This window comes from Dendrobates tinctorius, unplaced genomic scaffold, assembly GCF_039654945.1.
Source record: "Dendrobates tinctorius isolate UK_male_01 unplaced genomic scaffold, ASM3965494v1 ptg000103l, whole genome shotgun sequence".
In the NCBI taxonomy this organism is placed as follows: Eukaryota; Metazoa; Chordata; class Amphibia; order Anura; family Dendrobatidae; genus Dendrobates; species Dendrobates tinctorius.
Genome location: NW_027361771.1, coordinates 31212404 through 31284492, shown reverse-complemented (window position 1 = coordinate 31284492; position 72089 = coordinate 31212404). Strand labels below are relative to the sequence as shown.

General features: G+C 44.5%; 1 protein-coding gene across 1 annotated transcript; it reads right to left on the bottom strand.

Annotated features, from left to right (window-relative positions):
• Positions 1-45356: 45356 nt before the first annotated feature.
• MRPL12 (mitochondrial ribosomal protein L12) lies at positions 45357-71746 on the bottom strand. The gene is made up of 5 exons (XM_073588192.1): positions 71549-71746; positions 68756-68933; positions 47592-47675; positions 47365-47502; positions 45357-45811 (listed from the first exon to the last, which is right to left on the bottom strand). The coding sequence occupies exons 1-5, from the start codon at positions 71608-71610 to the stop codon at positions 45695-45697; spliced, it is 579 nt and encodes a 192-aa protein (XP_073444293.1). The 5' UTR covers positions 71611-71746; the 3' UTR covers positions 45357-45694.
• Positions 71747-72089: the final 343 nt, after the last annotated feature.

The window sequence follows — 72089 nt, the reverse complement described above, 5'->3', positions numbered from 1 at the left end:
TTTCATTCTATTTTGATCACTGTGAGAGTTTATCACAGTGATCAAAATAAATGAAAGGAAATTGCAGCCGGCGGGCGCAGTGCAGGGAAGCGGAGGGAAGGCTGGGGGGCAGATGACAGCAGCGGCGCATCGCCGCTGTCATTCAGTGGCGGGGGGCAGATCGCCCCCGTTAACCGGTGGGGGGGTCGGATCAGTGTCACCAGCCATGTCCGATGCTACAGCAGCGTCGGACATGGCTGGATTGTAATATTTCATCAGTTTTCATTGATGAAATATTACTATCGCTCTGGTTGGCTGTTTCACTTTTAACAGCCAATCAGAGCGATCGTAGCCACGTGGGGGCGAAGCCACGCCCCCATGGTGAAGTACAAAGCCCCCTGTATCTGCGGGTCGGGGGACCTTTCAGTGACCTAGGTCACCCAACACGCAGGGGGGCTTTAAAGTCATGACACCACATAGGCGTGACTGGTCAGATTGGTACCAGTTTTCATGACGCCTATGTGGCGTCATTGGTCGTGAAGGGGTTAATAGAGAAATCATCGCTGGTGTCAGCAAAGTGTGTTCTGGGCTAGTTGGGTAAAGCTGGCAGTGACGGAACGGGTTTTATAAGCTATTGTCTAGCTGCAGCTAGGAGCATTTATAATTCCCTCGCTGCAGCGCGCCTAATAGCCAGTCCACATTGAGGCAGGCCCATCCGGCGACCAATTATCCTAGGTGCAGTTCCCTGACTGACCTGAGGGTAAGGGGGGCGCCGGAGAGCTGCAAGTTCCAAAGCGGAACTAGAAAGTGGGATATACATAAATCCCTGCAGTTCGTGACATATTGTTGGCAGCAGTGGGATAACTAAAATAAGTCCCTGCGGTAAATTGATAGGTCAATAGACTTGTTTGCTGTTTTTTCATCACATTTGGTGGCAGCGGTGGGATAACTAAGATAAGCCCCCTGCGAATGTGATATAGCCGTGTGCTGACCAAGTCGGTTTCCATGACAGACCCCTGTCCACACAAGCAGTAAGAGGATGTGGCTCACACAGTCACTCACATGGCACCACATTCGCTCACAACTCCGACAGACTGAGAAGACCCTTTTACTAGAAACAGTGAAACAGAGCGTTGCCAGTCTGGTAGGACTGCCACCAGTTCCTCATTAGATATAAGCCTTTCCCGATAACCATGGATATACATATACATTAATGGTAGGACAAAAGATACCACTAAAGTTACCATTAGATAAAAGGCTTGGCTTTTGGGGGAGGGCTGCCACATGGGGAGGCTTATGGTCCCCTCTGTTCCTTGACTTCTCTCCACATAATATGTCGCTGTGACCACCCCAGAGAAAAAGCAATAGGCTGTCCTTTACACAAGGACTTAACCCCTTTGGGTCACTCCCCTCTTGCCCTCTGGGCCCTTGCTTCTAGCTTTAAAAATGTTACATCCTAAGATGCGTCACAAGTTAACTCCTGAACGGACAGTACTAGGGAGGCTGTTTTGGTGCCATCGGATTTGGCCAGGTCCCTCTAACACCAAGCATAACTTTTCTAGCTGGTTGCTACTAACTGTTCTATGTGTCTCCATACCACTGCATGATTGAATGGGTCTAGACGCAGACCGGTGTTCACCAGGTTCAGGGGATCTCAGAAATATACGCAATTTACAGCTAGGATGTATAGTATCTTCATTACTCCTCATTGAATTATGTTTTTGGAATGTTCTAGAAGGTGTCTACAGCTTCAGCAGGACTCTATATTTCAAGCCATCTCTGAGCTGGTCAAGGTGTGATCTGTCACTCACAGCCTTTGAGGTTTGATCCCCCTTGCTGAGCTAGGTGCCAGCTTTTTCCTTGGGGCTTTAAGAATGTGGGCTTCCTGTCGAGCCAAGTTTCCTGTCAGTGCTGAACAAAGAAAGGGGTTTTATAATCCCATGTCAAATAAGATACAAATGATTGGCATGAAATTATATCTTCAATATTCTTCACACCCACTTATTTTTAGTTTAAGCCTAAGTATAATATCTTCGTGTTGCACCATCATGATGTTCCGCATGCTCTGGGGATGTAAAGGTCGGCCAGGGCAGTAGTCGTGGCTGGGGTTGTTGGGCATTGCGTACCCTGGCCTCCCTCTACATGAAAAAGGTGCTTCTTATTCTGCATTCTGCAATCAGTACTCACTGTGCTGTCAGAGTCCCCCTTTCTGCGCTGGCAGGAAGCGGCTTCTGAATCCCAATGAATAGAGACACAGTCCAGGGTAACTCTTAACCGAACAATTTTATTCACTTCAGGACACAGCACATCCAAGTAGTTTCCAGCATTCCCATCACTGTAGATACTGCACATCATTTCATCTTTCCCTTCACTGTTTCCTTCGTCACTAATTGTTTCCGCGGGACGGAGTGTCTCAGGCAGCCCCTCAGTGTCCTCCCTGTACAGCTTCACCACGGTGAAGCGCTCTCCATCCATTTCACCCCGGACATCAGAGACTCAGCCCCTGAAGCTGTCTGCCACATTCTGGAGAGACCTGCCCGTCCACTTTTATGGTGACCTCTTGCCTTCCTCTGCTTCCTCTCTCTCTCTCTCCCTGGACAGATCTGCTGTTCCTTGCTTTTCTCTGTGTACCCTGGATGGCTGGGCACTCACTTGAGCGTTACGGGGTAATTGGCCAGCCCGGGCCTATAACCCACCTGAGCACCTAGGGGTATACCCCCTGACTGACTATAACCAGGAAGACCTTCCTGCCTTACTCCCCAGCTAACTCCTCCTACAGTTAACTATATCCTAAAAAAACCTTGATAGCTCCAGCTGCGTTAAAATTCTTCTTTATTAGACCATGTTAAAATCCGTTAAATCAACAGACTCTCCACATAATAGCCACACGCCAGACAGAGGCTACGCGTTTCGACCTATACGGTCTTTGTCAAAGCCATACTGAGTTCTATACATGATTTTCTATATAGAAAGAGCTCACCAACGAGGAAACGTTACAAGGTCATGAAAGGTCCTTTCTAAAAGGATAAACGAGCAAATACCACGCACAAAACGAAACAAAAAAATAAATATAAAGTCATTAAACATGCATATTTAACAATAGTGTAACATTAGGTCATGCCGTTTATGGAGACCACTGGGAGATCTAGTGTTCAATTGAAAGATCCAAAAAGCTTCTCGAGTGAGAAGACGCCGCCATGCATCTCCTCCCCGAAATGATGATTTAACATGTTCAATTCCCTGTACTTGGGAGACATGAAGTATTTCTGGCATGATGTGTTATAAAGTGTTTAGCTGCTGCTGAAACATTTCGTCCAAAGTTGTTTGTATTACTTATATCATATAAAAGCTCTCTAATTCGTATTCTAAGATTCCTGGAAGTGCAACCTATATAAGGCTGGTTTCACACTTGCGTTTTCTTGCGCTGTTTTTTTTTTTTTGCGCAAAAAAAGCATGCGTTTTTTTTCCCTATACTTTACACGGGTGCGCATACACAAGCGTTTGTACGCGTTTGTATGCGCATGCGTGTTTTTGTAGTGTGCGCTCGGGCGCACAAAATGCATCCTGCATGTGGCTGTTATGTGGAGAGTTTGTTGATTTAACAGATTTTAACATGGTCTAATAAAGAAGAATTTTAACGCAGCTGGAGCCATCAAGGTTTTTTCATGATTGTTCCTCACGTCTGTCTGCATGGAGCTCCCAGGTTCTGCGGTGGTTGCTGGTGAGCTGGCTAATTTTTCATATTAACTATATCCTACCCTGCTCAATACTATGCACATACTACTGAACTGTGTTCCGCCATCTAATGGCCTCACTGTTGACTGCAATGTCCCTAATAAATACAAGGTGCAGAAGAAATATAGCATTACACTACACATCATACATAAGTGTATATATAAACAGTTGTGACCAAAAGTATTGACACCCCTGCAATTCTGTCAGATAATACTCAGTTTCTTCCTGAAAATGATTGCAAACACAAATTCTTTGGTATTATTATCTTCATTTAATTTGTCTTAAATGAAAAAACACAAAAGACAATGAAGCAAAAAGCAAAACATTTATCATTTCACACAAAACTCCAAAAATGGGCCAGACAAAAGTATTGGCACCCTCAGCCTAATACTTGGTTGCACAACCTTTAGCCAAAATAACTGCGACCAACGCTTCCGGTAACCATCAATGAGTTTCTTACAATGCTCTGCTGGAATTTTAGACCATTGGACTTATCGCATGTCCTAGCCACACACAGGTTACTTTTTTGAGATCTCTGGAATGGACTGAATGCCTTCCAGATTTTCAATCTGTTCTAGCAGCCCAGGGTGAGGAATTCAGTAGAAAGGCTAGTAGGAGCCAGGTAGCAATGCCGTGTTTGGTCTCAAAGCGTAACAGGAGCCCGATGGATCAAATAGCACCAAACCCGCCTCCCTAGGTCTGTCTATTAAGGAGTTATGACCCATCTTAGGTTTTGGAGGTTTTAGCTGCTAGAGGTAAAGGGAGGGGATTAAGATTCAGCCCAGAGGGCAGGAGGAGAGTGACTCAAAGGAGAAAAAACCTAGTGTAAGTCCATGTGGCTTCTTTCTCAGTTATGCTTACAGTACCAGCGCACGCATAGTCAAACATTGACATGAACAATTGACATGATCCATCTGCTTATATCTTTTGTTCTACCAATATTTGTATATCTGACCATTGTATACAGTATGTATAACAATTATGTATATTGTGCATTGTCTTGTGTTCCCTTAAGGTGATTAAATATATAATTTAACCTTGGGCTGCTCTTTTATCTCGATATAATCACGTTAATGGTTCAAACTTATACCTAACAAAGAATGGGTGGCAGTCCTACCAGGCTGACCAAGTGCTATTTCATTGGTGCTAGTGAAAGGGGTCTTGTGGGTGACTGTGATGCCACGTCAGTGACTGCGTGGGCCACATCCTCTCACTCCCTGTGACTCCCTGGAACCACATGGACAGGGGATGTCTGTGTAAAACTGTACCAAGCTGTCGTTTTGTCTCCTTGTAAGGGGTTACAATATCTAGTGTAATTACTTAAACCCTTAAGTGTATTATTAATGTTTGCTTTGATGTGTGTGTATATATATATATATATATATATATATATATATATACACACAGTTGTGGCCAAAAGTATTGACACCCCTGCAATTCTGTCAGATAATACTCAGTTTCTTCCTGACAATGATTGCAAACACAAATTCTTTGGTATTATTATCTTCATTTAATTTGTCTTAACTGAACTGGAATTGTTTTGTAAACAGGAATGGTCACAAATACCTTCATCCAGGATCCAGGAACTCATTAATAGCTACAGGAAGCGACTAGAGGCTGTTATTTTTGCAAAAGGAGGATCTACGAAATATTAATGTCACTTTTATGTTGAGGTGCCCATACTTTTGCACCGGTCAAATTTTGTTAAAATGCAGATTGCACATTTTCTGTTAGTACAATAAACCTCATTTGAATCCAGAAATATAACTGAGTCCATCAGTTATTAGATATATGAAACTGAAATACCTGTTGCAAAAACCAAAATTATAAAGAAAAAAGGTTAACATTAATAGGGGTGCCCAAACTTTTACATATGACTGTATATTCAACACTACAGATTTGCAACACAAATTAACTAAACGATTACCCAAGTATTGATAGTATTTTATTTTCATCTTATTCTAGAGCTGTTATGGACGAGTAACCGTAGGAGGCAGACACAAAAATAGAAGCTATGTCCAGAAAACCGGAGAAGTTGGCAACTATCAGATTGCAGACCCCTGAACCTATCAACACAACTAGCAGTAGCCGTGGGGGGTTCCTACGATGCCCTAGACCCCTCGATCACAGCCAGAGGACTAAATAGCCTAAAGACAGAAAAGGAAATCTAAACTGCCCCAGAGCAGACCCCAAAGTAAAAGGCAGCCCCCAACATATAATGACGGTGAAGCAAGATGAAAAAACACTCACACAGATAGAAAGATAGGCTGAGCAAACAATGGGGCCCAAACTAACTAAACAGGAAAGGAAAGGACAGTTGCTGTCTGCAATCTGCAAAAACCCTATGAAAGACACAAGCCAACAGGCTGATATGGAAAAAGGCCCTGAAGCCGCTAGGTTTCAAAAACTAAATCAGCACTCAGGTATTTTCTGAAGACAAAGCTAAAGGAATTCAGCTCACCCCAGCAGGGAATGGCAGAAATCCAGCAAAACGAAGTCAAAACACAAATGCAAAAAGCAGAGCAGAAAACTTAGCTTTAGGAGAGCAGGAATACAGACTGGTATCCAAGGATCCCACAGAGAAATCACCCGCAGGGCAGAAGGGCGTTGCCGGCCTTATATCCAGTCAGTCACTCCACTCAGCCAGTCATCATCATTAGTCTCAGATGTTTGATTATCAGGCTCACTACCTTTCTTAACCAGCAGAGGGAGTTCATCGGGCCTGAGTGGTGAAGGGGAAAATGAACTCACAACAGTACCTCCCCCTTGAGGAGGGGTCACCGAACCCTCAACCAAGCCACCAGGGCGATCAGGGTGAGCCCGATGAAAGGCACGCACCAATCTTTTGGCATGAATATCAGAGGCAGAGACCCAGGAATTATCCTCCTGACCATAACCCTTCCACTTAACCAAATACTGGAGTCTCCGTCTAGCCAGACGGGAATCCAGTATTTTCTCTACCTCATATTCCATGTTACCTTCCACCAATACAGGGTCTGGGGGTGCCACCCCCGGAACAACAGGCTCAACAAACCTCTTCAACAAAGACTTATGGAACACATTATGGATTTTAAATGTGACAGGAAGAGCCAAACGAAAAGAGACCGGATTAATAATCTCCAAAATCTTGTAAGGTCCAATAAATCTAGGTTTAAACTTAGGAGAAGCCACCTTCATAGCGATATTTTTTGATGACAACCAAACCATATCACCAACCTTAAACTGGGGACCCATGGTCCTATGTCGGTTGGAAAACCGCTGGGCCTTTTCCTGGGAGAGGGATAACTTATCCACCACTTGGTCCCAGATCTGGTGCATTCTCTCCACCACAGTGTCAACACCTGGGCAGGCAGAGGGCTCCACCTGCCCTGAAGAAAATCGAGGATGAAACCCAAAGTTACAAAAAATAGGTGACATCAAAGTGGCAGAACTAGCTCTATTATTTAAAGCAAATTCGGCCAAGGGCAAAAATGAAACCCAATCATCCTGATCAGCGGAAATAAAACATCTCAAATATGACTCCAAGGTCTGGTTTGCTCTCTCTGTCTGCCCATTGGTCTGAGGGTGAAAAGCAGAGGAGAAGGACAACTGAATTCTCAGCTTGGAACAGAAAGTTCTCCAAAATCTAGACACAAACTGAACTCCTCTGTCAGATACAATGTTCTCAGGAATCCCGTGCAAGCGAACCACCTGTTGCAAAAACAATGGCACCAACTCAGAGGAAGATGGCAACTTAGGGAGTGGTACAAGATGGACCATCTTAGAGAATCTATCACAAATCACCCAAATAACAGTCATTCTCTGAGAGACAGGCATATCAGAGATAAAATCCATTGAAATATGGGTCCATGGCCTCTTGGGGACAGGCAAAGGCATCAACAACCCACTAGAGCGAGAACACGATTTAGACCGGGAGCAAGTCCCACAGGACTGCACAAAATTCCTAACATCACGAGACAGGAGGGCCACCAAATAGACCGACTCACCAGATCTCTAGTATGAAAAATACCTGGATGACCAGCCAAAGCAGAGCAATGAACTTCAGAAATCACTCTCTTCTTCCACTGGTCAGGAACATACAACTTTCCACTGGGACAACGCTCAGGTTTGTCCTCCTGGAACTCTTCCAGAGCACGTCTCAAATCGGGCGAGATGGCAGAAAGAACTACCCCTTCGCCTAAGATGGTAGCAGGCTTGGTCACCACAGGAGAATCAGCAAAGAAGCTCCTAGAGAGGGCGTCTGCCTTAACATTCTTAGTTCCAGGAAGAAAAGAAACCACAAAATCAAAACGTGTAAAAAACAAGGCCCACCTAGCCTGTCTAGGGTTCAAGCGCTTAGCCGACTCTAGGTAAATCAAATTCTTGTGGTCAGTGAGGACCACGACTTGATGCTTAGCTCCCTCCAACCAATGTCTCCACTCCTCAAATGCCCATTTCATGGCCAACAGTTCCCGATTCCCCACATCATAGTTACGTTCAGATGGAGAGAACTTTCGGGAAAAGAAAGCACAGGGATTCATTTTAGATGTTACAGGATCCTTTTGGGACAAAACAGCTCCTGCACCAATCTCAGAAGCATCCACCTCTACCTGGAACGGAAGTGAGACATCAGGTTGCCGCAAAACCGGGGCGGAGGTGAATCTTCGCTTCAACTCCTGAAAGGAAGAAACAGCCTCTGGAGACCAATTTAACACATCAGCGCCCTTCTTAGTCAAATCAGTCAATGGCTTGGCAATATTAGAAAATTTTGCTATAAATTTCCGATAAAAATTAGCAAAACCCAAAAACTTCTGAAGGGCCTTCAAAGAAGTGGGCTGAACCCAATCGTAAATGGCCTGTACCTTGGCCGGGTCCATTTCAATAGTTGACGGAGACAAAACAAATCCCAAAAAAGAAATCCTCTGTACTCCAAAAAGGCATTTATATCCTTTAACATACAGGGAATTCTCCCTCAAGATCCGGAACACAGTCCGAATATGTTCCACATGAGAATCCGAATCCTTGGAGAAGATCAAAATATCATCCAGATAGATAATCAAAAATTTATCGACAAAATCTCGGAAAATATCGTTCATGAAGCACTGGAAGACAGAAGGGGCATTAGTGAGCCCAAAAGGCATCACCAGGTACTCAAAATGTCCCTCTGGAGTTTTAAACGCCGTCTTCCATTCATCCCCATGCTTAATGCGAATAAGATTATACGCCCCCCTGAGGTCAAGCTTGGTAAACCAGCAAGCACCTTTAACTCTAGAGAATAGATCCGAAATCAGGGGTAACGGATACTGATATTTAACAGTAATTTTGTTGAGGGCACGATAATCAATACAAGGTCTTAATGATCCATCCTTTTTGGCTACAAAAAAAAAACCGGCACCTAAGGGTGACGATGATGGTCTAATATAACCCTTCTCCAACGCCTCCTTAATATAGGATCGCATAGCCTCGTGTTCAGGTACAGATAAATTGAAGAGCCGACCCTTGGGGAATTTACACCCCGGGCTCAGTTCAATTGCACAGTCATAACTCCTATGAGGAGGCAGAGACGCAGACTCATTCTCACTAAATACATCATAAAAGTCCGCCAAATAATCAGGAACATCATGCGACTGAGGAGAGGTGGAAAACACCGGAGCCTCACTAAAGGCACACCGACAACCCCAACTCACCACAGACACAGATTTCCAATCCAAAACTGGATTATGAATTTGCAACCAGGGAAACCCCAGAACAATGGTATCATGCAGATTATGCAACACCAAAAATCTACAATTTTCTTGATGGTCTGGGGCGACCCGCATTACCACCTGGGTCCAAAACTGAGGTTTATTTTTTGCCAAAGGAGTAGCATCAATCCCCCTCAAAGGGATAGGCGTCTGCAGAGGTGTCATCGGAAATCCACAACGTTTAGCAAAATCCAAGTCCATTAGGTTTAGAGCTGCTCCTGAATCCACAAAAACCTTGGCGGAAAATGTGGACAGGGAGCAGATCAGAGTAACAGCCAGAAGAAACTTAGGTTGAACACCACCAACAGAAAACGTGTGTGCAAAGCGTTTCTCTCGTTTAGGACAGACAGAAATAATATGCGAGGCATCTCCACAGAAAAAACACAACTTATTACGCCTTCTGAACTCCTGACGCTGCTCTCTGGACAAAACTCTATCACATTGCATAGGTTCAGACATTTGTTCAACAAGTGGCAACACTTCTCGTGCAGTTTTGCGTTTGCGCAAACGCCGATCAATCTGAATGGCTAACGACATAGAATCGTCAAGACCAGAGGGAACAGGAAATCCCACCATAGTATCTTTTACGGCTTCTGACAAACCCTTCCGAAAGAGAGCAGCCAGGGCATTATCATTCCAGGTAGTAAGTACCGCCCACTTTTGGAATTTTTGACAGTACGATTCTGCAGAATCTTGACCCTGGTTCAATGCCAGCAGGGTCTTTTCAGCCTGATCAATGGCATTAGGTTCGTCATACAACAACCCCAAGGCTTGAAAAAAATGCATTCACATTAGTCAGAATAGGATCATCAGGTTTCAAAGAAAACGCCCAATCCTGGGGATCGCCACGCAGCAAAGAGATGACAATTTTAACCTGCTGCGCGGAGCTCCCTTCAAGGCAAAAAATAATTTACAATTATTTTTGAAATTCAAAAATTTAGACCGATCCCCAAAAAATACATCAGGTGTGGGAATCTTTGGTTTAGCAGCATGTGAATGAGCAAGGTAGGCGGAAATTCCCCGCACTTCCGCAGTGAGCTGCTCCACGCGATCAGACAATTGCTTTATCTCCATTGAGAGAAAAAAAAATTCCCCCTACGGCCTCAGAGATATAGAGGAAAAAATATACACACTTTATTTTTTTTTTTTACAATTCTTTCCTGCTACTGAGTACCCTAGGATCTGCGGTACGGCGGGTGATTCTGTTAAGAACGAGTAACCGTAGGAGGCAGACACAAAAATAGAAGCTATGTCCAGAAAACCGGAGAAGTTGGCAACTATCAGATTGCAGACCCCTGAACCTATCAACACAACTAGCAGTAGCCGTGGGGGGTTCCTACGGTGCCCTAGACCCCTCAATCACAGCCAGAGGACTAAATAGCCTAAAGACAGAAAAGGAAATCTAAACTGCCCCAGAGCAGACCCCAAAGTAAAAGGCAGCCCCCAACATATAATGACGGTGAAGCAAGATGAAAAAACACTCACACAGATAGAAAGATAGGCTGAGCAAACAATGGGGCCCAAACTAACTAAACAGGAAAGGAAAGGACAGTTGCTGTCTGCAATCTGCAAAAACCCTATGAAAGACACAAGCCAACAGGCTGATATGGAAAAAGGCCCTGAAGCCGCTAGGCTTCAAAAACTAAATCAGCACTCAGGTATTTTCTGAAGACTAAGCTAAAGGAATTCAGCTCACCCCAGCAGGGAATGGCAGAAATCCAGCAAAACGAAGTCAAACACAAATGCAAAAAGCAGAGCAGAAAACTTAGCTTTAGGAGAGCAGGAATACAGACTGGTATCCAAGGATCCCACAGAGAAATCACCCGCAGGGCAGAAGGGCGTCGCCGGCCTTATATTCAGTCAGTCAGTCCACTCAGCCAGTCATCATCATTAGTCTCAGATGTTTGATAATCAGGCTCACTACCTTTCTTAACCAGCAGAGGAAGTTCATCGGGCCTGAGTGGTGAAGGGGAAAATGAACTCACAACAAGAGCCTTTTGATATACAACATTTTTGGTTTTTCCTTTCAGTGCAAAGATGAACAGATTTTTGGCAGTTCCAACTCTTGAACAGATCACGTAAAGCTGACCATGAGAAAAGCATGGATATTGCAAATCGATCCCTACTACTTTCAAGGACTGTCCCTGAGCATTGTTAATGGACATTGCAAATAGCAGTCGAAGTGGAAACTGGAGGAGTTTAAAATCATAAGGCAAATCAGATGGAATTAGTGGAATTCTTGGAATGAAAATGTCCTCTTCTATGGCACATCCTGTTGCTGAGCTGTGTATCTAACCCTATTCTGTGTGATACTGTGTGCTGAGCTGTGTATCTAATCCTATCCTGTGTGACACTGTTTGCTGAGCCGTGTATCTAATACTATCCTGTGTGATACTGCCTGCTGAGCTGTATATCTAATCCTATCCTATGTGATACTGTCTGCTGAGCTGTGTATCTAATCCTATCCTGTGTGACACTGTTTGCTGAGCCGTGTATCTAATCCTATCCTGTGTGATACATAGTAACATAGTTATTAAGGTTGAAGGAAGACTTTACGTCCATCTAGTTCAACCCATATCCTATCCTAACTTGCCCTAACATGTTGATCCAGAGGAAGGCAAAAAAAAACCCATGTGGCAAACAGTAAGCTTCACATTGGGGAAAAAAATTCCTTCCCGACTCCACATACGGCAATCAGACTAGCTCCCTGGATCAACGCAATATCAAAGAAACTAGTGTACATAACCTGTAACATTATACTTTTCAAGAAAGGCATCCAGACTCTTCTTAAATTTTAGTAGGGAATCACTCATTACAACATCATATGGCAGAGAGTTCCATAGCCTTCGATTTTCCAAACTAAATAACCCCAAGTGTAATAACCTGTCTTGGTATTGCAGACCCCCCAGTACCCTAATAACCTTGGTCGCTCTTCTCTGCACCCGCTCCAGTTCAGCTATGTGTTTCTTATACACCGGAGACCAGAACTGTACGCAGTATTCTAAGTGTGGTCGCACTAGTGACTTATATACAGGTAAAATTATGTTCTCATCATGAGCATCTATGCCTCTTTTAATGCATCCCATTACATTATTTGCCTTTGCAGCAGCTGCCTGACACTGGCCACTAAATGTGAGTTTGTCGTCCACCCATACACCCAGGTCTTTTTCAGTGGCAGTTTTGCCCAGTGTTTTACAATTAAGCACATAATTATACATCTTGTTTGTTCTACCCAAGTGCATGACCTTACATTTATCCCCATTAAAGCTCATTTGCCCTTTATCAGCCCAAGGTTCTAGTTTACATAAATCCTCCTGTAATATAAAATTGTCCTCCTCTGTATTGATTACCCTGCAGAGTTTAGTGTCATCTGCAAATATTGAAATTCTACTCTCTATGCCCCCTACAAGGTCATTAATAAATATGTTAAAAAGAAGCGGGCCCAATACTGACCCCTGTGGTACCCCACTGCTAACTGCGACCCAGTCCAAGTGTGCTCCATTAATAACCACCCTTTGTTTCTTATCCCTGAGCCAGCTCTTAACCCACTTACACATATTTTCCCCTATTCCCATTGTTCTCATTTTATGTATCAACCTTTTGTGTGGCACCGTATCAAAAGCTTTTGAAAAGTCCATGTACACCATGTCCACTGTATCTCCTTGGTCCAGTCCGGAACTTACCTCTTCATAGAAGCTTATCAGATTAGTCTGACAGGAAAGGTCCCTCGTAAACCCATGTTGATATTGGGTCATGAGGTTATTCTTCTTCGGATACTCCAGTATAGTATCTCTTAGAAAACCCTCCAGGATTTTACCCACAGTTGAGGTTAAGCTTACTGGCCTATAATTTCCAAGTTCACTTTTTGTCCCCTTTTTGAATATTGGCACCACATTTGCTATACACCAGTCCTGTGGTACAGATCCTGTTATTATGGAATCTTTAAAGATTAAAAATAATGGTCTATTTATGACTATACTTAATTTCTGCAGTACTCAGGGGAGTATCTCATCCGGGCCCGGGGATTTGTCAATTTTAGTGATTTTTAGCCGCCGCCGTACTTCCTGCTGGGTTAAGCAGGTGACATTTAATGGAGAATTTTTTTTATCACTGATCATGTTATCCGTCATGGGATTTTCTTGTGTAAATACTGTTGAAAAAAAGTCATTTAGCATATTGGCTTTTTCCTCATCCTCATCCACCATTTCACCTAGACTATTTTTAAGGGGGTCAACAATATCATTTTTTAGTTTCTTACTATTTATGTAGTTAAAGAATAATTTGGGATTATTTTTACTTTCTGTGGCAATGAGTCTCTCTGTCTCAATCTTTGCTGTCTTGATTTGCTTTTTACAGACTTTATTTAATTTTCTGTATTTATTTAATGCCTCATCACTACCTACTTTCTTTAATTCTCTAAATGCTTTATTTTTGTCACTTATTGCACCCCTTACAGCTCTATTTAGCCATAGTGGTTTCCTCCTATTTCTAGCATGTTTATTCCCATATGGTATATATTGTGCACAGGTCCTATTCAGGATGCTAATAAACGTCTCCCATTTTCTTTGTGTATTTTTATGTCTCAGGATATCGTCCCAGTTAAGTGCACCAAGATCATCTCTCCTCCGTTGGAAATTTGCCTTCCTGAAGTTTAGTGTCCTTGTAACCCCTCTACTACACATCTTATTAAAGGATACATGAAAACTTATTATTTTGTGATCACTATTACCCAAGTGACCCCCAACCGTTATATTTGATCTGCGGTCTGGCCTGTTGGTTAATATTAGGTCTAGCAGTGCCCCCCTTCTTGTTGGGTCCTGAACCAGTTGTGAAAGGTAATTGTCTCTCATAGTTGTCAAAAACCTATTACCTTTGCTGGAACTGCAGGTTTCGGTTCCCCAATGTATTTCAGGGTAGTTGAAGTCCCCCATAATAATGGCTTCTCCTTGAGTCGCAGCTTCATCTATTTGCTTTATGAGGATATTCTCTGTTGCTTCCATTATTTTTGGAGACTTATAACAAACCCCTATCAGTAATATATTATTTTCCCCCCTCCCCTTATCTCTACCCACAGGGACTCTACATTTCCATTAGATTCATATATACTATCACGAAGGATGGGTTTTAAGGATGATTTTAGATATAAACACACGCCTCCCCCTCGCTTATTTGTACAGTCATTTCTGAACAGACTATAGCCCTGTAAATTAACCGCCCAGTCATGGTTCTCGTCCAGCCAGGTCTCAGATATCCCCACCATGTCGTAATTATGTTCCAACAACATTAACGCCAATTCCTCCATCTTGTTGGCGAGGCTTCTGGCATTAGTATATATGTACTTTATGTATCTCTCTGTACCTCTATTCTTTCTTAAATTATTAACTGTTCTAACCCCACCCCCCATGCCAACTCCACCCCCAATTTCATTATTTGTGCCCAGGTCTCTATCTGCACTGTCTTCCCCTCCTATAAAAAGAATACCCCCCCGTCCCTAGTTTAAACACTCCTCCAACCTTCTAGCCATTTTCTCCCCAGCACAGCTGCACCCTCCCCATTGAGGTGCAGCCCGTCCCTAGCGTAGAACCTGTAGACAACTGAGAAGTCAGCCCAGTTCTCTAGGAACCCAAACCCCTCCTTTCTACACCAATTCCTGAGCCACTTATTAACCTCCCTAATCTCCCATTGCCTCTCTGGCATGGCACGTGGTACAGGAAGTATTTCTGAAAATACCACCTTGGAGGTCCTTGCTTTGAGCTTGCAGCCTAATTCCCTGAAATCATCTTTAAGAACCTTCCACCTACCTCTAACTTTGTAATTTGTGCCAATGTGCACCATGACTGCTGGATCCTCACCAGTCCCTCCCAGTAATCTGTCAACCCGATCAGCGATGTGTTGGACTCGAGCGCCAGGTAGGCAGCACACCGTTCGCCGATCCCTGTCTTTGTGACAGATTGCCCTATCTGTTCCCCTAATAATTGAGTCCCCCACTACCAGCACCTGTCTGGCCTGCCCTGCTCTCCTATTTTCCCTTGCTTCTGCAGTGCTACCCCTGTACTAACACTCCCCTCATCTGCCAACTTAGCAAACTTATTGGGGTGTGCCAGATCAGGACTAGCCTCCCTGGTGCTCTTCCCTCTACCCTGCCTTCTGTCACCCAGCTGGCTGCTTCATTGTCCTGCAGCTCCAACCTAACATCCCCCCCTCATCTATCCCATTGAGCATCTGCTCAGTGAGCAGAAGACTCCTTTCCATATTATATATATATATATATATATATATATATATATACATATCTATGGATCTCAGTGTTGCCAGCTGTATATTTAGATCCAGTATCTGGGCTTCCAAATGCACAATGTGCTCACATCTCGCACAGCAGTATGCACCTTCGACCGGCTGTTCAAGGATTGCAAACATGTGGCAAGATGTCTGCTGAGCCGTGTATCTAATCCTATCCTGTGTGATACTGTCTGCTGAGCCGTGTATCTAATCATATCCTGTGTGATACAGTCTGCTGAGCCATGTATCTAATCATATCCTGTGTGATACAGTCTGCTGAGCCATGTATCTAATCATATCCTGTGTGATACAGTCTGCTGAGCCATGTATCTAATCCTATCCTGAATGATACAGTCTGCTGAGCCGTGTATCTAATCCTATCCTGTGTGACACTGTCTGCTGAGCTGTGTATCTAATCCTATCCTGTGTGATACTGACTGCTGGGCCGTGTATCTAATCCTATCCTGTGTGATACTGGGCTGTGTATCTAATCCTGTCCTATGTGATACTGACTGCTGAGCTGTGTATCTAATCCTATCCTGTGTGATACAGTCTGCTGAGCCGTGTAGCTAATCCGATCCTGTGTGATACTGTCAACTGACCTGTGTATCTAATCCTATCCTGTGTGATACAGTCTGCTGGGCCGTGTATCTAATCCTATCCTGTGTAACTGACTGCTGAGATGTGTATAAAATCCTATCCTGTGTGACACTGTCTGCTGAGCTGTGTATCTAATCCTAACCTGTGTGATACTGGGCTCCCCCTGCAGTCTGTGTCAGAGGGTGGTCTGTGTTGGCACGGTAATAAATTGTGTTATTTCCAGCTTTACAGAAGGACGATAACACCATAGAAATGATAAGAATAATAGGCCTCAGTTACCACAACTGTCTATAAGGAAAACTGTTGCTCATAGCAACCAATCACAGCTCAGCTTCTTTAAACCGGTCTAGTGAAATGAAAGATGTTTAGTGATTGGTTGCTATGTGGAGTGGGCGTGGCCGATACGCACACACATACACACACTCATTTTTATATATAGATGATATTTCTTTTAACGGTTTCATGCTTGATGAAGCCTGAAGAGGTTAAAAGAAATGACATAAGACTGAACTTGTGTACAGCAATGTCGTTTCTACATTGTTTTTGCTGTGAATTTGCGGTGCTTTTGCAGGTGGATTCCAGGCGGAATGTGCCTAAAAGACACTGTGTACACATACTTTAGGCTATGTCCACATAGCGTCTTTTTCAGGTGGATCCTGTTCAGAATCTGCTTGGAAAAGCACCCCATAAACTGCGTATGAAACACAGCAATGTAAAAAAAACAAGCAATTTTGCAATCTAATTTTAGATCTTGTAAGCTCTGCTCTAGATGTGTCCAGAACGCTGGATGTGGCCATGTTCAGTGTCCTCCGGTGCTGCAGAGGTAACGCTGCCTCTGCTGGCAAAACTGGAGAGCACAGAGTGACCAGAGTCACAGCACCAGTTTTGATAACACCCAAAATACTATCCAATCTCTGCAAGCAGCTTCAGATGTTTGCACTTCTCAGATAAACTACTAGTGGTGATAGAACTACAAATACTAGCACATCATGCATGCTATCTGCCGCATAAGCCAGAACTTGTTGGACTGCTGCCTACCTCTGGCCTACATTTTACCTGCACTTGTTTACTTGGTATGTATTTGACCTGGAGGTTACAGAACATCCAGTCCTGAGCTGTAAGCAATACTATATCCACACAGGGTATTTTCAATCTATAGATTTGGATATTTTTTACTATAGCGGGTTATATGTTTTCCAGCTGCCAGCGATACTTGTGAAAATTTACAGAGGGACAGGTACATGCCACGTCCATAATATTGTTAAAGTGAACCTGTCAGCTTGGAAATACAGTGCAATCCACCAGTGGCATGATATAGAGCAGGAAGATCTGCACAGATTGATATGCAGTTCTGTGGGAAAAGCCATGCATTTTATCCAATTAAATCCCCGATGTTTGTATGTATAGCAGTCCAATGGATGATGCTAACCAGTGACTGGCAGCTTTCCCTTTGTAAATGTACATATGGAGATAGCTGTCAGTCACTTATTAGGACTGCCCACTGGACCTGAGAGCACAGAAAGAGCAGTCATTGAAGAAAATACAAGGTTTACTAAATGTTTTCTCACAAAACAATACATCATTCTTCAATCTGTTCAGCTATTCATGCTCTATGAAATGCACTGCATTTCCAAGCTGACAGGTTGCCTTTAACAGAGGCAATAACAACAAACCCATTAAGATGTAAGAAATGGGAAAAAAAGGAGAGATCCACCGGTAAAGTTAAAATTTAATTTTTATTGCAATAATTTCAAAAAATCAAAAAGTAAAAAAGCGCTAGGTACAGATAGCAAAAAAGTACCGTAGGGAACACTGGGCATTTAAGAAAGGGCAAACAATTAAAAAAATTGGGAGATGCATAATACAGAATGTAAATAAAGAAAAGACCATGGGGAACATAAAGTAAAACAAAGGCAATGCCAATCACATGATATTCAACCTCATGGACCACCCCACTGCCCAAGTTGTATTACAATAATGGCTAAGATGCAGACTGAATAGAGCCGTATCACCTAGCAAAACATGTATCCAAAATACATATGTCCCAAAATAAGTGTTGAAGTGGCCATTAATTAAACATTAATCAATTAATCAAAGACATATGGATAATAGAACAATAATTACCTAAGTGGTGCTGCCGCAGAGCCACAGCCAAAGTGTCCCCTCACCCCGACGCGCGTTTCGCCACCAGCTTCTTCCGGGGGTGTGCTTGAGCTGACTGATGTGTCCCTGTGATTGCGCCATAACAGAATCAGAAATGTGCCTTATACCTGAGTTAACATGGCCACCATACCGTAAGTAACCATAATTCACCATAACAAGGTTAGCCTTCATGTTCTTATAATAGCCCCTTAAAGGGAATTGGTCTGCAGGTTTTTGCTATGTAACCTGAAGACAGCATGAGGTAGGGGTTAAAACTCAGATTTCAGCGATGCCTCTCTTATCAAGCTCCATGGTTTAGATTGCTTACAATGATTGTTTTAGCTTATTTCTGTGATTTTTGGTAGTGTGAGCCCTGGTCCGACACACCCCCTTCTGAGATAAGCACCTTACTGTCTATAGACATTGTAAATACAGAGACTGGTGTGGGCGAGGTCAGCTGTGCTGTGGGTGGGATCAGCTTCCTCAGCTAAAAATCTCTGATTATGTGAGAATGCGCCCGATAAACTAATTGATACATTGTTACGCTGAGCTTCTGTTTGCCTATATCAGGCTGCCCTCAAATGAGGTAGCAAAAACTTGCTGACAGATTCCCATTAACAATGTGAGCCACAATTCCTATACTAAAGCAATGCCCTCCTAACGGCACTTGTAGAAATACCGTAAAATAGTCCTGTATTAGGTCCAGGCACAGTGTCCCATAACGGTGGCAGTCAAACAGCCCAATTGCATTGATAGCACTGATATATGTACAGACAGTGCACCCTATATGAGCCAGAGGAACAAATTTCCTTACAGTGAACGACTGATTATAGAGCATGGGGACAATAGCAAAAAGGCAAACCTTTCAGTAGTCTGAGGAACCTGTCAAGTAAAAATGGCATCTGATCTGCAGGCCAGATATTATAGAGCAGGAGGAGATGAGCAGATGGATAGAGTGTATAGGTGCGCCAAAAAAATCAATCAGATGCCATATGGATGCCACAGTGTAGCATCCAATATTAACAGAAAAATTTCAATTTCGTAACATAAGAAATGGTAAAAGTTTCTGTAAATGATTAATAGCTGATGTAAAAACAGCTGATTATATATGGAGAGCGCACGGATGACAAGAGAAAAAAAAATCCTCTCACTTTTCTGGATGCAAGTGTGAACGATACTTTACACGCTCATGGGACCCTACCGCTATACTGCATCCTTTCACACTCGCCTATATATCAATGTGCGCAGCTTCTCCTCTATGTAGTGCTGTTCCCAGATCACAGACCGCATGTGCAATGTGACAGGTTCGCCGTAATCTATCAGCCAAGTCTCTGCTTATTTCTCCTATTATTTATGACATTATTTAGAATGCCTTCTTCACGTCGAATATAATTGCTAGATATTACGATTGGGTTTTATCTTTTAGATATTTAGCAGCTTGAAATGGAACTGATCACAGCCTGGTAATTAGGAGTCTACTCAATGTCGTAGCTTCCACCTCCAGCCTGCTGTAAATGTGTATAGAATGTTTCGCCCAAGGTCACAGGTTCTCCCAAGATGGTACTTGTGTCATGTGCGTTCTCCACCCCTCACTCCCTTGGATGTTATTTTTGGAATCCAGTTCACCTAATTAGTGTTTGTCAGTGGGTATAGGTTTCATCAGTAGAACAGTTGTTTAGGTGACATTAATAATTCTGTTGTTCCCTGTTATCAGCATTTCAAGTCTCAGGAAATGTTAGACTGTTCTTCAGTGGAATGTGATGACAAGTCAAAAATCCCATCCTCCATAAATGATATTATCATCTGCTTGATTTCCTGTTGCACTCATTAGAAGCCATGGATGTTACATTTACTGAGCTCGTCATCACTATACAATAGATAAGAATTTAGCCCGTCCCGTCTCCCCATAAAATCCTGCACCCCTATGTAATCAAGAGACTAGTTATCTGGATTGACTGCACGTACAGACCACATCGTGTGAACACTTCACCCAATAAAACTGTTAAATGGTAACCACAATATGTGACATTTCGCAAAGGGAACTTAGTAGTGAGAGTAATAACTTGTGTAGTAAAGACAGACATTTACAGGACACCCATCAGTCACCTCATGCTGCCCAAACCACAAGCAGCATGACTCGGAGCCTGGCCACATAAGTGCACCTAGGTCTGCTTTTCTCTCAAGCACTCCGGCAAAACATAGGTTAAAGGACTCTGTCAGCACAGAATGACCATTGAAACCAAGTACTGGCGCTCGGTGCACCCTTGGTGTGGCCAAATATGTAAGTACACCTTCTCACCTGCTTGGTTTCCATCTAATTTCTCCCTTCTCAGACTCTATGAAGCCAGAGCTGCCAAACCAAGAAGGGGCAGAGATAGAGGGGAACCAAGCAGGAGGGAAGGCACTCTTAAATATTTGGTCACACCAAGGGTGTACTGAGCGCCTGTACAGTCATGGCCAAAAGTTTTGAGAATGACACAAATATTAATTTTTACAAAGTCTACTGCTTCATTTTTTCTAATGGCAGTTTGCATATACTCCAGAATGTTATAAAGAGTGATCAGCTTAACAGCAATTACTTGCAAAGTCAATATTTGCCTAGAAAATTAACTTTATCCCCCAAAACACATTTCAACATCATTGCAGCCCTGCCTTAAAAGGACCAGCTAACATCGTTTCAGTGATTGCTCCATTAACACAGGTGTGGGTGTTGATGAGGACAGGGCTGGAGATCAATCTGTCATGATTAAGTAAGAATGACACCACTGGACACTTTAAAAGGAGGCTGGTGCTTGGCATCAATGTTTCTCTTCTGTTAACCATGGTTATCTCTAAAGAAACACGTGCAGTCATCATTGCACTGCACAAAAATGGCCTAACAGGGAAGAGTATCGCAGCTAGAAAGATTGCACCTCAGTCAACAATCTATCGCATCATCAAGAACTTCAAGGAGAGAGGTTCCCTTGTTGCCAAAAAGCCTCCAGGGCGCCCAAGAAAGACCAGCAAGCGCCAGGACCGTCTCTTAAAAGTGTTTCAGCTGTGGGATCGGGCTACCAGCAGTGCAGAGCTTGCTCAGGAATGGCAGCAGGCAGGTGTGAGTGCATCTGCACGCACTCTGAGGCGGAGACTCTTGGAGCAAGGCATGGTCTCAAGGAGGGCAGCAAAGAAGCCACTTCTATCCAGGAAAAACATCATGGACAGACTGATATACTGCAAGAGGTACAGGGAGTGGACTGCTGAGGACTGGGGTAAAGTCATTTTCTCTGATGAATCCCCATTTCGATTGGGACATCTGGAAAACGGCTTATTCGGAGAAGACCAGGTGAGCGCTACCACCAGTCTTGTCTCATGCCAACTGTCAAGCATCCTGAAACCATTCATGTGTGGGGTTGCTTCTCAGCCAAGAGAATGGGTTCTCTCTCAGTCTTGCCTAAAAACAGAGCCATGAATAAAGAATGGTACCAGAATGTCCTCCAAGAGCAACTTCTCCCAACCGTCCAAAAGCAGTTTGGTGATCAACAATGCCTTTTTCAACATGATGGAGCACCTTGCCATAAAGCAAAGGTGATAACTAAATGGCTCAGGGAACAAAACATAGAGATTTTGGGACTATGGCCTGGAAACTCCCCAGATCTTAATCCCATTGAGAACTTGTGGTCAATCATCAGGAGACGGGTGGACAAACAAAAACCTTCACATTCAGACAAAATAAAAGCATTGATTTTGCAAGAATGGACTGCTATCAGTCAGGATATGATCCAGAAGTTGATTGAGAGCATGCCAGGGAGAATTGCTGAGGTCCTGAAAAAAAGAAGGGTCAACACTGCAAATATTGACTTGCTGCATTAACTCATTCTAACTGTCAATATAACCTTTTGTTACTCATAATATGATTGCAATTATATTTCTGTATGTGATAAAAACATCTGACAAACACACATAAAAACCAGAGGCCAGCAGATCATGTGAAAATATAATATTTGTGTCATTCTCAAAACTTTTGGCCATGACTGTACTTGGTTTGAATGGTCATTCAGTGCTGACTGTCCCCTTAAAGAACCCCATGCTGTTCCAGGGGATGGACAGGTCTGTCACTATGTGCACACATAGAAGACACCTGTCAGTCATCTGGAGCGATGCGGAGGCAGCACCGGCCTAGTCTTGTCTACTGAAGAGTCACAGAGCGAGCTAATCATATTAGGCGTAGCCAGGCATTACCCATAGTGCTCTGCAGCTATCATATCACATAGTTTAGCGCAGCCAATAAGAGGGGGGACTATCACAGCCAGTATAAAATATGGTAGCCGGCTACGCAGTGCCATTCTATGCTTTAAGTGTAGAGATAGGTCTGCGTTCACAGTTCATTCCATAGAGGGTCAGAAAAAGGCCTGAATTGGATTTGTTGTACTACTGCTGTAGTTTTGAAGCACATTGAAAATAGGAGTGGTAGTCAGTCTGTAAATTGTGAATAACATCATATAGGAAGTCCTTGTACCTGCCTAGTTATGTGACTGTGAACTTATTAATATGTTGTACTGTGATACAGTGTTAGACTGGGGGGCTCAGCACCCACAGATAGAGTTTACTCCAGGGGCCGACCCTATTGCTGCTGTACATGGAAATATTATAAACTGTTTTATCAGCTGCTCTATATCAAAGTCCACTTTATCTTAATGGAGATGTGGCAAGTTTGGAAGGATTGGTTGGGTCCATGGATAGGGGACAACCTCCAATCTTTGGGACAAACCATTTAAGTAATGAAAACATGGGGAAAAAAAGACTGAATCCACTCAGATTGCCTGCTGGCTACCAGACCCCCACTGATGTGATATTGATGACCTATCCTGTGGTTATGTCTTCGATATATGGTGGCCAGACAACCCCTTTACATCATAAAGTTCAGTGATAGTTTGAAGTCCAGTAGCATACCTCCCAACTTTTGAAGAAGGGAAAGAGTGACAAAGGCTGTGGCGCGTGCAGCGTGCCATGGCAAATTTTAGGCCACGCCCCTGACATACCCATTTCACAATTAGTCACAACCATGTCCATGCCCAACTGCACCCATTTAGCACTGCTGATCACACTGACTTGTACTGAGGGCACAGTGGCTGCATTATGGGCACAGTGGCTGGTGCTGTGGACACACTGACTGGTACTGAGGAAAAGAATGAAAGAACAGTGAAAAAAAAGGAAACAGAGAAAGAGAAAGAAAAAGATAGGAAGGAAAGAGAGAGCAAGGAAGAACAGAGAGAGAAAGAAAGAGGGGAAAGAAAAAGAACAGAGAGAAAGAAACAATGAGAAAGAAAGAGGGGACAGAAAAAAAGAACAGAGAGAGAGCAGAGGGAGAGCGAAAAAAAAAGAAAGGAGATAAAAAAAGAAAGAAAGAAAGAACAGAGAGAAATAAAGAGGGGAAAGAAAGAACAGAGAGAAAGAAAGAAAGAAAGAACAGAGAGAGACAGAGAAAGAAAGAAGTAAAGAAAGAAAGAGAACAGCGAGAGAAAGAAAGAGGGGAAAGAAAGAGAACAGCGAAAGAAAGAGGGGAAAGAAAGAGAACAGAGAGAGAAAGAAAGAGGGGAAAGAAAGAGAACAGATAGAGGGGAAAGAAAGAACAGAGAGAGAAAGAGGGGAAAGAAAGAACAGAGAGAGAGACAGAGAAAGAACAGAGAGAGAAAGAAAGAAGTAAAGAAATAAAGAGAAAGAAAAGAGAAAGAAGGAAAGAAAGAACAGAGAGAGAGAACGAAAGAAAGAAAGCGGGGAAATACATAACAGAGAAAGAAAGAGGGGAAAGAAAGAAAGAAAAACAGAGAGAAAGAAAGAGGGGAAAGAAAGAACAGAGAGAAAGAAAGAGGGGAAAGAAAGAACAGAGACAGAGAATGAACAGAGAGAGAAAGAAAGAAGTAAAGAAAGAGAAAGAACAGAGAAAGAAGGAAAGAAAGAACAGAAAGAAAGAAAGCGGGGAAAGATTAGAGAGGGAAAGAAAGAACAGAGAGAGAAAGATTCTATAAAGAAACTACAGCCGCCCGGCTCCCATTGTAATGCCCACCTGAGCCTCCTGGTGCAGGACATATCATGATCCACTCACATGGCCGGCGTCCCCGATTCCAAAGGCGATCCTGCTGTCTGCGCTGTCGGAGGACATGGTGATGGATCTGAAGCATTCCCTGAAGTGCCTCCATGATTCCGTCACAATCGTTTCATGAAATTACCTAATTTCCGGTCAGCTTCCAGCACATCACTTCCGGTGGACTGTCATGTGCGAGTTTTAAAGTGCTTCTTGGGGCTTCACCATGTACTCCTGTGTCCGCGGAAAAAGTAAGAAGGGAAAGAAAGAACAGAGAGAAAGAAAGAGGGGAAAGAAAGAACAGATAGAGAGAAAGAAAGAAAGAGGGGAAAGAAAGAACAGAGAGAGAAAGAGGGGAAAGAAAGAACAGAGAGAGAGACAGAGAAAGAACAGAGAGAGAAAGAAATAAAGAGAAAGAAAAGAGAAAGAAGGAAAGAAAGAACAGAGAGAGAAAGAAAGAAAGCGAGGAAAGAAATAACAGAGAGAAAGAAAGAGGAGAAAGAAAGAAAGAACAGAAAAAGAAAGAGGGGAAAGAAAGAACAGAGAGAGAGAAAGAAAGAAAGAAAGAGGGGAAAGAAAGAACAGAGAGAGACAGAGAATGAACAGAGAGAGAAAGAAAGAAGTAAAGAAAGAGAAAGAACAGAGAAAGAAGGAAAGAAAGAACAGAGAGAGAAAGAAAGAAAGCGGGGAAAGATTAGAGAGGGAAAGAAAGAACACTGAGAGAAAGATTCTATAAAGATACTATAGCTGCCCGGCTCCCATTGTAATGCCCACCTGAGCCTCCCGATGCAGGACATATCATGATCTGCTCACATGACCGGTGTCCCCGATTCCAAGGCGATCCTGCTGTCTGCGCTGTCGGAGGACATGGTGATGGATCTGAAGCATTCCCTGAAGTGCCTCCATGATTCTGTCACAATCGTCTCATGAAAATACCTCATTACCGGTCAGCTTCCAGCACATCACTTCCGGTGGACTGTCATGTGCGAGTTTTAAAGTGCTTCTTGGGGCTCCACCGTGTACTTCTGTGTCCGCGGGAAAAAGTAAGAAGGGAAAGAAAGAACAGAGAGAGAAAGAAAGAGGGGAAAGAAAGAACAGAGAGAGAGAAAGAAAGAAGTAAAGAAATAAAGAGAAAAGAGAACGAAGGAAAGAAAGAACAGAGAGAAAGAAAGAAAGAAAGAAAGAAAGCGGGGAAAGAAATAACAGAGAGAAAGAAAGAGGGGAAAGAAAAAGAACAGAGAAACAAAGAGGGGAAAGAAAGAACAGAGAGAGAGAAAGAAAGAGGGGAAAGAAAGAACAGAGAGAGACAGAGAATGAACAGAGAGAGAAAGAAAGAAGTAAAGAAAGAGAAAGAACAGAGAAAGAAGGAAAGAAAGAACAGAGAGAGAAAGAAAGAAAGCGGGGAAAGATTAGAGAGGGAAAGAAAGAACATTGAGAGAGAGAAAGATTCTATAAAGATAAAATAGCTGCCCAGCTCCCATTGTAATTCCCACCTGAGCCTCCCGGTGCAGGACATATCATGATCTGCTCACATGGCCGGTGTCCCCGATTCCAAGGCGATCCTGCTGTCTGCGCTGTCTGAGGACATGGTGATGGATCTGAAGCATTCCCTGAAGTGCCTCCATGATTCCGTCACAATCGTCTCATGAAATTACCTCATTACCGGTCAGCTTCCAGCACATCACTTCCGGTGGACTGTCCTGTGCGAGTTTTAAAGTGCTTCTTGGGGCTCCGCCGTGTAGTCCTGTGTCCGCGGAAAAAGTAAGCTCCCGGCCGGGACAGCAAAGCAGACTCTCAAAATCGGGACTGTCCCACTGGATCCGGGATGGTTGGGAGGTATGAATGCTTCCCACCATACACCTTGCACATGCACGACTCTGCAGACCTCATACACACACGGTTCCGCTTTGTATGCCTCGTACACACACTGCTCCGCTCAGTACACACATGGCTCCACTCCGTAAACCTCGCACACACACACAGCTCCACTCAGTACACACATGGCTCCACTCCGTAAATCTCGTACACTCATAGCTCTGCTCTGCTCCATACACTTCGTACACACAGGACTCCGTTTCGTACACCCCGTACACGCGGCTTTGCTCCGTACACCTTGTACACACATGGTTCCGCTCTGTACACCTTGTACACACACAGCTCTGCTCCACACAACCCATACACACATGACTCCACTCCGCATACCCCATACACACATGGCTCTGCTCCGTACACTTTGTACACACATGGCTCCACTCCACACACATGCGGCTCCGCTCCATACACCTTGTACACGCATATCTCTGCTCCATACACCTTGTACATACACAGCTCCGCTCACCCCATACACACGCGGATCCGCGCCGTTCATCTCATACACACACAGTTCCAGTCCGTACACCTCATACACACACAGTTCCACTCCATACACCTTATACACATGCGGCTCTGCTCAGTTCACCTCGTACACACAGCTCTTCTACATCCACCCTGTAAACTCCTCCTGACCCCACACGTAAACTTCACCTCATCCAGCATCATGACAACCAGCACAGCAGAGTCCTGCATACACCTCCTGATCATGTGACCAGAATCATGTGACCCCTGACTCCTCCCCTCCTGTGACCTCATCACAGGTCCTGCGCACACAGAACAACTCAGCCATGTCATTGCTGGCTGTGAGGGGCTGCGATGGCTCTGGGAGGGTGAGAAAGGGGTCATTGCATGGGGGGGTGGCAGGTCAGTGCAATGCGGGAAAAATAGAGTCCCGGGCGGGACGCGGGTGGGGGGGTCAAAAACGGGACTGTCCCGTGAGAATCGGGACATTTGAGAGGTATGCAGTAGACAGTGGTTTAAGATTCAATAAACTTTATTGTAAGTACATTATAATATAAAAGATACAGAAGAATATTTTTCACATCAGAACGGCTGTCTCTGAGACCACATGCCTCTTTATTACTACCACCACAATTAATCCAAAGTTTGATACTGCAAGTAAAATGCAAAGATGTCCTTTAAGATGTGGTCTGAAAGTTAAAATGTCCTTTCTAAATACCTATGTTTACACCCTAACCATTTTTATAATGAGCTTTATTATACAATACCTTATTCTTCTCCCTATCCTTCTCATTCCTAAATGCATACCTCCCAACTTTTGAAGAAGGGAAAGAGGGACAAAGGCTGCGGCGCATGCAAATTTTAGGCCACGCCCCGACCTCACCCATTTTGCAACTAGTCACACCCATATCCATGCCCAACCACACCCATTTAGCACTGCTGATCATACGGACTCGCAATGAGTGCACAGTGGCTGGTACTGTGGGCACACTGACTGGTACTAAGGAAAAGAAAGAAAACAGAGAGAGTAAAAGAAAACAGAGAGAGAGAAAGAAAGGAGAGCGAGAGAGAAAGAAAGGAGAGCGAGAGAGAAAGAACAGAGAGAAGAAAGAACAGAGAGAAGAAAGAACAGAGAGAGAAAGAAGAAAGAACAGAGAGAGAAAGAGGGGAAAGAAAAAACAGAGAGGAAAAAAAGGGGAAAGAAAGAACAGAGAGAAAAAAACAGGGGAAAGAAAACAGAAAGAACAGAGAGAGGAAAAACAGACAGAGAAAGAAAGGGGAAAGAAAGAACAGAGAGAGAAAGAAAGAGGGGACAGAAATAAAGAACAGAGGGAGAGCAAAAGAAAGGGGAAAGAAAGAAAGGACAGATAGAGAAAGAACAAAGAAAGAAAGAAAAAGAGGGGAAAGAAATAGAAAGAAAGAGGGGAAGAGAACAGAGAGAGAAAGAAAAAAGAAAGATTAGAGAGAGAAAAAGAACAGAGAGAAAGAACAGAGAGAAAGAAAGAGGGGAAAGAAAGAACAGAGAAAAAGAAACAAAGAGAAAAAGAGGGGACAGAAAAAAGAACACAGAGAGAGAAAGAAAGAGGGGAAAGAAAGAACAGAGAGAGGGGAAAGAAAGAACAGAGAGAAAGAAAAGAGAGAGGGGAAAGAAAGAACAGAGAGGGGAAAAAGAATAGAGAGAGAAAGAAAGGGGACAGAAAAAAGAACAGAGGGAGAGCGAAAGAAAAAGAAAGAGGGGATAGAAAGAAAGAACAGAGATAGAAAGAAAGAGGGGAAAGAAAGATTAGAGAAAGAGAAAGAAAGAACAGAGAAAGAAAGAGGAAAGAAATAAAGAACAGAGCGATAGAGAGAAAGAGGGGAAAGAACAGAGAGAGAAAGAGAAAGAAAGAGGGGAAGAAAGAAAGAACAGAGAGAAAGAAAGAGGGGAAAGAAAGAAAGAACAGAGAGAGACAGAGAAAGAACAGAGAGAGAGAAAGAAAGAAGTAAAGAAAGAAAGAACAGAGAGAAAGAAAAATAAAGAGAGGAAAGAAAATGATAGAAAGAAAGAGGGGAAAGAAACAGAGAAAGAAAGAAAGAGGGGAAAGAAAGAGAACAGAGAGAGAAAGAAAACAGAGAGAAAGAAAGATTAGAGAGAGAAAGAACAGAGCGAAAGAAAGAAGAGAGAGAGAAAGGAAGAGGGGAAAGAAAGAAGAGAGAGAAAGAGAGGAAAGGAAGAAAAAACAGAGCGAGAGAGAAAGAAAAAAAAGATTAGATAGGAAAAGAAAGAACAGAGAGAGAGAAAGAAACAGAGAGAAAGATTCTATAAAGATACTATAGCAGCCCGGCTCCCATTGTAATGCCCACCTGAGCCTCTCAATGCAGGACATATCATGATCCGCTCACATGGCCGGCATCCCAGATTCCAAGGCGATCCTGCTGTCCGCGCTGTCGGAGGACATGGTGATGGATGTGAAGCATTCCCTGAAGTGCCTCCATGGTTCCATCACAATCTCCTCATGAAATTACCTAATTTCCGGTCAGCTTCCAGCACATCACTTTCAGTGGAACGTCACGTGTGAATTTTAAAGTGCTCCTCGGGGCTCCACCGTGTACTCCTGTGTCCGTGAGAAAAGCCCGCTTTGTATGCCTCGTAACACTTGGCTCCGCTCTGTACATCCCGTACACATATGGCTCCACTCCGTACACACACGCTCCGCATACCCCATACACACGTGGCTCTGCTCCGTACACCAAGTACACACATGACTCCGCTCCGTACACCTCATACACGTGCGGCTCCTCTCCGTACACCTCGTACACACGCGGCTCCACTCCGTACACCTCGCACACACACGGCTCCGCTCCATACACACGCAACTCCGCTCCGTGTGCCCCATACACACGCGGCTCCGTTCCGTACACCCCGTACACACGTGGCTCCGTACACCTCGTACACACGCGGCTCCGCTCTACACCTCATACACAAGTGGCTCCGTACACCTCGTACACACGTGGCTCCACTCTGTACACCTCGTACACATGCGGCTGCACTCCGTACACCTAGTAAACAAACGGCTCCGTACACCTCATACACACACGGCTCCGCTCTGTACACCTCGTACACACGCGCGGCTCTGCTCCATACACCTTGTATACACACTGCTCTGCTCCGTACACCTCGTACACATGCGGCTCCACTCAGTACACCTCGTACACACGCGATATTTTATGGAGTAAACTTATAAATTTACTAGTTTCGTTCTCCTTGCTCTATGATCGAACAGACACGTACTCCACACCAAATCCTACTACCTGTGGGTTGATTCCTGACCTGATATAGGCTTTAGTATCAAACAAGGAACTGGTGGCAGCATAGCATTCTGGTGGTATTTGGGGAACCCTGGCAGTGATGGATCGGAGGTTTGTGTGTGTATTTCTTGCCTGGGACTGGTGATATACACACCACCCTCACTGCAGAGTGCCTGATAGCCAGTACGCAACAAGGCAGCCTTTCTGGCGACTAATTATCCTAAGTGCAGTACCCTGACTGACCTGAGGATAAGGGGGCGCCAGAGAGCTGCAAGTTCCTAACCGGAACTGAAAGTGGAACCAAAAGTTGTGAGGTGATATATCTCATGACAAACTGATTATATTCCCGCAGAAAATTTGTGACAAATTCCAAGGACACAAACCTTTAAAAATTTAAGGCTTATTCTTGGAAAACACCATTAATATTACATAATTGGGGGTTTAACTATTTGCCTACTATATAGTGCTTATTTAACTACTTCTAGACTGTCCATAGATTCTATATTTCTGGATAGTCCACACTTACAGTGGGTACAGAAAGTATTCAGACCCCTTTACATTTTTCATTCTTTGTTTCATTGCAGCCATTTGGTAAATTCAAAAAATTTATTTTTCTTTCTCATTAATGTACACTCTGCACCCCATCTTGACTGAAAAAAAAACAGAAATGTAAAAATTTTTGCAAATTTTTTAAAAAGAAAAACCGAAATATCCCATAAGTATTTAGACCAGGGGTCCCAAACTCAATTTTTCCCGGGGGTCGCTGGAGGTGGAATCTGGGTGAGGCTGGGCCGCAGCAGGTTTTCCACAAGAAAAGCTCTTACAAAAACATTCCAATGTTATCAAATGTCTTTATTTTTTCATCTTATTTTGTGTTAAAAATAAATTATCAAAATCATAAGAAAAAAATCAATCAGTAATAAATAAATAAAATGAAAATGATAATACAGCAGATATAGAAGACTGAAGAAACCACATATACGTAGTTGCTGACTAGAAAAATGTAATTATTATTATTCAGATGTCTGTATTAACAGTTCTTTAACTTTTTGAACATGAATGGAACATTGAACATAAACTGTTTTGAACATGGCTTCTTCTGCCTACTCCTTGCTGCTAGAGATCTGGCAGCGCTTACTCTCACATGGCGCAAGTTCGCAATAAGGCCGGCTGATGTCCCGCCTCCGAGAGCAATATACCACACCGCCCCACCGCTCATTCTGAACCCGGCGCACCTAAGTCTGTGGCGCGGTCTGGTCCCTGCTCGGCTGCTCCTGCTGCATGTGTTGTGACTGAGTGTGACTCATATGCCTTGCCTGCTGACAGCAGGCTGCTGTGACTGTCTAGCCATCATCATACTCACCCCCTCCTGCTGCAGCTCGAATGGTCCAGCGCCGACATCTTCTTCCTGTATGATCGCGCGGTCACACGTCACGTGGTACCGCTCATTAAGCTCATGAATATGGGTGCCACGCCTATGAGAGTGGAGTGGCATCCATATTCATGACCTTAATGAGCGGTGCTACGTGTGACTGGGATTTCACATGCAAGACTCGGCTGTGTTTCTCGCATGTGTGATCCCGGCCGAGGTGAGGGCCGCAAACTATTGTCCCAAGGGCCCATGAGGTGAGGGCCGCAAACTGTTGTCCCGAGGGCCACAGTTGGCCCGCGGGCTGCAAGTTTGAGACCCCTGATTTAGACCCTTAGCTCAGACACTCATATTTAAGTTACAAGCTATCCATTAACTTGTAATCCTCCTTGAGATGGTTCTACTCCTTAACTGGAGTCTAACTGTGTTTAATTAAACTGATAGGACTTGGTTTGGAAAGGCACACACCTGTCTATATAAGACCTCACAGCTCACAGTGCATGTCAGACCAAATGAGAATCAAGAGGTCAAAGAAACTGACCAAGGAGCTCAGAGACAGAATTGTGGCAAGGCACAGATCTGGCCAAGGTTACAAAAGAATTTCTGCAGTACTCAAGGTTCCTAAGAGCACAGTGGCCTCCATAATCCTTAAATGGAAGAAGTTTGGGAACACCAGAAGTCTTCCTAGACCTGGCAGTCCAGCCAAACTGAGCAATCGTGGGAGAAGAGCCTTGGTGAGACATGTAAAGAAGAACCCCAAGATCACTGTGGCTGAGCACCACAGTTGCAGTAGGGAGATGAGAGAAAGTTCCACAAAGTCAACTATCACCTCAGCTCTCCACTAGTCTGGCGTTTATGGCAGAGTGGCTCGATGGAAGCCTCTACTCATTGCAAGACATATGAAAGCCCGCATAGAGTTTGCTTAAAAATACATGAAGGACTCACAGACTATGAGAAATAAGATTCTTTGGTCTGATAAGATGAAGATAGACCTTTTTGGTGATAACTCTAAGCGGTATGTGTGGAGAAAACCAGGAACTGCTGCCCAATACAATCCCAACAGTGAAACAAAGTGGTGGCAGCATCATGCTGTGGGGCTATTTTTCAGCTGCAGGGACAGGACGACTGGTTGCCATTGAAGGAAACATGAATGCGGCCAAGTACATGGATATCCTGGATGAAAACCTCTTCCAGAGTGCTCTGGACCTCAGACTTGGCCGAAGGTTCACCTTCCAACAAGACAATGACCCTAAGCACACAGCTAAAATAACAAAGGAGTGACTTCGGAACAACTCTGAGACCATTCTTGACTGGCCCAGCCAGAGCCCTGACCCAAACCCGATTGAGCATCTCTGGAGAGACCTGAAACTGGCTGTCCACCAACATTCACCATCCAACCTGACGGAAGTGGAGAGGATATGCAAGGAAGAATGGCAGAGGATCCCCAAATCCAGGTGTGAAAAACTTGTTGCATCATTCCCAAGAAGTCTTATGGCTGTACTAGCTCAAAAGGGTGCTTCTACTCTATACTTATGACCATGTGATATTTTAGTTTTTCTTTTTTAATACATTTTCCACAAGTCTGTCTCTGAGCTAATTGGCCAGTTCCTCATGATTCTCATTTGGTCTGACATGCACTGTGAGCTGTGAGGTCTTATATAGACAGGTGTGTGCCTTTATAAATCAAGTCCTATCAGTTTAGTTAAACACTGCTGGACTCCAATGAAGGAGTAGAACCATCTAGAGGAGGATCACAAGGAATTGGACAGCATGTGACTTAAATATGAGTGTCTAAGCAAAGGGTCTGAATACTTATGACCATGTGATATTTCAGTTTTTGTTTTTTAATAAATTTGCAAACATTTCTACATTTCTCTTTTCTCAGTCAAGATGGGATGCAGAGTGTACATTAATGAGAAAAAAATGAACTTTTTTGAATTTACCAAATGGCTGCAATGAAATAAAGAGTGAATACTTTAAAGGGGTTTGAATACTTTCCGTACCCAGTGTATAACTGCACTGACCTTGTAAAACATCAGTGCATTGTAACCACCTTGCAGAAGATAATGAAGATGTAGTGGCGGTGAACTGGCTGTCAGATACTGCCAGATTTCACAGAGAGAGGACAAACATGGTTTATTACCATGTTTACCTTCTAGATCTCCATATGCCGAGCTCTGAACCAGCGCTTATCTTGTATATATAGACTTGTGTATATAGATTAAGAAGCAGAAGCACTGACCATGCTTCCCCCTCCTCACCCAGTGAACATGTGATCACCAGCCCTTTACCTGCCCTTTTTGTACAGTTGTGGCCAAAAGTATTGACACCCCTGCGATTCTGTCAGATAATACTCAGTTTCTTCCTGAAAATGATTGCAAACACAAATTCTTTGTTACTATTATCGGAAAGATGTATATCTTTGTACCGTGTTAGCCAGTAGATAGAAAAATATTCAGAATTGAGAGTCCTCAGTAGTTGATACCTTTTAATGGCTAACTGAAAAGATGGTAACACATTGCAAGCTTTCAAGACTACTCAGGTCTCTTCATAAGGCATAGACTAATACAAAATCTGAAGAGTCACATATTTATGCACAATACAGCACAGAAAAAATGCAATAGATGAGACAAGTGACGTGAAGCAGAACTATCATTATGGGAGAGGGAGAAACATAAATATTGCTCCAGTTCATAGATAAAGAGTCCGGATGTTTTATTGTCCTCTGATTGGTTTCTCCTAATGTGTTGTGATGCCCCCACACGGTCTTAGGAGCAAATTCCTTAATTGATGTGAAAAGACATAAATCCATGCGACACATTCATTCCAGTATTGAGAGTGTCAAAGGTCGTCATAAATTTATACTCACAGACTCTTCTTTCTCTCTGAGATGTGAAGTTACTTTTCAATACCAGTAATTACATATCCAGCTTCTGACAATGATGCTTCTTAGATTTGGGGGCTGCCTAAAGCACAGTAGTGGGGGGTCTGGAAAAATGGATTGTAATTGGGCATCTTTTTGTAGTAAAGGTTGTAATTTCCGTGCAGCTCCCCTTAGCACCTCCAGATTTGGGTTGTAGGTGACTACTAGAGGCACCCGGTTATTTTCTTCATTAGCTTTGTACTGTAGCAGGTGATTCCTTGATATTCCTTGATATTTTGGTGGCTCTTGTAATTTGGTTTTCATTTGTTCTTGGATGGTAGCCCTGATTCAAAAAGGTCTTTTTGAGGCGACCAAGGTGTTTGTCTCTATCCATTGAAAACCAAATTACAAGAGCTTCTGACAATGATGCTTCTTAAATTTGGGGGCTGCCTAAAACACAGCAGTGGGGGGTTTGGAAAAATGGATTGTATTGGATTGTAATGGATTGTACATGGATTGTGGATTGTAATGGATTGTATCCAAATTTAAGAAGCATCATTGTCAGAAGCTCCCTGTCCTCTCCAACAGCTGCAGGAACCTTTCCTTGCAACCAGAAAAAATGTAAAACTTGTCCATTTATAATGACCACGGACAAGATAAAGATCCCCAACTCACATCAGGACTACAAGATCCCAGGTACTTTCAGCTGCATTACATCTAATGTGGTGTACTTAATTATTTGTACTAAATGTCCAACTGGGGGTCTGTATGTGGGGGAGACAGGGCAAAATCTTAGAACAAGGATGAATGCTCATCGTCACATAATAAGAGGAAAAAGAATGGATCTACCTGTGGTAAAACATTTTTGTATCCCTGATCACAGCAACATGGATATGAAATTACTGGTATTCAAAGGTAACTTCACATCTCAGAGAGAGAGACGTGTTTGGGAGTATAAATTTATGATGACCTTTGACACTCTCAGTGCTGGAATGAATGTGTCGCATGGATTTGTCTTTTTACATCAATTAAGGAATTTGCTTTCAAGACCTGGTGGGGGCATCACAACACATTAGGAGACCCCAATCAGAGGACTATAAAACATACGGACTCCTTATCTATGTACTGGTCCAATATTTATGTTTCTCCCTCTCCCATACTGATAGTTCTGCTTCACGTCACTTGTCTTATCCATTGCATTTTTTCTGTGTTGTACTGTGCATAAATATGTGACTCTTCAGATTTTGTATTAGTCTAGCCTGACGAAGAGACCTGAGTAGTCTCGAAAGCTTGCAATGTGTTACCATCTTTTCAGTTAGCCATTAAAAGGTATCAACCACTGAGGACTCTCAATTCTGAATATTTTGGTATTGAAAGGTAACTTCACATCTCAGAGAGAGAGAAGAGTCTGTGAGTATAAATTTATGACGACCTTTGACACTCTCAATGCTGGAATGAATGTGTCGCATGGATTTATGTCTTTTTACATCAATTAAGGAATTTGCTCCTAAGACCGTGTGGGGGCATCACAACACATTAGGAGAAACCAATCAGAGGACAATAAAACATCTGGACTCCTAATCTATGAACTGGAGCAATATTTATGTTTCTCCCTCTCCCATAATGATAGTTCTGCTTCACGTCACTTGTCTCATCTATTGCATTTTTTCTGTGCTGTATTGTGCATAAATATTTGACTCTTCAGATTTTGTATTAGTCTATGCCTGATGAAGAGACCTGAGTAGTCTCGAAAGCTTGCAATGTGTTACCATCTTTTCAGTTAGCCATTAAAAGGTATCAACCACTGAGGACTCTCAATTCTGAATATTTTTGTTATTATCTTCATTTAATTTGTCTTAAATGAAAAAACACAAAAAGAATTGTCCTAAAGCCAAATTGGATATAATTCCACACCAAACATAAAATAGAGGGTGGACAAAAGTATTGGCACTGTTCAAAAAATCATGTGATGCTTCTCTAATTTGTGTAATTAACAGCACCTGTAACTTACCTGTGGCACCTAACAGGCGCTGGCAATAACTAAATCACACTTGCAGCCAGTTGACATGGATTAAAGTTGACTCAACCTCTGTCCTGTGTCCTTGTGTGTACCACATTAAGCATGGAGAAAAGAAAGAAGACCAAAGAACTGTCTGAGGACTTGAGAAACCAAATTGTGAGGAAGCATGAGCAATCTCAAGGCTACAAGTCCATCTCCAAAGACCTGAATGTTCCTGTGTCTACCGTGCGGTGTCATCAAGAAGTTTAAAGCCCATGGCACTGTGGCTAACCTCCCTAGATGTGGACGGAAAAGAAAAATTGACAAGAGATTTCAACGCAAGATTGTGCGGATGTTGGATAAAGAACCTCGACTAACATCCAAACAAGTTCAAGCTGCCCTGCAGTCCGAGGGTACAACAGTGTCAACCCAAACTATCCGTCAGCGTCTGAATGAAAAGGGACTGTATGGTAGGAGACCCAGGAAGACCCCACTTCTTACCCCGAGACATAAAAAAGCCAGGCTGGAGTTTGCCAAAATTTACCTGAAAAAGCCTAAAACGTTTTGGAAGAATGTTCTCTGGTCAGATGAGACAAAAGTAGAGCTTTTTGGGCAAAGGCATCAACATAGAGTTTACAGGAGAAAAAAAGAGGCATTCAAAGAAAAAAAACACGGTCCCTACAGTCAAACATGGCGGAGGTTCCCTGATGTTTTGGGGTTGCTTTGCTGCCTCTGGCACTGGACTGCTTGAACGTGTGCATGGCATTATGAAGTCTGAAGACTACCAAAAAATTTTGCAGCATAATGTAGGGCCCAGTGTGAGAAAGCTGGGTCTCCCAGCAGGACAATGACCCAAAACACACTTCAAAAAGCACTAGAAAATGGTTTGAGAGAAAGCACTGGAGACTTCTAAGGTGGCCAATGAGTCCAGTCCTGAATCCCATAGAACACCTGTGGAGAGATCTAAAAATGGCAGTTTGGAGAAGGCACCCTTCAAATATCAGGGACCTGGAGCAGTTTGCCAAAGAAGAATGGTCTAAAATTCCAGCAGAGCATTGTAAGAAACTCATTGATGGTTACCGGAAGCGATTGGTCACAGTTATTTTGGCTAAAGGTTGTGCAACCAAGTATTAGGCTGAGGGTGCCAATACTTTTGTATGGCCCATTTTTGGAGTTTTGTGTGAAATGATCAATGTTTTGTTTTTTGCTTCATTCTCTTTTGTGTTTTTTCATTTAAGACAAATTAAATGAAGATAATAATACCAAAGAATTTGTGATTGCAATCATTTTCAGGAAGAAACTGAGTATTATCTGACAGAATTGCAGGGGTGTCAATATTTTTGGCCACAACTGTTCATGTGAAAACAGTTATATGTAGATGCAACGTCATCAGAACTCCTCATTGAGTAATGCAGAAGTGAGCAGAGCTTAACAACCCCTTTAATCCAGTATAGGTATCTTACATAAAGTGCCAACTGCTCATTATTTCCACACATGGACGCCATGTACTGTAAATGTAACTGGAGGGTCTCAGGCCTGCAAATAAAACCCGTTGTTATGTCACAAATCTACACTAGTCAGCACTGCCAAACATGCGAGGTGTTTATATGGCTGTGTGCTAGTGGGCCCAGCTGAAATGCCATCCAAATACTGAAGTATGCAGAAACATTGTCTTGTTCTGTAAAGGAGCAACATGATAGTAGTATGGTCACACAATCTTTTTTGGACAAGAATTTTGGGAACAGATTCTATCCCAAAATCCTCATCAACAATCCCTAAAAATAATACTGTGAATAAACTTTCTACTAATAGGGGAATAAAAAGCATATTTAATTAATAACAGAATTTGCGGGAAAGACACACCTCATATGTAGAAGTTTGTCTGATCAAAGCCTTAAAGGGACCGATAGGAGAGTCATACTGCAGCAAACCATGGGCAGAGGGAATCAAGACACTGGCTGCTTTAATGCTGAACCATTTAAGAGAAAACACATATTGAAATGCTGACCGGCGACAATGTGTTTTTCATGACTAGACCAAGGTGGGACCTCGGCAGCTTTTTCCCTAGTTTGACAAGTCTCTTCCTGTACACACACAAAGAAACTTGTCAGTATAGGGGAGACAACATGTGGAAGAGACGGTCCAGCTCAAAAGGGTAAAATCCAAAACATTTTATTTAGATATCCATAAAATAGGTATGCAAAAATGTATAAACCCGACCGGAAACTGAGTTTAAGAACTTTTCGTTCGAAACGCGTAGTGTCTCCTCAACCTTCCCTCCGGTTTTCCGGTCGGGTTTATGCATTTTTGTATTTTGCATACCTATTTTATGGATATCTAAATAAAATGATTTGGATCTTACCCTTTTGAGCTGGACCGTCTTTTCCATATGTTGTCTACTGCCTGACAGAGCTGTGGCCCGTGCTTGAAAGCAACATGGAAGTACAAAGGGTGAGCTGAACACTTTTTTTTTCTCTTGCACTTGTAGTATAGGGGAGACGCAAAGTCCAAAATGGGCCAAACAAACTTGTTGGCACCTGTCCAAAATTGTGGATAAACAACTTTGTTTCAAACATATGATGCTCGTTCAAACTCACCTGTGTCAAGTAACTTGTGTGGGCAATATGAAAATCACACCTGAACTCAGATAAAAAGGGGAGATGTTGACTCAGTCTTTGTATTATGTGTGTGTTTGTGCATGGAGAACAGAAAGATGAGAAGATAACTGTCAAAGGACTTGAGAACAAAAATTGCTGAGAAATATCAATCTCAAGGTTACAAGTCTGTATCCAGAGATCTTGATGTTCCTTTGTTCACAACATAATCAAGAAGTTTACAACCCAAAATGAAATGAAGCCTACAAAGAAAAGAACACAGTACCTACAGTCAAATATGGTGGAGGTTCAAAGATGGATTGGGACTGCTTTGCTGTCTCTGGCACTGGGTGCCTTTCCTGTGTGCAAGGCATCTGAAGATTACCAAACGATTTTGGGTCGCAATGTAGTGCCAAGTGTCAGAAAGCTAGATTTGTGTCCTAGGTCATGGGTCTTCCAGCAGTACAATGACCACAGACATACTTGAAGAAGCATCCAGAAATGGATGGAAACCAAGCGCTGGAGAGTTCTGAAGTGACCAGCAATTAGTCCAGATCTAAATCTAATTGAACACCTGTGGAGAGATCTTAAAATTGCTGTTGGGAGAAGGCGCCTTCAGATACGAGAGACCTGGAGCAGTTTGCAAGAGAAGAGTGGTCCGAAATTCCATTTGAGAGGTGTTAGAAGCTTGTTGATGGTTATAAGAAGCGATTGGTTGTAGTTATTTATTCAGAAGGGTGTGTTCAGACAATATTAAGTTGAGGGCGCCAACAATTTTGTCTGGACCATTTTTTGAGGTTTTGTATGCAATTATGTCCGATTTGCCTTTTTTCTTTTTTTTTTGTGTTGTCCCAATATACTCAAAAGAAATAATTATGTGTAATTGCAATAATGTTCTGGGAGAAATACTTCATTCTCTGGAACAATTTGAAGGGTGCCAACACTTTCGGTCATGACTGTATGTATTTTCTGAAACACGGAAAGATTTCAGAGTAAAACATACATGGCTGTAATAATGCTGACCATTGTTCAGGCAGCAAAAATCAGGTGACAAGTTTCCTTTAAATAATTCCTCTGAAAGCATTTATACTACCTAAATACAGGATAAGTGATAAATCTGTAATTGATAACAGTGTGATCGCTGAGACCCCCACCGGTCAGAAGAATGGAAATGCCAAAGTTTGTGTGAATGGAGCTGTAGTTTGCATGTGTAACCATCACAACATTAATTTCTGTGGATCTTTGAGAGATCTAGTGAACATGACCACTCTTACCATAGATAATTAATGGAGAGGTGGGATTGTTCTTCATATGAAGACTCTGAGACCCCTTTCACATCCATTTTCAATCCACCATATGGTTCCAGAGACATGGGCCCTTTATTCAGTGATAATTTTGATGGTCTTTACTAAGGGGGTGTGGCTTATGGGGTAATTATGCAGAGAAGCCTAGAGACACACCCCCACAGAATCTAGTGCCTTGCCTTGTATGCCTGTAATTGTTTATGTATGGGAGTCCTGAAGAAGGAGTCAGTGGACTCTGAAACACGTTGACAACAGACCTACAATCCTATTACCAATTATTATTTATTTATATAGCACCATTGATTCTATGGTGCTGTACATGAGAAGGGGTTACATACAAATTGCAGGTATCACTTACAGTAAACAAACTAACAATGACAGACTGATACAAAGGGGAGAGGACCCTGCCCATTCGGGCTTACATGCTACAGGATGGTGGGGAAGGAGACAGTAGGTTGGTGGGGTTGCAGCAGTTCCAGTGTTGGTTGAGGTGATATCTCCGGTAGTGGTGAGAGAGGAGGTAGCCGGGTCATTGCAGGCTTTCTTGAAGAGGTGGGTTTTCAGGTTCCGTCTGAAGGATCCAAATGTGGTTGATAGTAGGACTTGCTGGGGCAGAGAATTCCAGAGGATGGGGGCTATTCGGGAGAAGTCTTGGAGGCGGTTGGATGAGGAGCGAATAAGTGTGGAGGAGAGGTGGTCTTGGGAGGACCGGAGATTACGTGAGGGAAGGTATCGGGAGATTAGTTCAGAGACATCTGGGGGAGACAGGTTATAGATGGCCTTGTAGGTCAGTATTAGTAATTTGAACTGGATACGCTGAGGGAATGGGAGCCAGTGAAGAGATTTGCTGAGGGGAGAAGCGGAGGAGTAGCGAGGAGAGAGATGAATTAGTCGGGCAGCAGAGTTAAGGATGGACTGGACAGGTGCGAGGGTGTTAGCAGGGAAACCACAGAAAAGGATGTTGCAGTAGTCAAGGCGGGAGATGTTGAGGGCATGCACAAGCATTTTAGTAGATTGAGGGTTGAGGAAAGGACAGATTCTGGAAATATTTTTGAGCTGGAGGCGACAGGAGGTAGAAAGAGCTTGGATGTGCGGTTTGAAGGACAGGGCAGAGTCAAAGGTTACTCCGAGGCAGCGGCCGTTTCGCGCCTAGGAGCGCTTCTACGGATCCCATAGAAGCGTTCCTAGGCGCGAAACAGCTGTCGTCAGACCTTGCTCTCTCCTGTGCTCACTCCCCCGGCCATAATATTTTAACATTGCCAATAAAGTAAGGAATTTTTCGGAAGATCGGCGAGTGCTCTCAATTTACTTTCTTGTGGATTTATAGATTTCTAACATTAATAACTATAACAATAGAAACATATATTCTGAGTCCAAACATTTTATTTTATGCCATCAGCAACAGATGACATCCATACGGGTCTTTGATATTGAAAGAGTGAGGCATCCTCCACAGGGTGGAGACATGAAGAGACTATGGGGAAGAGGCGGGACGTAGGCATAGCTGTATGACCTCGGGATAATGAAGCTACACATACACACCAGGGATTACGAGTGACACTTGCAAAGAAAAACATCCTGTATATTCATAGAGAAGAAAGCAGATAGGCACATACCGTCACGTGCAAAATAATCCTTTATTGTGGCATCATCATACCAACAGCAGGCAGATAAAACAGTGGAGCAAATACACACGACGATCGCTTCGCACTTACAGGTTTGACCTGTAGAAGCGCAATGTAAGCGCAAAACAATTGTCGTCTGTATTTGCTCCACTGTTTTATCTGCCTGCTGTTTGTAGGATGATGACATAACAAAGGATTATTTTGCACGGGACGGTATGTGCCTATCCACTTTCTTCTCTATGGATATACATGAAGAGACCAACCTGGGATCAAGATCTCCTGAAGGACCTGTGCTGTGATATTATGAGCCATTATTAGATTTTTTTTTGCATTTACCGTATGTACACATTTGGTCTGTATTGATTTGATGGTTTAATTTTATTCTTTTTAAATCACGTGATTTTTTCATCCAATTAGCTTTATTCATTGGAGATTTAGGATTGATGAGAAAAAAAGTTCCCATCAGGCCCTGAGGAAGAACGCTGTTAGCGGTCGAAAAGTTTGAAACGTGTCGCCATATTTCCTGCTCCCTGCAATATGCCATTAGTTCTTTGGAATTTTAATAGTTTCTAATAAAGTATTTTCATATTTTTACAAATTATTGCCAAAAGCTCGATTTTTTTGTCTGTTTGCTCTTCATACTTTACGTTATTCTGTGCACGCTGGATTACAGAATACAGGATATGGCGTGCTGGGTAAACTTTTTTTCCTACCAGAAAAACTTGTTTCTAAGGAAACAGTAAATGATATATCTCCAGAGGGTCCTGACCTCTATCTACAAGTTTTCTTGTTTTTCAACCATGAACTTAGATCAGTACATTTACAAGTCACCATTACCATGTAATTGTGGATGCTTTTCTCTTTAGGCAGCTTGATGCTAGATGAGGAGAACGTACACCGATCAGCCATAACATAAGCCCCTTCCCTACACGGCCAATTTCTGTTTTTGCATTTCCATTTTTTTCTCACCTTCTTCCAATATTCATAACTTTTTTTATTTTTCTGTCCACATATACATGAGGGCTATTTTTTTTGCAGGACAAGTTGCATTTTTGAACAATACCACTCACCTTACCACACAGGGTACTGGAAAATGGGAAAAAGTCAAAGTGCGGTGAAATTACAAAAAAAAAAAAAAAAGCGCACCTTAATTCTGACACTGATTTTTGGGAATTGTTTTTATGGCATATATTGTGTGGCAAAAATGACCTGGCAATATGATTCTCCTCACCAGTATGATTGCAGTGATATCAAACTTGCCCAGTTTATTTATTTATTTTTTTAAAGTTTGGGGGGGGGGGGGGGGGGGGAATCGGAAATTTGTAGAAAACATTTTATTTTTTAGTGTGTCGCCATGTAACATTTTCATTTTCCTTTTTGATGGACCTGTTTGAGGGCTTATTTTTTTGCCGGGTGAGACAGTGTTTTATTAATATTATTTTGGTATAGACATTAAATTGTCATCACTCCTTGCAGCATTTTTTAAGATCCAAAAAAAAAACCAATTTTGTCTTTTTTAATTTTGTTTTGTTTACCGATTGGGTTAAATATTTCTATTTTTTGATAGATTGAACTTTTCTGAACGTGCATTATTTTAAATTATGTTTAATGGGGAAAGAGGGAGGTGATTCAAACTTTTATTTTTTTGTTGTATATTTTTTTAAACCCTTTTTATTTTTTCAACTTTTCACTGGTTTTCATCATCCCCTTAGGAGACTTGAAACTGTGATCATCTGATTGCTTCTATTATATGCAGGAATACCACAGTATTGCTGTACATAGCAAAAATCAAAGTCACTTAGATGGTTAAAGACCAGGCCGATTTTTACAATTCTGACCACTGTCACTTTATGAGGTAATAACTCTGAAATACTTCAACGGATCTTGGCGATTCGGACATTGTTTTCTCGTGACACATTGTACTTTATGATAGTGGTAAAATTTCTTCGATATGACTTGTGTTTATTTGTGAAAAAAATGGAAATTTGGTGAAAATTTTGCAATTTTCAAACATTTAGTCATATCACACAAAATAGTTAATAAATAAATAACATTTCCCACATGTCTGCTTTACATCAGCACAATTTTGGAAACAGTTTTATGTGAAAAGGTGAATATAACAAGTGGGTCATTCTGCACAGCTGGCAGATAATAGCGTCTCTGCTTCTAGGTGGAGGCATTAACGGCAGATGTATCACTATATGGGAAGGCAGATGTGTAGACACTGCTGTATGCAACTTCATTAAGGTTCTCATTCAGTAGGTTTTTTAAATACGCATATTCAGAGCTTTAGACAAAAATCTGGGATTTCATTCAACTATTTCTGCAGCAAGAAATTAGAATAAATCTGTAAGAGGCCGTGTGACCAGGAATGCGGAAGGCTGGTGCCCAACAATGACTGGCAGTATTCATCCTCCTATTCCTGAAATTGGAATTTTTCTAATCTCCTTTATTTCCTTCTGCAGAGTCATAACTATTTTTCATACATAAAGGATTGTTTTGGTGGGATGAGTTATAGTTTTGAATGACACCATTAATTATGCCATAACATTGTCATATGAAAAAAGGGAAAAAATGCCAAGCACAATGAAATGGCGAAAAACCACCCCTGCACATGAGGAAAGAGACATAGTGAATCAGAAAAACAATGGTACATTTCTAATTGAAGGTATTTGCTAATATTACTATTATTACTACACACACTACATATTGGAATAGGATCCTGACGATGGGAATACCCCTTTAAGCCCGCCGTGTAAAACGCCAGTCATAATGATTCAGGCCTTATGAAAACTGCTACTGTAAAGTGTATGGAAAAAATGCTCCATTTTCACCATGTGGGAACAAGGCCTTAGGGTACCGTTACACATAGCGATGCACCAGCGATCCAGACAACGATATGGATCACTGGTGCATCGCTAAGTGGTCGCTAGTGAGCTGCCACACAGGCAGATCTCACCAGCGACATAGCAGGGGTCGGGGGTCGCTACTTACCTGTCAGACGCGGCGATCCTGACGTCCTCCCGCCCGCCTCCACGCCTCGCTCGTTGGCGCCACAGGAAGCCCAGCAGGAAGTGGCCGACGAGGAATGGTCCAGGGAGTTCTCGCGCGACCAACGATGAGCAGCGGGGGAGCCGGTCTGAGGCAAGTATCACATGCAGCGATATCGCTAGCAACGTCACAAAATCGGTGACTTTACAGCGATATTGCTAGCGATATCGCAGTGTCTAACGGGGGCTTTACTGTACCATACCAATTATCTCATGTTTTCCATGATATACATAGCTGCAGGTTCTCCTTGCGATTTATCCCATGCTCTGCCTTTGATGCGCAGGAACCAGTACCATTCTGAATGTAGCTTTTGCCATGGCTTACAGTATTTAGGAGTGGATTTTGCCTTTAAGTGGTTAGTCCAATTTACACACATATAGTAGAGACCTAAAAGAAGCAATGCAACAAGATAAAGGGAGCAGCCTCAAGGTAAGAGTTTAATGTATAAAACAAGATTAGATAAGCTTTAAACAATTGATTATTGATGAAATGCTTTAAAGGTCAACAGACATGGAGGGAAGGGGACAAACTGTACCCCATCCTGAGCATGTACAGTGGCGCTGTTCCCATCATTAACCTTGACGGAAGACCTTGCAGCAGCTTTCCCATAATTTCAAGTGTTGGCCACAAGAGTACACATTCTGCCTATGTCCTTGGTGAGCCACGTCAGGGTATTAGGAGTCCGAAGAGTGAGGAAGTAAACCCGAAATAATGACCCATAGTAAATGTCTTAAAGAGTCCAAGTGCTTCACTCAAGCACAACCTTCCCCCCTGCAGCCTCCAGGGCAGACTTCATCTTCTCCGCTTCCTCTTTAGCCACGTTCACCTTGATTTCCTGAGGAAGAGACTCCACCATCTTCTTGGCCTGTTTAGATCAAACGAGACATTTTTTTTTTCTTAGACAGTGCAAGCTGTGTATACAGTGTACCATGAGATCTTGCACAGTAATCGTCACACTCTACTGCTCATACGTAACAATGTCTCGGGTGAGCAGGGTGAGAGGTTTACAATTCAGAATTATTTAACCTTAGATTTTACAGCCATGCCATTAATGTGTAATATCTGGGAGTCCTGCTGCCAAGTCTGACACCAGGGTCAGGAGCCTTCCCATTCTGGTGTGGGAGGTTTTCATGCTCCAGGGACTTGTTACGATCACCTTTGTTACACTATTGCACATTATTTCAGTAGCATAGCTGGAAGAAGCTGGCTTTTGAAAGCATTCCTTTAAAATGGCCTTGTGTCCCATACTCCCATCGAAAATCTTAACCTTAAAGGCTTGTGCACACGTTGCAGATTTGATGCGTTTATGCCATGCAAATTTGCTAGCAGAACCTGAAGCAATCCTGATTCCAGCAAAGTGAATGAGAAACCTGGAGGGTCATGAAAATGTATTTTTGACTTACAGATTTGGTGCAGAAAATCTGCAGCATGTCAGCTCTGTGTGTTTTTCACCATTGACCTCACTCAAATCAGTCAAAAAACACTGGCAAAAATGCACGTTTTTGCAGCTGCAGTTTTCCTGCCAAGAGATGCAGAAATGGTGCAGAAATTTTTGCACCCATTTACGCAACTTGTACACATAACCTAAATGGTCACTGTCCTTTAAACAAACTTGCGTAAAACTCTCCGCTGTACTGCCCCCTACACAGTCTAACCGGAAGTAAGAGCTCAAAAGGCTCAGTATCTCACGTGTGTCATGCTCAACTTGTAGTGGCTCTGTAGTGAGATAAGAGCAGGCGGTCATAATTTAATTCAGAAGTAGTCCAGGAACAGGCAAATTAGTCTTGTGTAAGGGTCCCGTCACTGATTTACAGAAGCATTTGAGTAGTTAAACTACTACGATTGGCGCGCTCTAGCAGCTGTAGCAAGGCAGATGCCTGTATTGAGGCAGGCTCAGCTCCTGAGCCTGCTCTATATACCTGGCCCTGCCCTAGGACCTACTACCGTACTAGTAAAAAAAAAATACACGTGCATTTTTAGTGTGTTTCCACGGTAGAAACGTATAAAAACTGCATGTGTTTTGCAAATGGCTATCAATAAAGTTATCATCCCGAGAAAGAATTAGACAATATGTCCAGTTCTGGTAACAGCTTCCCATTCATTACGCCATAAAAATACATTGTTTAGGCAGTCTGTCACAATCCCTGTCCTTTTTCCTATCCCAATTGTTCTTTATTCCTCAGAACGTGACCCAATATTCCCTCTTCTAAAGCACCCGCTATCTGCACACACATATACTTGCTGGTGACCGGCTCTTGCAGCTTTTTGGGCACTACCTTGTTTTCTTTTTGTAAAGATAGCTAGAATTTGTACTTGTTTTTACATAAAGCAATTTATTTTTACTTGTCATGAAATATACATGAAAGCCACACAAATAACCCCAACCATGGCTCTATTCTCATGGAGATATTATGTTACCTGAACCAAATTTACGCCCTGCACACAGTTCTTCACTTCCTTGATGAGCTTGACTTTATCTGTAGCATTCACCTCTATTAATTTTACAGTAAAATGTGTCTTCTCTTTCTTCACTGGCGCTTCCTCTTCATCTGTCGCCTGCATTAACCCCAAGAAAACATTCAAAATATTTATATTCTTATCAGACCAATTACCAGATCTTAATTTATTCTTCAGTGCATAATTACCTGTGTAGGTGCTGATGCACCAACTGCACCTGGCATCATTGTGCCCACTGGCATCATTCCAACATCCTGAATCTTCAGCGTTTTCTATAGGACAAAAATAAAAAATCATAACACTGTATGCAAGCCAGCAATCCTATATGGCTCACTGTGAAGAGGAAACTTGGAGCTTGAATGGGCATCAGCCAATCAGCTACATGAACATAGCTTTCCTGAAAAGAAAACATCAAGACTTGGATGTCAGGAGTCACAGTGACCTCTACAGGTTATGTCCTTTACTACACAATTAGGACTAACAAAGCTATGCTCCAACAGCACCGATTAACTGAGAATCTGCACCTGATATCTGATGACTGCCAAGGAATGCATGCAAATATGTCCTTACTATAATTTAGTGTCCTTACGCAGAAAAATTATGAACACTTGGATTTCATATTTATCAGAGTTACTCATTATTTTGAAGACTTTTTTGTACCAAAGCCATGAGAGCATAAAATATCTCATTCCCATGCCTTCGACTACTTTCACACTAGCGTCGTGTGACGTACGTCGCAATGCGCCGTTTTTGGAGAAAAAATGCATCCTGCAAAGTTGCCTGCAGGATGCGTTTTTTTATCCATAGACTTGCATCAGCGACACATTGCGACGTATGGCCACACGTCGCATCCATCGTGCGACGGATGCGTCGTGTTTTGGCGGCCACGACGCACAAAAAAGTTACATGTAACGTTTTTTTGAGCGTCGTGTCCGCCATTTTCGACCGCGTATACACGGCCGAAACTCCGCCCCCTCCTCCCTGGACATTACAATGGGGCAGCGGATGCATTGAAAAACTGCATCCGCTGCCCCCGTTGTGCAAATCTTTCACAACGTGCGTCGGTACATCGGCCCGATGCATTGCGACGGGCCCGTACTGATGCAAGTGTGAAAGTAGCCTTACCTGGAGAATGTAAGCATTTCTGCCAGGATTCAAGCTCTGAATCCTAAAAGAATCCTGTATATGTGACCATGACCCAAGTAAAATCCGTGTGTTACAAATGTGGCTTCTGCACTGCAAAGTGTGAAATCTGTACTAAATCCGCAACATTTGGACATACTCAAAAATCTGCAGATATTTCATGCTGTGTGTGATGTAATGTGCTTTCCATTAGAATTGATCCTTTACAGTCAGTCGTTGGACAGTGTAGAAGAGGTAGACCCGGGACTTCTTCCCTTGATGTGTTTGCATTCATTACAGAATGATGAAAGTTTGTCTTTTTTAAATATTCTCTTTATACTAATTAAAAACCCACTGATTGCAGCAGTGAATGAGCTCCATCAATATGTTCTTCAGGAGGATGAATCAGCCCTTCTACTTGGCACCAGAGCAGGGGTGGGCAATTCATTTTCCCGAGAGCCCACATGAGAGACCATGACTGTTGTGGAGGGCTGAACCAATAGCTTGAGATTAATTCTACTCAATATTAATTTATTAATATTAATTGTATCACTTAATATTGAGCAGAATTAAGTATGCCGACATTCCCCTATATATCTTTAAACCCCCCCACAGCCCCTTATATACAGCATGAGCCTCACACAGCTTACTACATATTAGTACAAAAAAGATTATTTCTTAAACGGTAAAAAATACAATATTAAAAAGATTTTTTCATATAATATGTATGGATATAGAACATAGTGATCCACAAGAATAGTAGCCGCAGACTATGGGCAGAAAGACACAACAACACTTAGTTAATGATATATTCAATACAATAACTGAACAATGACAGCCAAGTGAATAATTGGGATAGATCAGAGCAGCCGACTTTGAAACAGTAGGACTGACCGGATCATCCCTGATCAAAATCACACCACTGTGGTATCAACAATCTGAATAAATACAATAATACTGTGCTTGCTGCACTTATATGTAATTGATAAAAGGGTTAATTATCCATTAGTGCAATGACTGCTGTCGGTGCTGTGGCCACGTACCCCGACGCGCGTTTCGCGAGCAGTATAGTCGCTTCCTCAGGGGACCCCGTAGTCTGCGACCACTATTCTTGTGGATCACTATGTTCTATATCCATACATATATGAAAAAAATCTTAATATTGTATTTTTTACCGTTTAAGAAATAATCTTTTTTGTACTAATAAATACTATATTTCATAATATATGGTGACTCAGGTTCTCCTTTTTGTGGTATATCATTGGAGTCGATATATTTGTGAATATTGTGATAATTGCATACTGGTAATAATTTCAAGCCTACTACATATGCAGCATGAGCCCCACGCAGCCTCCCCATGTGCGGCATGAGCCCCACGCAGCCCTTTTATATACACGAGCCCTACAGTCTCTCCACATACTGCATGAGACCCCACACAGCCTCCCATATACTGCATGAGGCCCCACACAGCCTCCCATATACTGCATGACAGTATACAGCCTTCCCATAGCCTCACCATGTGCTGCACATCACCCCCATAGAATCCCCATGTGCTGCACGTCACCCCCATAGAATCCCCATGTGCTGCACGTCACCCCCATAGAATCCCCATGTGCTGCACGTCACCCCTATAGAATTCCCATGTGCTGCACGTCACCCCCACAGAATCCCCATGTGCGGCACGTCACCCCCATAGAATCCCCATGTGCTGCACGTCACCCCAATAGAATCCCCATGTGCTGCACGTCACCCCAATAGAATCCCCATGTTCACCCCCATATTCTACCCCACGTCATCACGTCAGCTGTTTCACACGCGGATTGGTGGAGGAAGTGGCCAGAGGCCCCTCCTCCACCAATGCTGACAGCAGGCAGGAGGGCATGGTGCGGCCCACGGACCTCAGGTTTCGAGCCCCACGGCTGTCTCGGTTCGCAGGCCGCACTGAGACAGCCAGAGGGCCAGATGTGGCCCGCAGGCCGCACATTGCCCAGGTCTGCACCAGAGAGATTACGCATCATTTCATACTATATAAAGAGGCAAGGCTGTGTGCACCCAATGAACTTTTGGTGAGTTTTTGACCCTGAATATTTTTGCTGTGTCAGAAATACAGCGTCTTACAGTTCCAACAAAGCAGATGGAATTTATAGAAATCTCATGCCCACTGTACTTCTTTTCTACTCAGTGTAAACTGACCTATGGTGCATGGGTTTAACATCCACAACATGTCAGTGGTTCTTGTGGGTACGCTGAGTTTAATGTGCAGATTTTTCCCCATAGACTTGCATTAGATGCAGAAAATCTGCACGTAAAAAATACACATGTTTTTAGCACATTTCCACCTTGGAAACGCATATAGTTAAAACACATGACTGTATTAACAAAGTTTTGTCACAGCCAAATACCAAGTATCAAAAACAATGGAGCTTTGGTTAAAACATGACGACAACAAAAATACAAAACACAGCATCAAAAAAGCGATAAAAATGCACGTAAAAACTCAACAAAAGCTCATCGTGGGAACAGAACCTGAAAGTTTTTAGTCAATAGCTTCAAGCACAGGTCTTGAAAACCAAGAGTATGTTAGAAATGTGCGGTATCTTCCATTTTAGTATAACCAAGCTTATCGTTAAAACCAGAAAACCTCTTTAATATAAAATAGTACATACTACTGTACCCACTAAATTAGGCTCTGAGCTACTGAGAAGGGGAGAGGCCTCATGTAACGACAGGGCTACTAGATCATCGCCATTTAGTGGGTGCATGCTTCCAGGGCAAATATGACAATGTGCAATGGAGTCACTCACATGGATGTTAACACCACCAAAGCAAAGTGGAACACTGACAAACAGCTCAGACTGCAGAGCTCATCTAACAACTCCATGTATCTCAGCAACCTGGACATGAAGAATGTGGGGAGATTATGGGATTAAAGGGAACCTGTCACCACATTTGACCCATCTAAACTATTAATATGGGCATACAGATTATAGACTGCTGATAAGAGTGATACTTGTATGTCTCATTAGATGCCTTGTTGTTGAGAAATCATCTTTTATCATTTTACATAAATTACCTCTTCCAGGCTCCAGGGCAGATGATGCCTGGAGATTAGCTTAGTTACTCACCGATAACGGTGTTTCTTGGAACCCATGACAGCACCACAGAGAGAGGGGGTCCGCCCATCAAGGACAGGAAAATACAGATAAAAAGGCGGCACCTCTCCTCCGCCCCCAGTTGGTTACAGAGCATCAGAGTGTCTCCCCGTTAGTTACCAACAAAATTATACATAGTAACATAGTTTTGAAGGCTGAAGGAAGACCTTATGTCTATCTAGTTCAGCCTATTTTTAGTGCAGCTGTTCTGCATTGTTGATCCTGGGGAAGGCAAAAATCCCACAGAGGAGAAACCGATTTTCTCCATAGGGAAAAAAATTCCTTCCCCTAAGCTGGGTCAACCATTGCATATTATGGAGAAGCACCGTGTCAAACGAAAACACTCTACACACATTAAACCGTGCTCACCGCACACATGAAGGGAATAATAAGCGGGTGCTGTCCTGGGTTCCGAGAAACACCGTTATCGGTGAGTAACTAAGCTATTCTCTCTCACCCATGACAGAACCATGGAGAGAATTTCAGAGATTGGTAGCTTAGGGAGGGACCACCACCTAAAGGACCCTTCTCCCAAAGGTCAGGTCAGACGTAGAGGCTAGATCTAAACGATAGTGTCTGAAAAAGGTGGAAGGTGCTGACCAGGTGGCCGCCTTACAGATCTGTTCTATCGATACCTCTGATCTTTCTGCCCATGAGGTCGCCATTGCCCTTGTAGAGTGAGCTTTTAAACCCTCTGGGACGGTATTCCCATTGGATGAATACGCCAGGGCAATCGCATCCCTTATCCCCCTTGCTAGGGTACTCTTGGATGCCTCGAGTCCCTTCCGAGGTCCCTGGAAACACAAAGAGACCCTTCCTTCCTACATCCCTTGGTGGCCTCTAAGTACTGAACTAGGCACCTCTTCACATCCAGGGTGTGAAATATCTCTTCTCCCCTATTCCTAGGATTTGGGCAGAAGGAAGGACTACTTCTTGGGACCTATGGAAGTGTGTCGCTACCTTAGGTAGATGTGCCGGGTCAGGTTTCAATATGACTCTATCGTCTAGGATTTTAGTGAACGGTGGTATCGCTGACAGAGCATGAATATCGCTCACTCTGCGAGCGGATGTTAGGGCCAGTAGAAGTACAGTCTTTAATGATAGGGTTTTCAGGGGTGCTGACTGGATGGGCTCGAATGGAGGCCCTGTTAGTGCAGATAATACTAGGTTTAGATCCCATGACGGTAATTTCTGGGTGATTATTGGTCTAGACCTGGCTGCGGCTCTAATAAACCGTGGTACCCAGGGGTTGCCTGCCACATCCTGGTTATACGGGGCACCTAGGGCCGCTATCTGTACCTTCAATGTATTAGTCGCTAGCCCCTGTTCTAACCCCTTTTGCAGAAATTTGAGAATTTTGTCAATCTGGACTCCATCCTGAACCCTTGCCCCGGAGCTGGACAGAAATTTCCTCCAAGTTCTCCCATAGGCTCTGGTTGTGATTGGTTTCCTACTCTTTTGTAGCGTGGAAACCAGGTTTTCTGAGAACCCCCTCCCCCCTCAGCAGTGCCCTTTCAAATTCCATGCTGTTAAATGGAGGTTCACTGCCCGAGGGTGTAACACGGGACCTTGGGACAGAAGGTCAGGGAGATCTGGTAGAACCCAAGGGTCGGTTATTAACAGTATTCTCAGCCAGGAGAACCAGGTTCTTTTAGGCCAAAAGGGAGCTATTAGTATCATTCTTGCCCTGTCTTCTCTGACTTTCCTTATGACTGCCGGGATGAGAATGGGCGGTGGAAAGGCATACATTAGGCCCTGTGTCCACGGAAGCATAAACGCATCCAGGGTCTGGGGATTTCCCCTGGGGTTTAGGGAACAGAATGCTTCTACTTTTTTGTTCTTGTGGTCGGCAAAGAGATCCATGTCTGGGGTTCCAGACATTTTTACAATCTGCCGAAAAATGGACTGTTTTAGAACCCATTCCCCCTGGTGTAACTGGATGCGACTCAGAAAGTCTGCTCTCTGGTTTTCTGTTCCCCGTATGTGTAGTGCAGAGAGGGATAGTAGGTTTTTCTCGGCTAGGATGAAGATTTCAGAGGAGGTGTTCATTAGTGTTAGGGACCTGGTTCCCCCCTGATGATTTATGTAGTCCACCGTCACCCGATTGTCCGAAAATATGCGGACGTGATGACCCTGTAGCACCGGTAGGAAGTGTGTTAGGGCATAGCCTACTGCCAATAGTTCCTTTTGGTTCGAGGAAGCTTCTAGTTCCTGACCTCCCCATTCCCCCTGAGCTACCCTGTTGCTCATATGTGCTCCCCATCCCTTGGGACTGGCATCCGTGGTAATTATGTGTGATTTTTATTACCCAGGGAATCCCTTTGGATAGGTTGTCTCTGCTTCTTCACCAAGCTAGGGAATGAATAGTTTTGGAGTCTAGAGTAACGTGACCTTCCAAGTGACCTCCTAATGCTAACTGGTTGGCTAATACATCCCATTGGAGATCTCTCGTATGTAGCTGCGCCCACTGGACCACTGGCAGGCAGGCGGAGAGGGACCCTAGTAGTGACATCGCTTTCCTTAGCGTCATGGAAGGGTTCTGAATCGCTCTTGCTACCATCTGAGCAATCCTCTCTTATTTGTGGTCTGGAAGGTAACACTCCTGGGTGTTTGAGTCCAGTGTTAGTCCTAGGAACTCCTGAACTTTGCTGGGCTCCAACCTCGATTTTTTTAGGTTTAGAAGCCAGCCGAGGTTCTGTAGAGTGTCCATCACTCTGTCCCTCTGTTCCTTGCATCTTTGGGCAGAGTTGCTCGCTTTTAGAAAGTCGTCCAAATATGGGATTATTAGAATATCTTGTTCTCTTAGGTGAGCCATAATTTCCGCTACTAGTTTCGTGAAAACTCGCGGGGCTACAGAAATCCAAAATGGCAGGGCCCTGTACTGAAACTCCCTTATTTTGCCTCCTATGGAGACCGCCAGTCTGAGGTATTTTCGGGAGTCTTTGTGGATGGGGACGTGATAGTATTAGACCTCAGCGATGCGTACTGTCATGAAGCAATGTGGGAAGAGAATTTTGGTGGTTGACTTGATTGACTCCATTTTGAATTTTTGGTTTTTGACATAATCATTTAGCCTCATTAGATTTATAATTGTCCGGAAGGTACAGTCCGGTTTGGTCACTAGAAAAAGAGGGGAGTAGAACCCTCTGCCTCTCTCCTGCGGGGGAACCTCCTGGAGGACTCTTTTGCTCAACAGGCTTAGGACCTCTTTTCGAGAGCTTTTTGTTCTCTTATTGACGATCTTAGTGGGGTCGCCACATATTTTTGAGGTGGGAGAGAGAGAAAGTCTATCCTTAGCCCTGATCCTATCAGATTTAAAAACCAGGGTTTGTTCGATATTTTCCTCCAGGCTGGGGAGAAAAATGCTTAGCCTCCCTCCCACCCTGGGCAAACAGTCACTTGGAGGGTTTTTTGTCTCGGGACGAGTTACCGAAGAAGAACCCCCTGTCCCTCCTTTCGTCCCATTTCTGTTCTCTCGGGGGTCTCCTCTGAAAATAGGGATTTTTGTGTACTCACCGTAAAATCCTTTTCTTCGAGTCAATCATTGGGGGACACAGAGACCTGTTATGCCGCTGGTCACCAGGAGGACACTAAGTAAACCAGAAAAAAAAGTTAGCTCCTCCCCTGCAGTACACACCCTCTCGCTGGCTGAGATTCTCCAGTTCGGTGAAAAAAGCAGTAGGAGCATAAACAGTTAACAATAACCATAACAATATCAACGCCTAAGAATGCTACAGTGAGCCAATAGGCTAAAAAGGGTTGGTGCCGTGTCCCCCAATGATTAGCTCAGAGAAAAGGATTTTACGATGAGTACACAAAAATCCCTATTTCTCCTACGCTTCATTGGGTGACACAGACCGTGGGACGTCCTAAAGCAGTCCCTGGGTGGGGAGCATACATATGCTATTACCCCATGTACCACTGAGTGAACACCGTGGTACTGCCGATTGCAGGCAGCGTCTGCCGAGAGCTGCATCCGCAGAAGCCTGAGAATGAATTAGGCAATGTTTGTAAAGGTACGCAAGCTGGACCAAGTCGCAGCCTTGCGGAGAGGCCTGAGAATGAATGTGGTAACTTTTTGTAAAAATATGCAGACTGGTCGAAGTCGCAGCCTTGCAGACACATTCTGCTGAGGCCTGGTGCCGAAAGATCGAAGAGGCGCTCACTGACCGGGTAGAGCGCGCCTTAATCCCCGCTGGGACAGGCGTGTTCCTGACACGGTAGGATACCTGAATCGCCAAGCGAATCAACCTGGCTAGACCCTTCCTATGCCCGTCTGGAAGTATGAACAGGGCATCTGACTTGTGGAAAGGAGCCATCCGCGAGATGTACCGTCTCAGCGCCCTAACCACATCCAGGGTATGGAGGGCCTTCTCAATGCGATGGACTGGAGCCGGAACAAAGGGAAGGCAAAACAATTTCCCCGTTGAGATGGCAAGAGGAGAGGACCTAGTCCAGGAAGGACGGGAACGTCCTGAGAACTACCTTTTCCTGATGAAAATTCAGAAACGGAGAACAGCAGGAAAGGGCTGCCAATTTCGAAACTCGTCTGATTGACGTAGTTGCCACTAGAGAGACCACCTTCCAAGAGAGGACGATCAGTGACACGTCCTGCAACATTTCGAAAAGGAACCTCCTGAAAGGCCCCGAGAACCGGGATAAGGCTCTATGAGTCAAATGGTCTTCTATAAGGAGACGCCACATGGGAAACTCCCTGAATGAACGTCTTGAGCTGAGACTTGGTGGCAATTTGTGTTGGAAAAGCACTGACAAGGCCGAAATTTTGCCATTGAGCGAGCTAAGCGCAAGGCTTGATATTAATCCGGATTGAAAGAATTCCAATATGGCCAGAATGGAAAATACCGGAGGTGATCGACCATGAACCTTGCACCACAAAAAAAGGAAGGTTGTCTAGGTGCTGTGATAGATGCGCATGGACACAGGCTTCCTGGTACTAATCATGGTGGAAATCACGTCATGAGGGAAACCAGCCTGAGCTAAAAACCAGGATTCAACGGACACGCCGTCAAAGACAGGACTGTTGTGAGTTCATTTTCCCCTTCACCGTCAATGTCTGATGAACTCCCTCTTCTGGTGAAGGAAGGTAGTGAGGCTGATTACCAAACACCTGATCTGGTAGATGACGACTGGGTAACAGGAAATTCTGACTGGATATAAGGCAGCCGACGCCCTTCTGAGTCGCTGGTGATTTCTCTGCTGGATTCTTGGAGACCAGTCTGATTCCTGCTTCCCAAAGATAAGTTTTTGCTCTGCTATTGAACTTATTAGTTTTGTTTTGTTTACCTTGTTTTTTGGAGTTCAGCCATCCCCGGTCGGGGGTGTGCTGAGTTCCATTTTTGTCTCTGATCAGTTTGTCTCTTTGCTCTGTCTTCAGAATTTACCTGAGTGCTGATATAGTCTTTTTGAAGTCCTAGCGACTTCAGGGCCTGTTATTCCTATCAGACGGTTGGGACATTTTTTGGTAGGGGTTTTTTACGGATTGCAGACAGCAGCTTTTCTATCCTGTCCTTTTTAGTTAGCTTGGGCCCCATCATTTGCTCAACCTATCTTTCTATCTGTGTTTTCATCTTGCTTCACCGTCATTATTTGTTGGGGGCTGCCTATTGCTTTGGGGTCTGCTCTGGGGCAGTTTAGATTTCCCCTTTCTTTCTTTAGGCCTATTTAGTTCTCCGGCTGTGATCGAGGGGTCTAGGGCATCGTAGGAACCCCCCACAGCTACTGTTAGTTGTTGTGGATAGGATCAGGGGTCTGCAATCCGATAGCTACCAACCTCTCCAGTTTTCTGGACTTAGCTTGTATTTTTTCCTCCTTCGGTGACTCATTCATAACACAGGACTCCGGAGTTCTGGTGGTAAATCGGGCCCTGCGAGAGTAGGTACATATGATATGAAAGTCGCCAGAACACGTCGGCGACTAGTTGTATTAGTTCTGCATACCATGCTCGGCGCGGCCAGCCTGGCGCGACTAGGATCACTGGCACTACCTCCACTCTGATCCTCTTGATGACCCTCGGAAACAAGGGAAAACGGGGGCGGGGGGGGGGGGGGGGGGGAAGAGATGTACAGGAGCGGGAACCAGAGCTATGGCGGAACTAGAGTGTCCGCTCCAATGGCGCAAGGATCGCGCGATCGGAAAATGAACCGATGAACCTTGTTGCTTAGTCTTGAAGCCATGAGATCCACATCTGGAGTCCTCCAACGATGACAAATCTGCTGAAAGAGTTCCGGATGAAGAGACCACCTCCCCGAGGCAATGCCTTAGTGACCGAGAAAATCTATCTTCTAATTTTCCAAGCCCGGGGTGTGGCTTGCTGAGATGGGCGAATGGTTGGTCTCGGACCTATGGAGGATGAAACTCACTTCGTGCATGGCCATCCTGCCCCGAAAACCTCCCTGACGGTTGATATACACTACAGCCGTGGCGTTGTCGGATTGAGACCTGATGGGGAGACCTGCAAAGAGATGGTAGAAACTCCTTAGATCTAATCTGATTGTTCTTATCTCCCAAAGTTAATGGGGAGACGTGACTCTCGGGTTGATCAATGACCTTGTGCCGTGAGGTGACGAGGGACCGCACCCCTACTGAGGAGAATTGCGTCGGAGGTTACTACCAACCATCTTACTGTGGGTAAAGACCTCCCTTGATTCAGGGAGGACCTCGGTGTCTACTCCCTGAGGGCTTGCCTGTCCCGCAGGGACGGAGGAATCCAACGGTCCAGGGAGAACCGGTTCTCGTCCCAAGCTAACAGCAATGCATGTCATAAGGGACGGAGGTGGAACTGTGCAAATGGAACTGCTTCCATCGCTGCCACCATCCTTCCGAGATCTCTCATGCTGAAAACGAATGGAGAATGAAACTGGTCGAGAAAGAAGCCGCTCTGCTTGTTGTAAGGCTTGGGTCTCTCTTGGAGGGAGAGTGGTGAATCCGCGGGAAGTGTGAGCCGGTCCTGGGAGAGACTTTTTGCAGTCTATCTTCCGCCCTAGGCGGGAAAGAGTATTTACTTTTATCCACAGATTCCTTGCAGACTGGAAGGGAGCGACCCTTGATGAGCAGGTCGTCCAGATACGATAACACTACCACTCTCCGAGGGTGAAGAATGGGCATGACAGCCACCATGACCTTGGTAAAGACCCTGGGAGCGGTGGCGAGCCTGAAGGGCAAGGCCACGAACTGGAAGTGTTCCTCGTGAGTTGCAAAACGCAGGAGCTACTGGAGGGACGGGCAGATCGGAATGTGAAGGCAAGCGTTCTTGACATTGATAGATGCTAGGAACTGTCCCTTTTCCATGGGAGCGACAACTGAACGGAGAGTTTCCATTTGGAATCGCTGTACCGTGACAAGGTGATTAACAATTGAGATCCAGAGATGGGCCGCATGGACCCGTCCTCTTTTAGAACCACAAAAGAAGGACTGAATAAAATCTTCTCAACCCTTCGTGAAGGGGGACCGGAATGATGACTCCGTCCCTTAGAAGAGCCTGAACAGCCCGAAAGAAGGCCCTTGTCTTTCTCTTGGAGAAAGAGGAAAGGAAAACTCAAGTTGGAGGGGGGGGGGGGGAGAAATTGTACTGTATATTATATCCGAAGAATACCAGCTTCCTGACCCATTCGTCGTCATTAGGTAGATCTATGAGATCTGGCTCCCCTAGATCCAGAAGCCCTAGGCCTGGGTTTCCAAGAACGGTTAGATCTGTATGAGATCTGGGAGCCTCTGTCTCTGCGCGGGGACAGACCTGATCCGAAAGAGAAGGTAGAGGAGGACCAACTGGAATTGTTGCGAGAAAATTGAAACACGTCGGCTGTTGGAGCGAAAACGGCCGAACAGCCCTTTGTTGAGGAAGGAATTCACTTGTCCCCCCCCCCCCCGGTAGTATCAGAAATGAGCTGGTCCAGTCTCTCTCCAAAAAGATGACCCGCTTGAAAAGGGGGGAGAAGTCAACAAACTTTTAGATGTGGCATCCGCCCACCAGCCACGGAGCCCTGGGGCTCTTCAAATGGAGATCGCATTAGCGGCAGTATGAGCCGCGCAATTGGCGGCCTGAAAGTCTTAGTTACTCACCGGTTAACGGTATTTTTCGGAGTCCATGACAGCACCACCTGAGAGAGGGGATCCGCCCTTCTTAGGAACAGGAAAACCTACAGATACAAAAGGGCGGCACCTCTCCCACGCATCAGTTGGATTACAGAGTATAAAAAGAGGACCTCCAAGGTTAATGCATAATTATATGTACAACAATATCAATACTTAAATCTTTATCACCCGTGGATATGTACAAAGGGAAGACGTGCACACCCAAATTAATTAAGGGAAGGGAATCTATGGGTGCTGTCATGGACTCCGAAAAATACCGTTAACCGGTGAGGAACTAAGACTTTATTCGGTCGTCCATGACAGCACCACCTGAGAGAATTACAGAGAGTAATCACTACTTTAGGGGGGGACTACAGCCTGCAGAACCCCGATACCGAAGGAGAGGTCTGCAGAGGCACCCAAGTCTAGTCTATAATGACTATAAAAAGTGCTCGGAGAGGACCAAGTGGCCGCCTTACAAATCTGGTCGATGGAGACTTCCGACCTCTCGGCCCACGAGGTTGCCACGGCTCTGGTGGAATGCGCCTTCAATTTCTCCGGAGCTACTCTACCTTTTGAGGCATAAGCTAACGAGATTGCTTCTCTAATCCACCTGGCTAGTGTACTTTTGGACACCCCAAGACCTTTCCTAGGGCCTTGGTAGGAGACAAAGAGAGCATTGTCTTTCTTCCAGGGATCGGTAGCTGCTAGATACTCCAAGAGGCATCTCCTAACATCTAAAGTGTGTAGCTTCTCCTCTTTCTCATTAGTTGGTTTAGGGAGGAAGGATGGAAGGACCATTCCAGGGACTTTATTGTGTTTCTAGATAAGGTCAGTCGACCTTCTAAGTTACCCCCCAGGATTCTCTGATACCATAAAACTTCGCCCTGTAGAGTTCTCGTATGAACTTGGGCCCACTGGACTGCAGGAATGCAGGATGAGAGGGAACCCAACAGGGACATGGCTTTCCTGAGGGACATGGAGGGGTTGTTGGAGGCGTTCAGGACCCGGCCATGCAGGTGCAGCAGCTTCTCTGGGGGCAGACGGCATTCCTGTTTTTTTTAATCTAGGGTTAGGCCTAGAAATTGTTGAATTTTTAATGGCTGCAAACGGGATTTTTTGATATTAAGTATCCATCCCAACCGCTCTAGAGCCGCCGTTGTTTTCTGTAATTGTTCTAAACACTGCTCGGCTGAACTGCCTATTATAAGGAGGTCATCTAAATAGGGGACGACTAGAATGTTTAGCTCGCGTAGATGGGCCATCACTTCTGCCATCACTTTGGTGAATACTCGAGGCGCAACCGCCACCCCGAAGGGTAGGGCCGCGTACTGGAAGTGCTGGATTGACCCATCCAACTGAACCGCCAGTCTAAGGAAAGATTGGTGTGCTAGACCTATGGGTATATGATAGTAAGCGTCTTTCAGATCTAGGACCACCATGAAGCAGTTTTGAAACAGCATTTTTATTGCGGTGTTGATTGTTTCCATTTTAAATGGACGTACAACCAGGAATTTATTGAGGGCTTTGAGGTTAAATATAGCCCTGAATGAGTCGTCCGGTTTACGGACCAAGAACAGGGGGGAATAGAATCCTTTCCCCCTCTCTCCTCTGGAACTCTCGTCAGGACTTTTTTGTCCAGTAGCTCGAGGACATCGGTCTCCAGGGCAGCTTGTTCTAGCGGGGAAGATTTGAGTGGAGTTACCTTGAACCGATCTTGGGGAACGCAGGAGAACTCTAGGTGCAGTCCTGTAGCTTTCACCCCCAGTATCCAGCTGCTATTTGAGATTCTGGCCCAGGCCGGGTAGAAGGCAGATAATCTTCCTCCTACCGGAGCCACTAGTCATTGGGGCGGCTTCTTATTATCTCGTGATGGACCTTCTTGGCGCCCCCCTCCTCCATACATGAAGCCCGTACCTCTGGTTTTTTTGTTGTCCCATCTGTTCTGATCTCTGGCCTGTCTCCTGCGGGAATACCCTTTCCTAGAAAAGGGACGTCTCCAGGATGTATTCGGCAGACTCGGAAATTTCTTTTTCTCATCCCCGGCCATCTCTAACAGTTCGTCTAGGACGGGGCCGAACAAGTATTCACCCTCACAGGGGATAGAACAGAGACGGGACCTGGCTTGGATATCTCCCGGCCAGCATTTTAACCAGAGGGCTCTTCGGGCCGAATTAGACAAACTTGCAGACCTAGCCGCCATTCTTACTGAGTCCGCTGAGGCATCTGCCAGAAAGGCAGCAGCATTCTGGATAATTGGAAGAGACTTACGGATGGAGGCTCGCGAGGTTCCATCCTTTAGCTGAGAGTCCAGTTGATCCAGCCAGACCATCATGGATCTGGCTGCGCACGTGGCTGCTATTGCTGGCCTTAGGGCGCCTGCTGACATCTCCCATGTGCCCTTTAAAAAGGAATCTGCCTTTTTATCTAGGGGGTCTTTAAGGGAGGCCATATCGTCGAAGGGTATAGATGACTTTTTTGAGGCCTTAGCTACCGCTGCATCCAGCTTGGGGGCCTTATCCCATCGACTTACTATTGGGTCCTCAAAGGGGTATCTACGCTTGAAAGCGGGCGGCATAGAACCCCTTTTTTCCGTTTTTTTCCACTCCCTGTCTATCAGGCTCTGGACTTTTTCGTTTAGTGGAAAAGTCTTTTGTTTTCTGGGGTCTAGACCCCCGAACATAATGTCCTGAGCAGACAGTTCTGTCTTTTTTTCTTCTACCCCCATGGTTGACCTTATGGTTTTAATTAATTTATCCATTTGGTCCAAGGGAAAGCAGAACCGGCTGGAATCCTCTTCGGAAGAAGAAGAGGAGGCCGAGGACTCTGAGGAGATATCTTCCTTCCTAGGGCCGATTGAGTGAAATGCATTAACCCGGACCTGCTAACGCCGCCTGGTCTCCCTTTCGGGCCCATGCCAAGGCTTAAGCTGCTTAGCGTCCGACAGATGACGAATGCAGTCACGCTCAGCCTAGAACGACTGAGGGCCTGAAGACTCTGAGCCTGAAACACTAGCTCGTCTTCTTTTAGAAGAACCTTCTTTTGATAGGGCTTTTATTTCAGTCCTGATTAATTGCCTCAGGTCTGTAGCGAAGCTTGGAGCTTCTTCTGCTACCTGTATAAATAGGAAAGAGTGTAAGAGTCTGATACTCCACTCACGTTCTACCCCTCATCTCCGTCCCTACCGTCTGTCTCACGCAAGACTGACACAATCTCTTGGGGTGGCCATCTGGTAAGGGGCAACTACAGAGGGCACATTCCTTGTGCTTCTGCTTCCCTGTGGCCTTCTTCCCCTGAGAATCAAACACATAAGGGGACACTGCATCAGGGTACATTCTCGCAGATCTCTTACCCTTGCAGATGAGGACAGGTACCGGATCATGGGGGGCTGCGGGAGGATCCTTTGACCTAGAGGAACTGCTGTGGCTCCGTCCACTTGAACGTCCCTCCTTCCTCTTAGGTTGGTCACTGGGGCGCTTTGCCACGGGCTGCACCTCTTGTGGGTCCATGGGGGCTTCTGTTGTGTCCATCGCTGGGCCTCCAGAAGCACCTCAGCAGCGATGCCTTCTGTCTTAAGAAGGCTCCCCCTCCGGATTAGCAGGAACTCTGACCGGTGTTCGGGCCCCCCATTGGACCGCTCCCCGTGTTCCTCCCCCTCCCCTTCAGGTGCCCGGCCCCCTCAGGCGGCGGGCGCGCATCGGCGTGCGTTCACCACAACCGGAAGCATCCGACTTCCGGTTTCGGCGCTAGGCCCCGCCCCCTTTGCCGCGTCACTTCCCTGCGCGATAGAGGCCGCAGGGACGCACAGCAAGGGGCTAGCACTGCACCGCCGGCTCGGAACCGCCGCTCCCTTTGTGGGACACCGCCGGCGGCGCCCGCCCGAACGGACCGCACCCCCGGGGGAAGGAGACACAGTGGGACCCGCTTACCTCACCGGTCCCGTGGAGAAGGCGACCGCCGGACCCTGTCTCCGCCTGCTCTTACCACTGCCGTGGAAATCCTACCCGGACCCACCGTGGCGCATCCAGGGCCCCCAGCGAGACCGAGGTAGGAGAACCCCCCGCTACCTGAGTCGGTCCGCTGGCCTGGGATTCGGTTATCCATGACGGACGATCTGTAGGGAGTTCTGTCCTTGTTAGGAACAGGAAACCAACTGATGCATGGGAGAGGTGCCGCCCTTTTGTATCTGTAGGTTTTCCTGTTCCTAAGAAGGGCGGATCCCCTCTCTCAGGTGGTGCTGTCATGGACGACCGAATAAAAGAAGCGTCTACTACAAAGTTCGCTGTGTGAATCATCTGGCTGGTGACAGAGGTTGTCTCTGGAGGAAGATTGGTGCCCTGGAAGGCAGTAATCAGGACTTCTGCCCAAGCGGCCTTGCCTTAGTGACCTAAACTGCGGAGAAGGATGGAACAAACGCCGCTCCTGAAGCTTCCAAAAAATTGAACGGGCAAGGTAGTCAATTTGATGATCGGAGGGGTTTCTGACCGAGGAACCCTCAGAAACAGATAGGAGCGTTGTGAAAGCAAGACGCGGTACAGGAGGGTCCACCGGAGGGATCTGTAATCGATCCTTCATTAGGTCTGGATCAAAAGGGTATTTAGCCAGAGTAAACTTTTGCCCAGTGAACCACTTATGGCTGATCCCTATGATACTGGACGGCTGGGAAATAACCAGCGCACCCGCTTATTCCTTAAATGAGGAGTGCTGGAGCGGGAATATTTTCCTCATTCAACCTCAGAATCCTGTTGACTGATTCTATAAGAGAATCAAGCAACTCTTGATCAGTTGGGTGATTCTGATGGGCTGACGTGACAGATACAAAATCAGAGTTATGCTCGCTGTGAACCTCAGGAGAGGGCGAGCGAGAGACAGGAGTCGCTGATGCTGAGGCGCGAACGCGACTAGGGGACGCACCATGAGCCCGCATTGGCAGAGACAGTCCTCCCGGAGGGGGAATATAGCCTTGGTCAGAGGCTCCACCGACCGTGACAGGGATGCAGCCCACTCGGGGGTACCACACGCAGGAGGCCCGTCAGCAGCGGCTGCGAGAGTCGTTGGAGCGCAGGTCGGGGCACGGTTCGGACGCAGGCCGGGTCGCGGTCCGTACATAACGGATTAGCTTGAGCACTGGAGAGTCATGCTCGCTGTGGTAAGTGTTATGAATGAGTCACCGAGGAGGAAAAACAAAAACAAGCTAAGCCCCAGAAAACCAGAGAGGTTGGTAACTAAGCGGATTGCAGACCCCTGATCCTATCCACACAAATAGCAGTAGCCGTGGAGCGTACCTACGATGATCCTAGATGCCTCGTCACAGCCGGAGAACTAAATAAGCCTAAAGCAAGAAAAGGGGAAATCTAAACTGCCCCAGAGCAGACCCCAAAGCAATAGACAGCCCCCAAACATGTATTGTCGGTGAGACAAGATGAAAACACAAACACAGATAGAAAAATAGGCTGAGCAAACGATGGGGCCCACACTAACTAGAAAGGACAGGAAAGGAAAGATGCTGTCTGCAATCACGCACAAAAGCCTGCCAAAAAATGTCCAACACTTTCTGATAACAAAAACCCTGAAGTCGCTAGACTTCAATTCCCTATATCTGCACTCTGGTATATTCGGAAGACAGAGCAAAAAGAGACCAATCTGATCAGGGACAAAAAGCAAACTGGCATAAACAGAGACATAAGAATGGAAATTCAGCACAGCCCCAGCAGGGGCTGGCTGACCACAAAAACTGTGTAAATCAGACCAAATCTCATGTGAAAAAATAGAGCACACTCAGCTTGAGAAGGCAGGAACAGAACTGGAAACCAGAACCTCAGGGCAGGAAAAAAAAAAATCACCATCACAAAATTAGGGAGTCTGCGGTCTTAAATCCAGTCAGAGACTCCTGATGTCCAATCACAGTCCTCCTCCTCAGGTGGCAGGTCTCTGCCATTTAGATCAGCTTCATTACCTGCTGTCACCACCAGAGGAAGCCCGGATAGAGAACTCACGACTCCTCTGTCAACACAGCCAGCTCCACCACCCTCACCAGAAGCCAGAGGTAAACCAGAAAATAAGTTCACAACAGGTAAGGCCGACTTGCAGGTAGTACACACGGTAGAAAAGCGCAGTGTGCTTCTTAGCGGCCCGTTTAGCCTAATGTGGATGAGGCATAGCGCCCCAGAAAGGGTTAACGGCAGAGCCTGACTGCAGCTGCAGGGAATGTGCTGGGAAGGGGTTAAGCTTTAATCTGAGGGCAGATGCAGCTTACCCATGCTCCTGTGTTATGTCCCCCGGGAGGAAAATGGTGGCCCTGTGGCGTCACCCGGAATTCGGCTGCTCCTGAAAGGGTTAACTGCACCAGAGGTAAGACATAGCCCCCGAGATTAGAATTGCGCGTCTCGTTTGGAATGAGAGACGCCAAGAGGAGGGGGTGGTGACGATAGTGCGGGCGGCGCTATTCAAATTGCGGCCTAGAAGGCCAGAAAAGCCGGGGACTAAATTTTTGGCCTACCCACTGTAGGTGCCTGGGGCGGGTAGGGGCCGGCGCTATCGAGGGCGGCACTACTTAAATTGCGGCCTAGCTAGCCGAAAAAGCAGGGGGCTAAATTTCTGGCCTCCCTGCGGGTAAGCGCTGGGCGAGGGGGGCCGCGACCGGGCGCCAGTGTACCGCCGCTGACGCTAAGTCAGCGCTTCTCCCGGGGCAAGGACCCGACCCCATACCTCCACTCCTGTGCTCAGTCAGGTCGTCGCTGTCCAGGGTCTTTCAGTCTCATCCTCCAGGCGATGTAGCAGAGCTGGAGGTGGTTTTACAGATGGGTATTGCTCAATCGATCCACCCTGTGGTAGGGGGTCGGAGAGCGACCGCCACGTCTAGTTTGGGGGCTTTGTCCCAAGACGTGGACGCCTCCTCGTCGAATGGATATTTTTTCTTAAGGGAAGGGACCGTGGAGTTCTTCCTAACCGGTCTTTCCCATTCTTTTTTATCAGGCCCTGTACATTCTTGTTTAGCGGAAACACTCTGCGTTTCTTTTGGCCTAGTCCCCTGAACATTATGTCCTGGACTGATCTATCAGGCCGAGTGTCTGCTACCCCCATGGTAGACCTTACTGCCCTTACTAACTTGTCTACCTCATCTAGGGGAAAACAGTGAAGGCCCCCTGTTTCTTCATCTGAGGATGACGAGTCGGTGTCCGAAGTCTGTGAGGTGACTTCCCCTGACGTCGAGACTTCTGACTGGGAGCCTACTACTACATCCCTTTTTTTGCTTTCCCTTTGTGTTAGGGATGAAAAGGCACTCAAACTCCGATCGGATTACCGCTCTTAGATCCGAGGCGTGATCCAGGGTTTCATCACAAAGAACTTCCTGTATGCAGGAGTCGCAGAGCTTTTTATCCCAAGAAGTTGGTAGTGGTCTGTTACAGGTGGGGCATTCCCTGTTCTTTGTTTTCTCTTTCTTCTTTCCCTAATAAGGGAAAGAAGTCTATTACAATGGGGAACATTCACGTAGATCACTTACCCCATTATGCGCAGTTGCAGGTACCAGTTTGGGAGGTGGATTCAGATCCCTCACGGGTTGATCCACGGAAGGTGACTTGCTCCTCGCAGTTGACTTGCTCCACTGCGTAGAGTGGCTACTGGACCAGCCCTCGCGCCTGTCCTTCTCTTTTTGCCGGTGATGGTGGTGTTGCCTGTGCTGCTGCTGCTTAGGCTGCTGCATTGGCTGCTCCTCGTGCTGGTCGCTGTCCTCCATACTTACAGGACGCTTCCAGCAAGAAGTAGCTCCAGCGTCTCCTTTTTAAATTTCCCGGCCGTGACGTCACTTCCTCTCCCAGCCCGCTCCGCTGTGTGCCCCGGGGAGCACGCAGTGCGCATGCGCCGACCGCGGGGACCCGGAAGTAGTTCACTCCATTTCCGGGGCAGCGCCATATTAGTACACCTCTGTACCGCGGCGCTGCCCGCGCGTGTACCGGCCTCCCCCAGCCTCCTTTCCAGAGCGGAGGCTCAGTCCTCTCCCCCCACTCACCCTGTGAAGCTCCTCGGCTACAGCGGTGGCGGCTTCAGGAACTGACCCCATCGCGACAGGGGCCTCCCCGCTGCCAGTATTACGGACGGGACGACCCTAGACTCCTTTTCAAAGGTAAGCTGCTGCCGCAGGTTCCACGGGTCACCAACTGAGGGCGGAGGAGAGGTGCCGCCTTTTTATCTGTAGGTTCCTGTCCTTGATGGGCGGAACCCCTCTCTCCATGGTGCTGTCATGGGTGAGAGAGAAAACTTGTTTTAAATGAAAGGGGGGGGGGGATACCAGCGTGATATGTAATGGCCACCAGTGTAATATGTAATGGTTAACAGCGTTACCAGTTTGATATGTAATGGTTACCAGTGTGATATGTAATGGTTACCAGTGTGATGGCCGCTCCCTGCTCTCCTGATCTCACTGCAGAGCGGTCTGTGATTATACCCAACACATCTACACCTCCCTCTCAGCTTCAGCTTCCATCTCACAGGCAGAAAGGGTTGTGATATTGTTGTAATACAATAGAGCCGAGAGAGAAGCAAACAATGTGTTTTCAAGCAGACAAATTCCATTTCTCCTGTCCTGTGTTAGTTAATTGTCTTACACTGGGAACACCTCCTTCACTTATAATAAGCTCTGGAAGCAGAGTTATTTCCAGGCACCATCCGCCCCAGAGCCTGTAAGAGGTCACTTATATAAAGTGATAAGAGGATTTCTCAACATCAAGCCATCTGATTGACACACAGGGAGGACAGTTTCTAGCATTCTATAACCTGTATGCCCATATAAATAGTTTAGATAAGTCACACGTGGCAACAGATTCCCTTTTACTAGAGGCACAACTGATTCAATTTTGATTTGAAGCATCTTGTCTTACTATACGGCCACGTATGTTCTTATCATATGAAGAAGAAAGGTCTACCTCCTAATACCATGTGTCAATGAAAACTTCTATAAGGGTCACGGAATAATATGTTGTACCCACCTTAAGTAGTTCATTGAGGTCACAGACTTCCAGCAGAGTAAGGCTCGCTATTTGGTCTACCAGCTGTTGAATTTTTGGAGGGTATACTTTGGGTGCATTATCCAAAGCCGGGCTGGGTAATGGCTCATTGTGAAGTGCGCTTGACGTCCGTAGATACCGACTTGCGGATAACTCTAGCCTATCCAACAACAAGAAACAGTTATCAGCCCCCACCTACAAAGCTCAGGGAATATAATATACACCTGTTTATTATTATTTATTTATATAGCACCATTGATTCCATGGGATATGTGATCATTCTCCTATTATCTTCATATATTTCATGTTCATTCCCCACCTATAAAGCTCAGGGAATATAATATACACCTGTATATATGGGATATGTGTTCATTCTCCTATTATCTTCATATATTTCATGTTCATTCCCCACCTATAAAGCTCAGGGAATATAATATACACCTGTTTATATGGGATATGTGTCCATTCCTCTATTATTTACATATATTTCATGTTCATTCCCCACCTATAAAGCATATAATATACACCTGTTTATATGGGATATGTTTTCATTCCTCTATTATCTTCATATATTTCATGTTCATTCCCCACCTATAAAGCTCAGGGAATATAATATACAACTTTTATGTGGGATAGGTGTTCATTCCTCTATTATCTACATATATTACATGTTCATTCCCCACCTATAAAGCTCAGGGAATATAATATACACCTGTATATATGGGATATGTGTTCATTCTCCTATTATCTTCATATATTTCATGTTCATTCCCCACCTATAAAGCTCAGGGAATATAATATACACCTGTTTATATGGGATATGTGTCCATTCCTCTATTATTTACATATATTTCATGTTCATTCCCCACCTATAAAGCACAGGGAATATAATATACACCTGTTTATATGGGATATGTGTCCATTCCTCTATTATTTACATATATTTCATGTTCATTCCCCACCTATAAAGCACAGGGAATATAATATACACCTGTTTATATGGGATATGTTATCATTCCTCTATTATCTATATATTTTTGATGTTCACTCCCCACCTATAAAGCTCAGGGAATATAATATACAACTTTTATGTGGGATATGTGTTCATTCCTCTATTATCTACATATATTACATGTTCATTCCCCACCTATAAAGCTCAGGGAATATAATATACACCTGTTTATATGGGATCTGTGTTCAATCCTCTATTATCTACATATATTTCATGTTCATTCCCCACCTATAAAGCACAGGGAATATAATCTACACCTGTATATATGGGATATGTGTTCATTCCTCTATTATCTACATATATTTCATGTTCATTCCCCACCTACAAAGCTCAGGGAATATAATATACACCTGTATATATGGGATATGTGTTCATTCCTCTATTATCTACATATATTTCATGTTCATTCCCCACCTATAAAGCACAGGGAATATAATATACACCTGTTTATATGGGATATGTGTTCATTCCTCTATTATCTACATGTATTTCATGTTCATTCCCCACCTATAAAGCTCAGGGAATATAATATACACCTGTATATATGGGATATGTGTTCATTCCTCTATTATCTACATATATTTCATGTTCATTCCCCACCTATAAAGCACAGGGAATATAATATACACCTGTTTAGATGGGATATGTGTTCATTCCCCTATTATCTACATATATTTCATGTTCATTCCCCACCTATAAAGCTCAGGGAATATAATGTACACCTGTATATATGGGATATGTGCTCATTCCTCTATTATCTACAGATATTTCATGTTCATTCCCCACCTATAAAGCTCAGGGAATATAATATACACCTGTATATATGGGATATGTGTTCATTCCTCTATTATCTACATATATTTCATGTTCATTCCCCACCTATAAAGCTCAGGGAATATAATATACACCTGTATATATGGGATGTGTTCATTCCTCTATTATCTACATATATTTCATGTTCGATCCCCACCTATAAAGCACAGGGAATATAATATACACCTGTATATGTGGGATATGTGTTCATTCCTCTATTATCTACATATATTTCATGTTCATTCCCCACCTATAAAGCACAGGGAAGATAATATACACCTGTTTATATGGGATATGTGTTCATTCCCCTATTATCTACATATATTTCATGTTCATTCCCCACCTATAAAGCTCAGGGAATATAATATACACCTGTATATATGGGATATGTGTTCATTCCCCTATTATCTACATATATTTCATGTTCATTCCCCACCTATAAAGCTCAGGGAATATAATATACACCTGTATATATGGGATATATGTTCATTCCCCTATTATCTACATATATTTCATGTTCATTCCCCACCTATAAAGCTCAGGGAATATAATATACACCTGTATATATGGGATATGTGTTCATTCCTCTATTATCTACATATATTTCATGTTCATTCCCCACCTATAAAGCTCAGGGAATATAATATACACTTGTGTATACGGAATATGTTATTTTATCAGTACACCAATAGCCTCAATCCCATCACATGGTCCAACACTAAGAGAAATGGAGCTTTTTTAAGAAAGGGCTAAACAGCATCTTTATTGTGAAATATATGTATGTCTTTGCATAGGTATTGAATATATTTCACAATAAAGATGCTTTTTAGCCCTTTCTTAAAAAAGCTCCATTTCTCTTAGTGCTCTCTCTGTGTGGCCCCCGGTACATGCCCCCAGTCCACGCTCCAGTGATGACCTCCCGTCCAGGCAGCCATTCATCCCACCATTACCTGCACAGGGAGGAGGACGCGGCGCTCCGCAGTCTCCAGCAGCAGCGGGCGGCGGGAAACATGGCTACAGCCTGAGCGGCACACTACTACCGGGACACAACGGCTACACGAGCTCCACACACTGCTCCCGCTGTCACCGGCTGTAACACATGGAGTCCTCCACACTGTGACCTACCCACAATGCACGGCGCCGGGGGCCTGGCAAGGAAAACTTTATTGTTCCCAGCGTCGCGAACAATGGACGTCACATGCAGCTGAGGGCTAGAGCGGCAGGACGAGAGGAAGCCATCACCACTCCGACCTACTGATTCATGTTCTCCAGCTCTCCTAACTTCTAGAGAATGGGTAGAGGGCGAAACAATAAGAGTTTGGGGAACACTACAACTCTCAGCATGCCTTCAAGGGTCTGCAGCTGTCAGGGCATGGTAGGAGTTGTACCTACCCCAAAAAATGAGTGGGGGGCCGAAGGTATCAGACTGGGACTAAGAGGAAGACAGGGCAGAGAGACTTCTCTACAGCTCCTAGTATGAGCTGACCAGTG

Excerpts from the sequence above, each read along its gene's own strand:
- MRPL12 (XM_073588192.1), bottom strand. The coding sequence starts at position 71,610 with ATGTTTCCCGCCGCCCGCTGCTGCTGGAGACTGCGGAGCGCCGCGTCC. Across the intron at positions 47,676-68,755 it reads ACCTCAATGAACTACTTAAG|AAAACGCTGAAGATTCAGGA; the intron begins GTGGGTACAACA and ends TTTGTCCTATAG. Across the intron at positions 47,503-47,591 it reads GTGCATCAGCACCTACACAG|GCGACAGATGAAGAGGAAGC; the intron begins GTAATTATGCAC and ends GGGTTAATGCAG.